We start from the raw sequence: 71,881 nt of genomic DNA, 5'->3' as shown, positions 1-71,881 counted from the left end.
TATGGAGAATCAGAGGCGGGGAATCAGAGGTGGGGAAACAGAGGTGGGGATTCAGATATGGGGAATCAGAGGTGGCGAATCAAAGGCGGTGAATCAGAGATGGGGAATCAGAGGCGGGGAATCAGAGGCAGGGAATCAGATGCGGGGATTCAGAGGCGGGGAATCAGAGCTGGGGAATCAGAGGCGGGGAATCAGAGGTGGGCAATCAGAGCCGGGGAATCAGATATGGGGAATCAGAGGCGGGGAATCAGAGGCGGGGAAACAGAGGCGGGGATTCAGATATGGGGAATCAGAGGTGGGGAATCAGAGGTTGTGAATCAGAGATGGGGAATCAAGGCGGGGAATCAGAGGCAGTGAATCAGACGCGGGGAATCAACGGCGGGGATTCAGAGCTGGGGAATCAGAGGCGGGGAATCAGAGTTGGGGAATCAGAGGCAGTGAATCAGATATGGGGAATCAGAGGCGGGGAATCAGAGGCGGGGAAACAGAGGCGGGGAATCAGATATGGGGAATCAGAGGTGGGGAATCAGGGGCAGGGAATCAGTGGCAGGGAATCAGAGGCGGGGAATCAGAGGCGGGGAATCAGAGGCAGGGAATCAGACACGGGGAATCAGAGATGGGGAATCAGAGGCGGGGAATCAGAGGCAGGGAATCGGACGCCGGGAATCAGAGGCGGGGAATCAGAGCTGGGGAATCAGAGGCGGGGAATCAGAGTTGGGGAATCAGAGGCGGGGAATAAGATATGGGGAAATAGAGGCGGGGATTCAGATATGGGGAATCAGAGGTGTGGAATCAGAGGTTGGGAATCAGAGGCAGGGAATCAGAGGCGGGGAAACAGAGGCGGGGAATCAGATATGGGGAATCAGAGGTGGCGAATCAAAGGCGGTGAAACAGAGATGGGGAATCAGGGCAGGGAATCAGAGGCAGGGAATCAGAGCTGGGGAAACAGAGGCGGGGAATCAGAGCTGGAGAATCACAGGTGGGGAATCAGAGCTGGGGAAACAGAGGCGGGGAATCAGATATGGGGAATCAGAGGTGGGGAATCAGGGGCGGGGAATCAGTGGCAGGGAATCAGAGGCCGGGACTAAAAGGCGGGGAATCAGAGCTGGGGAATCAGAGGCGGGGAATCAGAGTTGTGGAATCAGAGGAGGGGAATCAGATATGGGGAAACAGAGGCCGGGATTCAGAGGCAGGGAAACAGAACGGGGAATCAGATATGGGGAATCAGAGGTGGGGAATTAGAGGTTGCGAATCAGAGGCGGGGAATCAGAGGCGGGGAATCAGAGGCAGGGAATCGGATGTGCGGAATCAGAGATGGGGAATTAGAGGTGGGGATTCAGAGGTGGTGAATCAGAGAAGGGGAATCAGAGGCGGGGAATCAGAGGCGGGGAAACAGAGGCGGAGAATCAGAGGCGGGGAATCAGAGGTGGGGAATCAGGGGCAGGGAATCAGTGGCAGGGAATCAGACGCAGGGAATCAGAGGCGGGGAATCAGAGGCAGGGAATAAGAGGCCGGGAATCAGAGGTGGGGAATCAGAGTCCGGGAATCAGAGATGGGGATTCAGAGGCGGGGAATGAGATATGGAGAATCAGAGGCGGGGAATCAGAGGCGGGGAAACAGAGGTGGGGAATCAGATATGGGGAATCAGAGGTGGCGAATCAAAGGCGGTGAATCAGAGATGGGGAAACAGAGGCGGGGAATCAGAGGCGTGGCAACAGAGGTGGGGAATCACATATGGGGAATCAGAGGCGGGGAAACAGAGGCAGGGAATCAGATATGGGGAATCAGAGGCGGGGAATCAGAGGTGGGGAATCATAGGCAGGGAATCGGATGTGCGAAATCAGAGATGGGGAATCAGAGGCCGGGAATCAGAGGTGGTGAACCAGAGATGGGGAATCAGAGGCGGTGAATCAGAGGCAGGGAATAAGAGGCCGGGAATCAGAGGTGGGGAATCAGAGTCCGGGAATCAGAGATGGGGATTCAGAGGCGGGGAATGAGATATGGAGAATCAGAGGCGGGGAATCAGAGGCGGGGAAACAGAGGTGGGGAATCAGATATGGGGAATCAGAGGTGGCGAATCAAAGGCGGTGAATCAGAGATGGGGAAACAGAGGCGGGGAATCAGAGGCGTGGAAACAGAGGTGGGGAATCACATATGGGGAATCAGAGGCGGGGAAACAGAGGCAGGGAATCAGATATGGGGAATCAGAGGCGGGGAATCAGAGGTGGGGAATCATAGGCAGGGAATCGGATGTGCGAAATCAGAGATGGGGAATCAGAGGCCGGGAATCAGAGGTGGTGAACCAGAGATGGGGAATCAGAGGCGGTGAATCAGAGGCAGGGAATCAGACGCGGGGAATCAGAGGTGGGCAATCAGAGGCGGGGAATCAGATATGGGGAATCAGAGGCGGGGAATCAGAGGCGGGGAAACAGAGGCGGGGAATCAGATATGGGGAATCAGAGGTGGGGCATCAGAGGTTGTGAATCACAGATGGGGAATCAGAGGCGGGGAATCAGAGGCAGGGAATCAGACGCGGGGAATCAGAGGCGGGGATTCAGACCTGGGGAATCAGAGGCGGGGAATCAGAGTTGGGGAATCAGAGGCGGGGAATCAGATATGGGGAATCAGAGGCAGGGAATCAGAGGCAGTAAAACAGAGGCGGGGAATCAGATATGGGGAATCATAGGTGGGGAATCAGGGGCAGGGAAACAGTTGCAGGGAATCAGACGCGGGGAATCAGAGTCGGGGAATCAGAGGCAGGGAATCAGACACGGGGAATCAGAGGCGGGGAATCAGAGATGGGGAATCAGAGGCGGGGAATCAGATGCAGGGAATCGGATGCCGGGAATCAGAGGCGGGAAATCAGAGCTGGGGAATCAGAGGCGGGGAATCAGAGTTGGGGAATCAGAGGCGGCGAAGCAGATATGGGGAAATAGAGGCGGGGAATCAGATATGGGGAATCAGAGGCAGGGAATCAGATATGGGGAATCAGAGGCTGGGAATCAGAGGGGGGGAAACAGAGGCGGGGAATAAGATATGGGGAATCAGAGGTGGGGAATCAGGGGCGGGGAATCAGTGGCAGGGAATCAGAGGCGGGGAATCAGAGGCGGGGAATCAGAGGCAGGGAATCAGACACGGGGAATCAGAGGTGGGGAATCAGAGATGGGTAATCAGAGGCGGGGAATCAGAGGCAGGGAATCAGACGCGGGGAATCAGAGGTGGGGAATCAGAGCTGGGGAATCAGAGGCGGGGAATCAGAGGCAGGGAATCAGACGCGGGGAATCAGAGGCGGGGAATCAGAGTTGGGGAATCAGAGGCAGGGAATCGGATGTGCGGAATCAGAAATGGGGAATCAGAGGTGGGGAATCAGAGGCGGTGAATCAGAGATGGGGAATCAGAGGCGGGGAATCTGAGGCAGGAAATCAGACACGGGGATTCAGAGGCTGGGAATCAGACGGGGGGAATTAAAGGCGGGGAATCAGAGCTGGTGAATCAGAGGCAGGGAATCGGATGTGCGGAATCAGAGATGGGGAATCAGAGGTGGTGAACCAGAGATGGGGAATCAGAGGCGGTGAATCAGAGGCAGGGAATCAGACGCGGGGAATCAGAGGTGGGCAATCAGAGGCGGGGAATCAGATATGGGGAATCAGAGGCGGGGAATCAGAGGCGGGCAAACAGAGGCGGGGAATCAGATATGGGGAATCAGAGGTGGGGCATCAGAGGTTGTGAATCACAGATGGGGAATCAGAGGCGGGGAATCAGAGGCAGGGAATCAGACGCGGGGAATCAGAGGCGGGGATTCAGAGCTGGGGAATCAGAGGCGGGGAATCAGAGTTGGGGAATCAGAGGCGGGGAATCAGATATGGGGAATCAGAGGCAGGGAATCAGAGGCAGGAAAACAGAGGCGGGGAATCAGATATGGGGAATCAGAGGTGGGGAATCAGGGGCAGGGAATCAGTGGCAGGGAATCAGACACGGGTAATCAGAGGCGGGGAATCAGAGATTGGGAATCAGAGGCGGGGAATCAGATGCAGGGAATCGGATGCCGGGAATCAGAGGCGGGAAATCAGAGCTGGGGAATCAGAGGCGGGGAATCAGAGTTGGGGAATCAGAGGCGGCGAAACAGATATGGGGAAATAGAGGCGGGGAATCAGATATGGGGAATCAGATGCAGGGAATCAGATATGGGGAATCAGAGGCTGGGAATCAGAGGGGGGGAATCAGAGGCGGGGAATAAGATATGGGGAATCAGAGGTGGGGAATCAGGGGCGGGGAATAAGTGGCAGGGAATCAGAGGCGGGGAATCAGAGGCGGGGAATCAGAGGCAGGGAATAAGACACGGGGAATCAGCGGTGGGGAATCAGAGATGGGGAATCAGAGGCGGGGAATCTGAGGCAGGGAATCAGACGCGGGGAATCAGAGGCGGGGAATCAGAGCTGGGGAATCAGAGGCGGGGAATCAGAGGCAGGGAATCAGACGCGGGGAATCAGAGGCGGGGAATCAGAGCTGGGGAATCAGAGGCAGGGAATCGGATGTGCGGAATCAGAAATGGGGAATCAGAGGTGGGGAATCAGAGGCGGTGAATCAGAGATGGGGAATCAGAGGCGGGGAATCTGAGGCAGGAAATCAGACACGGGGATTCAGAGGCTGGGAATCAGACGGGGGGAATCAAAGGCGGGGAATCAGAGCTGGTGAATCAGAGGCAGGGAATCAGAGTTGGGGATTCAGAGGCGGGGAATCAGATATGGGGAAACAGAGGCGGGGTATCAGAGGCGGGCAAACAGAGGCGGGGAATTAGATATGGGGAATCATAGGTGGGGAATCAGAGGTGGTGAATCAGAGATGGGGAATCACAGGCGGGGAATCAGAGGCAGGGAATAGAACGCGGGGAATCAGAGGCAGGGAATCAGAGCTGGGGAATCAGAGGCGGGGAATCAGATATGGGGAAACAGAGGCGGGGAATCAGAGGCGGGGAAACAGAGGCGGGGTATCAGACATGGGGAATCGGATGCGGGGAATCAGAGGCGGGGAATCAGAGCTGGGGAATCAGAGGCGGGGAATCAGAGTTGGGGCATCAGAGGTGTGGAATTAGATATGGGGAAACAGAGGCGGGGAATCAGAGGCGGGGAAACAGAGGCGGGGAATCAGATATGGGGAATCAGAGGTGGGGAATCAGAGGCAGGGAATCAGATGTGCGGAATCAGAGATGGGGAATCAGAGGCAGGGTATCAGAATCAGAAGCGGGGAATCAGAGGCCGGGAATCAGAGGCCGGGAATCAGATGCTGGGAATAAGAGGCCGGGAATCAGAGGTGGGGAATCAGAGTCCGGGAATCTGAGATGGGGATTCAGAGGCGGGGAATGAGATATGGAGAATCAGAGGCGGGGAATCAGAGGCGGGGAAACAGAGGTGAGGATTCTGATATGGGGAATCAGAGGTGGCGAATCAAATGCGGGGAATCAGAGGTGGGCAATCAGAGCCGGGGAATCAGATATGGGGAATCAGAGGCGGGGAATCAGAGGCGGGGAAACAGAGGCGGGGATTCAGATATGGGGAATCAGAGGTGGGGAATCAGAGGTTGTGAATCAGAGATGGGGAATCAGAGCTGGGGAATCAGAGGCGGGGAATCAGAGTTGGGGAATCAGAGGCGGGGAATCAGATATGGGGAAATAGAGGCGGGGAATCAGATATGGGGAATCAGAGGTGTGGAATCAGAGGTTGGGAATCAGACGCGGGGAATCAGAGGCGGGGATTCAGAGCTACGGAATCAGAGGCGGGGAATCGGAGTTGGGGAATCAGAGGCAGTGAATCAGATATGGGGAATCAGAGGCGGGGAATCAGAGGCGGGGAAACAGAGGCGGGGAATCAGATATGGGGAATCAGAGGTGGGGAATCAGGGGCAGGGAATCAGTGGCAGGGAATCAGAGGCGGGGAATCAGAGGCGGGGAATCAGAGGCAGGGAATCAGACACGGGGAATCAGAGGCGGGGAATCAGAGATGGGGAATCAGAGGCGGGGAATCAGAGGCAGGGAATCGGACGCCGGGAATCAGAGGCGGGGAATCAGAGCTGGGGAATCAGAGGCGGGGAATCAGAGTTGGGGAATCAGAGGCGGGGAATCAGATATGGGGAAATAGAGGCGGGGAATCAGATATGGGGAATCAGAGGTGTGGAATCAGAGGTTGGGAAACAGAGGCAGGGAATCAGAGGCGGGGAAACAGAGGCGGGGAATCAGATATGGGGAATCAGAGGTGGCGAATCAAAGGCGGTGAAACAGAGATGGGGAATCAGGGCAGGGAATCAGAGGCAGGGAATCAGAGCTGGGGAAACAGAGGCGGGGAATCAGATATGGGGAATCAGAGGTGGGGAATCAGGGGCGGGGAATCAGTGGCAGGGAATCAGAGCTGGGGAATCACAGGTGGGGAATCAGAGCTGGGGAAACAGAGGCGGGGAATCAGATATGGGGAATCAGAGGTGGGGAATCAGGGGCGGGGAATCAGTGGCAGGGAATCAGAGGCCGGGACTAAAAGGCGGGGAATCAGAGCTGGGGAATCAGAGGCGGGGAATCAGAGTTGGGGAATCAGAGGAGGGGAATCAGATATGGGGAAACAGAGGCCGGGATTCAGAGGCAGGGAAAGAGAGGCGGGGAATCAGATATGGGGAATCAGAGGTGGTGAACCAGAGATGGGGAATCAGAGGCGGTGAATCAGAGGCAGGGAATCAGACGCGGGGAATCAGAGGTGGGCAATCAGAGGCGGGGAATCAAATATGGGGAATCAGAGGCGGGGAATCAGAGGCGGGGAAACAGAGGCGGGGAATCAGATATGGGGAATCAGAGGTGGGGCATCAGAGGTTGTGAATCACAGATGGGGAATCAGAGGCGGGGAATCAGAGGCAGGGAATCAGACACGGGGAATCAGAGGCGGGGATTCAGAGCTGGGGAATCAGAGGCGGGGAATCAGAGTTGGGGAATCAGAGGCGGGGAATCAGATATGGGGAATCAGAGGCAGGGAATCAGAGGCAGGAAAACAGAGGCGGGGAATCAGATATGGGGAATCATAGGTGGGGTATCAGGGGCAGGGAATCAGTGGCAGGGAATCAGACGAGGGGAATCAGAGTCGGGGAATCAGAGGCAGGGAATCAGACACGGGGAATCAGAGGCGGGGAATCAGAGATGGGGAATCAGAGGCGGGGAATCAGATGCAGGGAATCGGATGCCGGGAATCAGAGGCGGGAAATCAGAGCTGGGGAATCAGAGGCGGGGAATCAGAGTTGGGGAATCAGAGGCGGCGAAGCAGATATGGGGAAATAGAGGCGGGGAATCAGATATGGGGAATCAGAGGCAGGGAATCAGATATGGGGAATTTGAGGCTGGGAATCAGAGGGGGGGAAACAGAGGCGGGGAATAAGATATGGGGAATCAGAGGTGGGGAATCAGGGGCAGGGAATCAGTGGCAGGGAATCAGAGGCGGGGAATCAGAGGCGGGGAATCAGAGGCAGGGAATCAGACACGGGGAATCAGAGGTGGGGAATCAGAGATGGGGAATCAGAGGCGGGGAATCAGAGGCAGGGAATCAGACGCGGGGAATCAGAGGCGGGGAATCAGAGCTGGGGAATCAGAGGCGGGGAATCAGAGGCAGGGAATCAGACGCGGGGAATCAGAGGCGGGGAATCAGAGCTGGGGAATCAGAGGCAGGGAATCGGATGTGCGGAATAAGAAATGGGGAATCAGAGGTGGGGAATCAGAGGCGGTGAATCAGAGATGGGGAATCAGAGGCGGGGAATCTGAGGCAGGAAATCAGACACGGGGATTCAGAGGCTGGGAATCAGACGGGGGGAATCAAAGGCGGGGAATCAGAGCTGGTGAATCAGAGGCAGGGAATCGGATGTGCGGAATCAGAGATGGGGAATCAGAGGTGGTGAACCAGAGATGGGGAATCAGAGGCGGTGAATCAGAGGCAGGGAATCAGACGCGGGGAATCAGAGGTGGGCAATCAGAGGCGGGGAATCAGATATGGGGAATCAGAGGCGGGGAATCAGAGGCGGGGAAACAGAGGCGGGGAATCAGATATGGGGAATCAGAGGTGGGGCATCAGAGGTTGTGAATCACAGATGGGGAATCAGAGGCGGGGAATCAGAGGCAGGGAATCAGACGCGGGGAATCAGAGGCGGGGATTCAGAGCTGGGGAATCAGAGGCGGGGAATCAGATATGGGGAATCAGAGGCAGGGAATCAGAGGCAGGGAATCAGAGGCAGGAAAACAGAGGCGGGGAATCAGATATGGGGAATCAGAGGTGGGGAATCAGGGGCAGGGAATCAGTGGCAGGGAATCAGACGCGGGGAATCAGAGTCGGGGAATCAGAGGCAGGGAATCAGACACGGGGAATCAGAGGCGGGGAATGAGATATGGAGAATCAGAGGCGGGGAAACAGAGGTGGGGAATCAGATATGGGGAATCAGAGGTGGCGAATCACAGGCGGTGAATCAGAGATGGGGAAACAGAGGCGGGGAATCAGAGGCGGGGAAACAGAGGTGGGGAATCTCATATGGGGAATCAGAGGCGGGGAAACAGAGGCAGGGAATCAGATATGGGGAATCAGAGGCGGGGAATCAGAGGTGGGGAACCATAGGCAGGGAATCGGATGTGCGGAATCAGAGATGGGGAATCAGAGGCCGGGAATCAGAGGTGGTGAATCAGAGATGGGGAATCAGAGGCGGTGAATCAGAGGCAGGGAATCAGACGCGGGGAATCAGAGGTGGGCAATCAGAGGCGGGGAATCAGATATGGGGAATCAGAGGCGGGGAATCAGAGGCGGGGAAACAGAGGCGGGGAATCAGATATGGGGAATCAGAGGTGGGGCATCAGAGGTTGTGAATCACAGATGGGGAATTAGAGGCGGGGAATCAGAGGCAGGGAATCAGACGCGGGGAATCAGAGGTGGGGATTCAGAGCTGGGGAATCAGAGGCGGGGAATCAGAGTTGGGGAATCAGAGGCGGGGAATCAGATATGGGGAATCAGAGGCAGGGAATCAGAGGCGGGAAAACGGAGGCGGGGAATCAGATATGGGGAATCAGAGGTGGGGAATCAGGCGCAGGGAATCAGTGGCAGGGAATCAGACGCGGGGATTCAGAGGCGGGGAATCAGAGGCGGGCAAACAGAGGCGGGGAATTAGATATGGGGAATCAGAGGTGGGGAATCAGAGGTGGTGAATCAGAGATGGGGAATCACAGGCGGGGAATCAGAGGCAGGGAATAGAACGCGGGGAATCAGAGGCAGGGAATCAGAGCTGGGGAATCAGAGGCGGGGAATCAGATATGGGGAAACAGAGGCGGGGAATCAGAGGCGGGGAAACAGAGGCGGGGAATCAGACATGGGGAATCGGATGCGGGGAATCAGAGGTGGGGAATCAGAGCTGGGGAATCAGAGGCGGGGAATCAGATTTGGGGCATCAGAGGTGGGGAATTAGATATGGGGAAACAGAGGCGGGGAATCAGAGGCGGGGAAACAGAGGCGTGGAATCAGATATGGGGAATCAGAGGTGGGGAATCAGAGGCAGGGAATCAGATGTGCGGAATCAGAGATGGGGAATCAATGGCGGTGAATCAGAGATGGGGAAACAGAGGCGGGGAATCAGAGGCGGGTAAACAGAGGTGGGGAATCACATATGGGGAATCAGAGGCGGGGAAACAGAGGCAGGGAATCCGATATGGGGAATCAGAGGCGGGGAATCAGAGGTGGGGAATCATAGGTAGGGAATCGGATGTGCGGAATCAGAGATGGGGAATCAGAGGCCGGGAATCAGAGGTGGTGAATCAGAGATGGGGAATCAGAGGCGGTGAATCAGAGATGGGGAATCAGAGGCGGTGAATCAGAGGTGCACAATCAGAGGCGGGGAATCAGATATGGGGAATCAGAGGCCGGGAATCAGAGGCGGGGAAACAGAGGCGGGGAATCAGATATGGGGAATCAGAGGTGGGGCATCAGAGGTTGTGAATCACAAATGGGGAATCAGAGGCGGGGAATCAGAGGCAGGGAATCAGACGCGGGGAATCAGAGGTGGGCAATCAGAGGCGGGGAATCAGATATGGGGAATCAGAGGCAGGGAATCAGACACGGGGAATCAGAGGCGGGGAATCAGAGTTGGGGAATCAGAGGCGGGGAATCAGATATGGGGAAATAGAGGCGGGGAATCAGATATGGGGAATCAGAGGTGTGGAATCAGAGGTTGGGAATCAGACGCGGGGAATCAGAGGCGGGGATTCAGAGCTGGGGAATCAGAGGCGGGGAATCAGAGTTGGGGAATCAGAGGCAGTGAATCAGATATGGGGAATCAGAGGCGGGGAATCAGAGGCGGGGAAACAGAGGCGGGGAATCAGATATGGGGAATCAGAGGTGGGGAATCAGGGGCAGGGAATCAGTGGCAGGGAATCAGAGGCGGGGAATCAGAGGCGGGGAATCAGAGGCAGGAAATCAGACACGGGGAATCAGAGGCGGGGAATCAGAGATGGGGAATCAGAGGCGGGGAATCAGAGGCAGGGAATCGGACGCCGGGAATCAGAGGCGGGGAATCAGAGCTGGGGAATCAGAGGCGGGGAATCAGAGTTGGGGAATCAGAGGCGGGGAATCAGATATGGGGAAATAGAGGCGGGGAATCAGATATGGGGAATCAGAGGTGTGGAATCAGAGGTTGGGAAACAGAGGCAGGGAATCAGAGGCGGGGAAACAGAGGCGGGGAATCAGATATGGGGAATCAGAGGTGGCGAATCAAAGGCGGTGAAACAGAGATGGGGAATCAGGGCAGGGAATCAGAGGCAGGGAATCAGAGCTGGGGAAACAGAGGCGGGGAATCAGATATGGGGAATCAGAGGTGGGGAATCAGGGGCGGGGAATCAGTGGCAGGGAATCAGAGCTGGGGAATCACAGGTGGGGAATCAGAGCTGGGGAAACAGAGGCGGGGAATCAGATATGGGGAATCAGAGGTGGGGAATCAGGGGCGGGGAATCAGTGGCAGGGAATCAGAGGCCGGGACTAAAAGGCGGGGAATCAGAGCTGGGGAATCAGAGGCGGGGAATCAGAGTTGGGGAATCAGAGGAGGGGAATCAGATATGGGGAAACAGAGGCCGGGATTCAGAGGCAGGGAAACAGAGGCGGGGAATCAGATATGGGGAATCAGAGGTGGTGAACCAGAGATGGGGAATCAGAGGCGGGGAATCAGATATGGGGAATCAGAGGCAGGGAATCAGAGGCAGGAAAACAGAGGCGGGGTATCAGATATGGGGAATCATAGGTGGGGAATCAGGGGCAGGGAATCAGTGGCAGGGAATCAGACGAGGGGAATCAGAGTCGGGGAATCAGAGGCAGGGAATCAGACACGGGGAATCAGAGGCGGGGAATCAGAGATGGGGAATCAGAGGCGGGGAATCAGATGCAGGGAATCGGATGCCGGGAATCAGAGGCGGGAAATCAGAGCTGGGGAATCAGAGGCGGGGAATCAGAGTTGGGGAATCAGAGGCGGCGAAGCAGATATGGGGAAATAGAGGCGGGGAATCAGATATGGGGAATCAGAGGCAGGGAATCAGATATGGGGAATTTGAGGCTGGGAATCAGAGGGGGGAAAACAGAGGCGGGGAATAAGATATGGGGAATCAGAGGTGGGGAATCAGGGGCAGGGAATCAGTGGCAGGGAATCAGAGGCGGGGAATCAGAGGCGGGGAATCAGAGGCAGGGAATCAGACACGGGGAATCAGAGGTGGGGAATCAGAGATGGGGAATCAGAGGCGGGGAATCAGAGGCAGGGAATCAGACGCGGGGAATCAGAGGCGGGGAATCAGAGCTGGGGAATCAGAGGCGGGGAATCAGAGGCAGGGAATCAGACGCGGGGAATCAGAGGCGGGGAATCAGAGCTGGGGAATCAGAGGCAGGGAATCGGATGTGCGGAATCAGAAATGGGGAATCAGAGGTGGGGAATCAGAGGCGGTGAATCAGAGATGGGGAATCAGAGGCGGGGAATCTGAGGCAGGAAATCAGACACGGGGATTCAGAGGCTGGGAATCAGACGGGGGGAATCAAAGGCGGGGAATCAGAGCTGGTGAATCAGAGGCAGGGAATCAGAGTTGGGGATTCAGAGGCAAGGAATCAGATATGGGGAAACAGAGGCGGGGAATCAGAGGCGGGCAAACAGAGGCGGGGAATTAGATATGGGGAATCAGAGGTGGGGAATCAGAGGTGGTGAATCAGAGATGGGGAATCACAGGCGGGGAATCAGAGGCAGGGAATGGAACGCGGGGAATCAGAGGCAGGGAATCAGAGCTGGGGAATCAGAGGCGGGGAATCAGATATGGGGAAACAGAGGCGGGGAATCAGAGGCGGGGAAACAGAGGCGGGGAATCAGACATGGGGAATCGGATGCAGGGAATCAGAGGTGGGGAATTAGATGTGGGGAAACAGAGGCGGGGAATCAGAGGCGGGGAAACAGAGGCGGGGAATCAGATATGGGGAATCAGAGGTGGGGAATCAGAGGCAGGGAATCAGATGTGCGGAATCAGAGATGGGGAATCAGAGGCAGGGAATCAGAATCAGAAGCGGGGAATCAGAGGCCGGGAATCAGAGGCCGGGAATCAAATGCTTGGAATAAGAGGCCGGGAATCAGAGGTGGGGAATCAGAGTCCGGGAATCAGAGATGGGGATTCAGAGGCGGGGAATGAGATATGGAGAATCAGAGGCGGGGAATCAGAGGCGGGGAAACAGAGGTGGGGAATCAGATATGGGGAATCAGAGGTGGCGAATCAAAGGCGGTGAATCAGAGATGGGGAATCAGAGGCGGGGAATCAAGGGCAGGGAATCAGATGCAGGGAATCAGAGGCGGGGAATCAGAGCTGGCGAATCAGAGGCGGGGAATCAGAGGTGGGCAATCAGAGCCGGGGAATCAGATATGGGGAATCAGAGGCGGGGAATCAGAGGCGGGGAAACAGAGGCGGGGAATCAGATATGGGGAATCAGAGGTGGGGAATCAGAGGTTGTAAATCAGAGATGGGGAATCAAGGCGGGGAATCAGAGGCAGGGAATCAGACGCGGGGAATCAGAGGTGGGGATTCAGAGCTGGGGAATCAGAGGCGGGGAATCAGAGTTGGGGAATCAGAGGCAGGGAATCAGATATGGGGAATCAGAGGCGGAGAATCAGAGGCGGGGAAACAGAGGCGGGGAATCAGATATGGGGAATCAGAAGTGGGGAATCAGGGGCAGGGAATCAGTGGCAGGGAATCAGAGGCGGGGAATCAGAGGCGGGGAATCAGAGGCAGGGAATCAGACATGGGGAATCAGAGGCGGGGAATCAGAGATGGGGAATCAGAGGCGGGGAATCAGAGGCAGGGAATCGGACGCCGGGAATCAGAGGCGGGGAATCAGAGCTGGGGAATCAGAGGCGGGGAATCAGAGTTGGTGAATCAGAGGCGGGGAATCAGATATGGGGAAATAGAGGCGGGGAATCAGATATGGGGAATGAGAGGTGTGGAATCAGAGGTTGGGAATCAGAGGCAGGGAATCAGAGGCGGGGAAACAGAGGCGGGGAATCAGATATGGGGAATCAGAGGTGGCGAATCAAAGGCGGTGAAACAGAGATGGGGAATCAGGGCAGGGAATCAGAGGCAGGGAATCAGAGCTGGGGAAACAGAGGCGGGGAATCAGATATGGGGAATCAGAGGTGGGGAATCAGGGGCAGGGAATCAGTGGCAGGGAATCAGAGCTGGGGAATCAGAGGTGGGGAATCAGAGCTGGGGAAACAGAGGCGGGGAATCAGATATGGGGAATCAGAGGTGGGGAATCAGGGGAGGGGAATCAGTGGCAGGGAATCAGAGGCCGGGAATAAAAGGCGGGGAATCAGAGCTGGGGAATCAGAGGCCGGGAATCAGAGGCAGGGAAACAGAGGCGGGGAATCAGATATGGGGAATCAGAGGTGGGGAATTAGAGGTTGCGAATCAGAGGCAGGGAATCAGAGGCGGGGAATCAGAGGCGGGGAATCAGAGGCAGGGTATCGGATGTGCGGAATCAGAGATGGGGAATCAGAGGTGGGGATTCAGAGGTGGTGAATCAGAGAAGGGGAATCAGAGGCAGGGAATCAGACGCAGGGATACAGAGGCGGGGAATCATAGCTGGCGTATTAGAGGAGGGGAATCAAAGTTGGGGAATCAGAGGCGGGGAATCAGATATGGGGAAACAGAGGCGGGGAATCAGAGGCGGGGAAACAGAGGCGGGGAATCATAGGCGGGGAATCAGAGATGGGGAATCAGAGGCGGGGAATCAGAGGCAGGGAATCGGATGCCGGAAATCAGAGTCGGGAAATCAGAGCTGGGGAATCAAAGGCGGGGAATCAGAGTTGGGGAATCAGAGGCGGCGAAGCAGATATGGGGAAAATGAGGCGGGGAATCAGATATGGGGAATCAGAGGCGGGGAATCAGATATGGGGAATCAGAGGTGGTGAACCAGAGATGGGGAATCAGAGGCGGGGAATCAGATATGGGGAATCAGAGGCAGGGAATCAGAGGCAGGAAAACAGAGGCGGGGTATCAGATATGGGGAATCATAGGTGGGGAATCAGGGGCAGGGAATCAGTGGCAGGGAATCAGACGAGGGGAATCAGAGTCGGGGAATCAGAGGCAGGGAATCAGACACGGGGAATCAGAGGCGGGGAATCAGAGATGGGGAATCAGAGGCGGGGAATCAGATGCAGGGAATCGGATGCCGGGAATCAGAGGCGGGAAATCAGAGCTGGGGAATCAGAGGCGGGGAATCAGAGTTGGGGAATCAGAGGCGGCGAAGCAGATATGGGGAAATAGAGGCGGGGAATCAGATATGGGGAATCAGAGGCAGGGAATCAGATATGGGGAATTTGAGGCTGGGAATCAGAGGGGGGAAAACAGAGGCGGGGAATAAGATATGGGGAATCAGAGGTGGGGAATCAGGGGCAGGGAATCAGTGGCAGGGAATCAGAGGCGGGGAATCAGAGGCGGGGAATCAGAGGCAGGGAATCAGACACGGGGAATCAGAGGTGGGGAATCAGAGATGGGGAATCAGAGGCGGGGAATCAGAGGCAGGGAATCAGACGCGGGGAATCAGAGGCGGGGAATCAGAGCTGGGGAATCAGAGGCGGGGAATCAGAGGCAGGGAATCAGACGCGGGGAATCAGAGGCGGGGAATCAGAGCTGGGGAATCAGAGGCAGGGAATCGGATGTGCGGAATCAGAAATGGGGAATCAGAGGTGGGGAATCAGAGGCGGTGAATCAGAGATGGGGAATCAGAGGCGGGGAATCTGAGGCAGGAAATCAGACACGGGGATTCAGAGGCTGGGAATCAGACGGGGGGAATCAAAGGCGGGGAATCAGAGCTGGTGAATCAGAGGCAGGGAATCAGAGTTGGGGATTCAGAGGCAAGGAATCAGATATGGGGAAACAGAGGCGGGGAATCAGAGGCGGGCAAACAGAGGCGGGGAATTAGATATGGGGAATCAGAGGTGGGGAATCAGAGGTGGTGAATCAGAGATGGGGAATCACAGGCGGGGAATCAGAGGCAGGGAATGGAACGCGGGGAATCAGAGGCAGGGAATCAGAGCTGGGGAATCAGAGGCGGGGAATCAGATATGGGGAAACAGAGGCGGGGAATCAGAGGCGGGGAAACAGAGGCGGGGAATCAGACATGGGGAATCGGATGCAGGGAATCAGAGGTGGGGAATTAGATGTGGGGAAACAGAGGCGGGGAATCAGAGGCGGGGAAACAGAGGCGGGGAATCAGATATGGGGAATCAGAGGTGGGGAATCAGAGGCAGGGAATCAGATGTGCGGAATCAGAGATGGGGAATCAGAGGCAGGGAATCAGAATCAGAAGCGGGGAATCAGAGGCCGGGAATCAGAGGCCGGGAATCAAATGCTTGGAATAAGAGGCCGGGAATCAGAGGTGGGGAATCAGAGTCCGGGAATCAGAGATGGGGATTCAGAGGCGGGGAATGAGATATGGAGAATCAGAGGCGGGGAATCAGAGGCGGGGAAACAGAGGTGGGGAATCAGATATGGGGAATCAGAGGTGGCGAATCAAAGGCGGTGAATCAGAGATGGGGAATCAGAGGCGGGGAATCAAGGGCAGGGAATCAGATGCAGGGAATCAGAGGCGGGGAATCAGAGCTGGCGAATCAGAGGCGGGGAATCAGAGGTGGGCAATCAGAGCCGGGGAATCAGATATGGGGAATCAGAGGCGGGGAATCAGAGGCGGGGAAACAGAGGCGGGGAATCAGATATGGGGAATCAGAGGTGGGGAATCAGAGGTTGTAAATCAGAGATGGGGAATCAAGGCGGGGAATCAGAGGCAGGGAATCAGACGCGGGGAATCAGAGGTGGGGATTCAGAGCTGGGGAATCAGAGGCGGGGAATCAGAGTTGGGGAATCAGAGGCAGGGAATCAGATATGGGGAATCAGAGGCGGAGAATCAGAGGCGGGGAAACAGAGGCGGGGAATCAGATATGGGGAATCAGAAGTGGGGAATCAGGGGCAGGGAATCAGTGGCAGGGAATCAGAGGCGGGGAATCAGAGGCGGGGAATCAGAGGCAGGGAATCAGACATGGGGAATCAGAGGCGGGGAATCAGAGATGGGGAATCAGAGGCGGGGAATCAGAGGCAGGGAATCGGACGCCGGGAATCAGAGGCGGGGAATCAGAGCTGGGGAATCAGAGGCGGGGAATCAGAGTTGGTGAATCAGAGGCGGGGAATCAGATATGGGGAATGAGAGGTGTGGAATCAGAGGTTGGGAATCAGAGGCAGGGAATCAGAGGCGGGGAAACAGAGGCAGGGAATCAGATATGGGGAATCAGAGGTGGCGAATCAAAGGCGGTGAAACAGAGATGGGGAATCAGGGCAGGGAATCAGAGGCAGGGAATCAGAGCTGGGGAAACAGAGGCGGGGAATCAGATATGGGGAATCAGAGGTGGGGAATCAGGGGCAGGGAATCAGTGGCAGGGAATCAGAGCTGGGGAATCAGAGGTGGGGAATCAGAGCTGGGGAAACAGAGGCGGGGAATCAGATATGGGGAATCAGAGGTGGGGAATCAGGGGAGGGGAATCAGTGGCAGGGAATCAGAGGCCGGGAATAAAAGGCGGGGAATCAGAGCTGGGGAATCAGAGGCCGGGAATCAGAGGCAGGGAAACAGAGGCGGGGAATCAGATATGGGGAATCAGAGGTGGGGAATTAGAGGTTGCGAATCAGAGGCAGGGAATCAGAGGCGGGGAATCAGAGGCGGGGAATCAGAGGCAGGGTATCGGATGTGCGGAATCAGAGATGGGGAATCAGAGGTGGGGATTCAGAGGTGGTGAATCAGAGAAGGGGAATCAGAGGCAGGGAATCAGACGCAGGGATACAGAGGCGGGGAATCATAGCTGGCGTATTAGAGGAGGGGAATCAAAGTTGGGGAATCAGAGGCGGGGAATCAGATATGGGGAAACAGAGGCGGGGAATCAGAGGCGGGGAAACAGAGGCGGGGAATCATAGGCGGGGAATCAGAGATGGGGAATCAGAGGCGGGGAATCAGAGGCAGGGAATCGGATGCCGGAAATCAGAGTCGGGAAATCAGAGCTGGGGAATCAAAGGCGGGGAATCAGAGTTGGGGAATCAGAGGCGGCGAAGCAGATATGGGGAAAATGAGGCGGGGAATCAGATATGGGGAATCAGAGGCGGGGAATCAGATATGGGGAATCAGAGGCTGGGAATCAGAGCGGGGGAAACAGAGGCGGGGAATAAGATATGGGGAATCAGAGGTGGGGAATCAGTGGTGGGGAATCAGTGGCAGGGAATCAGAGGCGGGGAATCAGAGGCGGGGATTCAGAGGCAGGGAATCAGACACGGGGAATCAGAGGTGGGGAATCAGAGATGGGGAATCAGAGGCGGGGAATCAGAGGCAGGGAATCAGACGCGGGGAATCAGAGGCGGGGAATCAGAGCTGGGGAATCAGAGGTGGGGAATCAGAGTCGGGGAATCAGAGGCAGGGAATCGGATGTGCGGAATCAGAGATGGGGAATCAGAGGTGGGGAATCAGAGGCGGTGAATCAGAGATGGGAAATCAGAGGCGGGGAATCAGAGGCAGGAAATCAGACACGGGGATTCAGAGGCTGGGAATCAGACGGGGGGAATCAAAGGCGGGGAATCAGAGGCAGGGAATAGAACGCGGGGAACCAGAGGCAGGGAATCAGAGCTGGGGAATCAGATTTGGGGAAACAGAGGCGGGGAATCAGAGGCGGGGAAACAGAGGCGGGGAATCAGATATGGGGAATCAGAGGTGGGGAAGCAGGGGCAGGGAATCAGTGGCAGGGAATCAGACGCGGGGAATCAGAGGCGGGGAATCAGAGGCAGGGAATCAGACACGGGGAATCAGAGGCGGGGTATCAGAGATGGGGAATCAGAGGCGGGGAATCAGAGGCAGGGAATCGGATGCCGGAAATCAGAGGTGTGAAATCAGAGCTGGGGAATCAGAGGCGGGGAATCAGAGTTGGGGAATCAGAGGCGGCGAAGCAGATATGGGGAAATAGAGGCGGGGAATCAGATATGGGGAATCAGAGGCGTGGAATCAGAGATGGGGAATCAGAGGTGGGGAATCAGAGGCGGTGAATCAGAGATGGGGAATCAGAGGCGGGGAATCAGAGGCAGGAAATCAGACACGGGGATTCAGAGGCTGGGAATCAGACGGGGGGAATCAAAGGCGGGGAATCAGAGCTGGTGAATCAGAGGCAGGGAATCAGAGTTGGGGATTCAGAGGCGGGGAATCAGATATGGGGAAACAGAGGCGGGGAATCAGAGGCGGGCAAACAGAGGCGGGGAATTAGATATGGGGAATCAGAGGTGGGGAATCAGAGGTGGTGAATCAGAGATGGGGAATCACAGGCGGGGAATCAGAGGCAGGGAATAGAACGCGGGGAATCAGAGGCAGGGAATCAGAGCTGGGGAATCAGAGGCGGGGAATCAGATATGGGGAAACAGAGGCGGGGAATCAGAGGCGGGGAAACAGAGGCAGGGAATCAGACATGGGGAATCGGATGCGGGGAATCAGAGGTGGGGAATCAGAGCTGGGGAATCAGAGGCGGGGAATCAGAGTTGGGGCATCAGAGGTGGGGAATTAGATATGGGGAAACAGAGGCGGGGAATCAGAGGCAGGGAAACAGTGGCGGGGAATCAGATATGGGGAATCAGAGGTGGGGAATCAGAGGCAGGGAATCAGATGTGCGGAATCAGAGATGGGGAATCAGAGTCCGGGAATCAGAGATGGGGATTCAGAGGCGGGGAATGAGATATGGAGAATCAGAGGCGGGGAATCAGAGGCGGGGAAACAGAGGTGGTGAATCAGATATGGGGAATCAGAGGTGGCGAATCAAAGGCGGTGAATCAGAGATGGGGAAACAGAGGCGGGGAATCAGAGGCGTGGAAACAGAGGTGGGGAATCACATATGGGGAATCAGAGGCGGGGAAACAGAGGCAGGGAATCAGATATGGGGAATCAGAGGCGGGGAATCAGAGGTGGGGAATCATAGGCAGGGAATCGGATGTGCGGAATCAGAGATGGGGAATCAGAGGCCGGGAATCAGAGGTGGTGAACCAGAGATGGGGAATCAGAGGCGGTGAATCAGAGGCAGGGAATCAGACGCGGGGATTCAGAGGTGGGCAATCAGAGGCGGGGAATCAGATATGGGGAAACAGAGGCGGGGAATCAGAGGCGGGGAAACAGAGGCGGGGAATCATAGGCGGGGAATCAGAGATGGGGAATCAGAGGCGGGGAATCAGAGGCAGGGAATCGGATGCCGGAAATCAGAGGCAGGAAATCAGAGCTGGGGAATCAAAGGCGGGGAATCAGAGTTGGGGAATCAGAGGCGGCGAAGCAGATATGGGGAAAATGAGGCGGGGAATCAGATATGGGGAATCAGAGGCGGGGAATCAGATATGGGGAATCTGAGGCTGGGAATCAGAGCGGGGGAAACAGAGGCGGGGAATAAGATATGGGGAATCAGAGGTGGGGAATCAGTGGTGGGGAATCAGTGGCAGGGAATCAGATGCGGGGAATCAGAGGCGGGGATTCAGAGGCAGGGAATCAGACGCGGGGAATCAGAGGTGGGCAATCAGAGGCGGGGAATCAGATATGGGGAATCAGAGGCAGGGAATCAGACACGGGGAATCAGAGGCGGGGAATCAGAGTTGGGGAATCAGAGGCGGGGAATCAGATATGGGGAAATAGAGGCGGGGAATCAGATATGGGGAATCAGAGGTGTGGAATCAGAGGTTGGGAATCAGACGCGGGGAATCAGAGGCGGGGATTCAGAGCTGGGGAATCAGAGGCGGGGAATCAGAGTTGGGGAATCAGAGGCAGTGAATCAGATATGGGGAATCAGAGGCGGGGAATCAGAGGCGGGGAAACAGAGGCGGGGAATCAGATATGGGGAATCAGAGGTGGGGAATCAGGGGCAGGGAATCAGTGGCAGGGAATCAGAGGCGGGGAATCAGAGGCGGGGAATCAGAGGCAGGAAATCAGACACGGGGAATCAGAGGCGGGGAATCAGAGATGGGGAATCAGAGGCGGGGAATCAGAGGCAGGGAATCGGACGCCGGGAATCAGAGGCGGGGAATCAGAGCTGGGGAATCAGAGGCGGGGAATCAGAGTTGGGGAATCAGAGGCGGGGAATCAGATATGGGGAAATAGAGGCGGGGAATCAGATATGGGGAATCAGAGGTGTGGAATCAGAGGTTGGGAAACAGAGGCAGGGAATCAGAGGCGGGGAAACAGAGGCGGGGAATCAGATATGGGGAATCAGAGGTGGCGAATCAAAGGCGGTGAAACAGAGATGGGGAATCAGGGCAGGGAATCAGAGGCAGGGAATCAGAGCTGGGGAAACAGAGGCGGGGAATCAGATATGGGGAATCAGAGGTGGGGAATCAGGGGCGGGGAATCAGTGGCAGGGAATCAGAGCTGGGGAATCACAGGTGGGGAATCAGAGCTGGGGAAACAGAGGCGGGGAATCAGATATGGGGAATCAGAGGTGGGGAATCAGGGGCGGGGAATCAGTGGCAGGGAATCAGAGGCCGGGACTAAAAGGCGGGGAATCAGAGCTGGGGAATCAGAGGCGGGGAATCAGAGTTGGGGAATCAGAGGAGGGGAATCAGATATGGGGAAACAGAGGCCGGGATTCAGAGGCAGGGAAACAGAGGCGGGGAATCAGATATGGGGAATCAGAGGTGGTGAACCAGAGATGGGGAATCAGAGGCGGGGAATCAGATATGGGGAATCAGAGGCAGGGAATCAGAGGCAGGAAAACAGAGGCGGGGTATCAGATATGGGGAATCATAGGTGGGGAATCAGGGGCAGGGAATCAGTGGCAGGGAATCAGACGAGGGGAATCAGAGTCGGGGAATCAGAGGCAGGGAATCAGACACGGGGAATCAGAGGCGGGGAATCAGAGATGGGGAATCAGAGGCGGGGAATCAGATGCAGGGAATCGGATGCCGGGAATCAGAGGCGGGAAATCAGAGCTGGGGAATCAGAGGCGGGGAATCAGAGTTGGGGAATCAGAGGCGGCGAAGCAGATATGGGGAAATAGAGGCGGGGAATCAGATATGGGGAATCAGAGGCAGGGAATCAGATATGGGGAATTTGAGGCTGGGAATCAGAGGGGGGAAAACAGAGGCGGGGAATAAGATATGGGGAATCAGAGGTGGGGAATCAGGGGCAGGGAATCAGTGGCAGGGAATCAGAGGCGGGGAATCAGAGGCGGGGAATCAGAGGCAGGGAATCAGACACGGGGAATCAGAGGTGGGGAATCAGAGATGGGGAATCAGAGGCGGGGAATCAGAGGCAGGGAATCAGACGCGGGGAATCAGAGGCGGGGAATCAGAGCTGGGGAATCAGAGGCGGGGAATCAGAGGCAGGGAATCAGACGCGGGGAATCAGAGGCGGGGAATCAGAGCTGGGGAATCAGAGGCAGGGAATCGGATGTGCGGAATCAGAAATGGGGAATCAGAGGTGGGGAATCAGAGGCGGTGAATCAGAGATGGGGAATCAGAGGCGGGGAATCTGAGGCAGGAAATCAGACACGGGGATTCAGAGGCTGGGAATCAGACGGGGGGAATCAAAGGCGGGGAATCAGAGCTGGTGAATCAGAGGCAGGGAATCAGAGTTGGGGATTCAGAGGCAAGGAATCAGATATGGGGAAACAGAGGCGGGGAATCAGAGGCGGGCAAACAGAGGCGGGGAATTAGATATGGGGAATCAGAGGTGGGGAATCAGAGGTGGTGAATCAGAGATGGGGAATCACAGGCGGGGAATCAGAGGCAGGGAATGGAACGCGGGGAATCAGAGGCAGGGAATCAGAGCTGGGGAATCAGAGGCGGGGAATCAGATATGGGGAAACAGAGGCGGGGAATCAGAGGCGGGGAAACAGAGGCGGGGAATCAGACATGGGGAATCGGATGCAGGGAATCAGAGGTGGGGAATTAGATGTGGGGAAACAGAGGCGGGGAATCAGAGGCGGGGAAACAGAGGCGGGGAATCAGATATGGGGAATCAGAGGTGGGGAATCAGAGGCAGGGAATCAGATGTGCGGAATCAGAGATGGGGAATCAGAGGCAGGGAATCAGAATCAGAAGCGGGGAATCAGAGGCCGGGAATCAGAGGCCGGGAATCAAATGCTTGGAATAAGAGGCCGGGAATCAGAGGTGGGGAATCAGAGTCCGGGAATCAGAGATGGGGATTCAGAGGCGGGGAATGAGATATGGAGAATCAGAGGCGGGGAATCAGAGGCGGGGAAACAGAGGTGGGGAATCAGATATGGGGAATCAGAGGTGGCGAATCAAAGGCGGTGAATCAGAGATGGGGAATCAGAGGCGGGGAATCAAGGGCAGGGAATCAGATGCAGGGAATCAGAGGCGGGGAATCAGAGCTGGCGAATCAGAGGCGGGGAATCAGAGGTGGGCAATCAGAGCCGGGGAATCAGATATGGGGAATCAGAGGCGGGGAATCAGAGGCGGGGAAACAGAGGCGGGGAATCAGATATGGGGAATCAGAGGTGGGGAATCAGAGGTTGTAAATCAGAGATGGGGAATCAAGGCGGGGAATCAGAGGCAGGGAATCAGACGCGGGGAATCAGAGGTGGGGATTCAGAGCTGGGGAATCAGAGGCGGGGAATCAGAGTTGGGGAATCAGAGGCAGGGAATCAGATATGGGGAATCAGAGGCGGAGAATCAGAGGCGGGGAAACAGAGGCGGGGAATCAGATATGGGGAATCAGAAGTGGGGAATCAGGGGCAGGGAATCAGTGGCAGGGAATCAGAGGCGGGGAATCAGAGGCGGGGAATCAGAGGCAGGGAATCAGACATGGGGAATCAGAGGCGGGGAATCAGAGATGGGGAATCAGAGGCGGGGAATCAGAGGCAGGGAATCGGACGCCGGGAATCAGAGGCGGGGAATCAGAGCTGGGGAATCAGAGGCGGGGAATCAGAGTTGGTGAATCAGAGGCGGGGAATCAGATATGGGGAAATAGAGGCGGGGAATCAGATATGGGGAATGAGAGGTGTGGAATCAGAGGTTGGGAATCAGAGGCAGGGAATCAGAGGCGGGGAAACAGAGGCGGGGAATCAGATATGGGGAATCAGAGGTGGCGAATCAAAGGCGGTGAAACAGAGATGGGGAATCAGGGCAGGGAATCAGAGGCAGGGAATCAGAGCTGGGGAAACAGAGGCGGGGAATCAGATATGGGGAATCAGAGGTGGGGAATCAGGGGCAGGGAATCAGTGGCAGGGAATCAGAGCTGGGGAATCAGAGGTGGGGAATCAGAGCTGGGGAAACAGAGGCGGGGAATCAGATATGGGGAATCAGAGGTGGGGAATCAGGGGAGGGGAATCAGTGGCAGGGAATCAGAGGCCGGGAATAAAAGGCGGGGAATCAGAGCTGGGGAATCAGAGGCCGGGAATCAGAGGCAGGGAAACAGAGGCGGGGAATCAGATATGGGGAATCAGAGGTGGGGAATTAGAGGTTGCGAATCAGAGGCAGGGAATCAGAGGCGGGGAATCAGAGGCGGGGAATCAGAGGCAGGGTATCGGATGTGCGGAATCAGAGATGGGGAATCAGAGGTGGGGATTCAGAGGTGGTGAATCAGAGAAGGGGAATCAGAGGCAGGGAATCAGACGCAGGGATACAGAGGCGGGGAATCATAGCTGGCGTATTAGAGGAGGGGAATCAAAGTTGGGGAATCAGAGGCGGGGAATCAGATATGGGGAAACAGAGGCGGGGAATCAGAGGCGGGGAAACAGAGGCGGGGAATCATAGGCGGGGAATCAGAGATGGGGAATCAGAGGCGGGGAATCAGAGGCAGGGAATCGGATGCCGGAAATCAGAGTCGGGAAATCAGAGCTGGGGAATCAAAGGCGGGGAATCAGAGTTGGGGAATCAGAGGCGGCGAAGCAGATATGGGGAAAATGAGGCGGGGAATCAGATATGGGGAATCAGAGGCGGGGAATCAGATATGGGGAATCAGAGGTGGTGAACCAGAGATGGGGAATCAGAGGCGGGGAATCAGATATGGGGAATCAGAGGCAGGGAATCAGAGGCAGGAAAACAGAGGCGGGGTATCAGATATGGGGAATCATAGGTGGGGAATCAGGGGCAGGGAATCAGTGGCAGGGAATCAGACGAGGGGAATCAGAGTCGGGGAATCAGAGGCAGGGAATCAGACACGGGGAATCAGAGGCGGGGAATCAGAGATGGGGAATCAGAGGCGGGGAATCAGATGCAGGGAATCGGATGCCGGGAATCAGAGGCGGGAAATCAGAGCTGGGGAATCAGAGGCGGGGAATCAGAGTTGGGGAATCAGAGGCGGCGAAGCAGATATGGGGAAATAGAGGCGGGGAATCAGATATGGGGAATCAGAGGCAGGGAATCAGATATGGGGAATTTGAGGCTGGGAATCAGAGGGGGGAAAACAGAGGCGGGGAATAAGATATGGGGAATCAGAGGTGGGGAATCAGGGGCAGGGAATCAGTGGCAGGGAATCAGAGGCGGGGAATCAGAGGCGGGGAATCAGAGGCAGGGAATCAGACACGGGGAATCAGAGGTGGGGAATCAGAGATGGGGAATCAGAGGCGGGGAATCAGAGGCAGGGAATCAGACGCGGGGAATCAGAGGCGGGGAATCAGAGCTGGGGAATCAGAGGCGGGGAATCAGAGGCAGGGAATCAGACGCGGGGAATCAGAGGCGGGGAATCAGAGCTGGGGAATCAGAGGCAGGGAATCGGATGTGCGGAATCAGAAATGGGGAATCAGAGGTGGGGAATCAGAGGCGGTGAATCAGAGATGGGGAATCAGAGGCGGGGAATCTGAGGCAGGAAATCAGACACGGGGATTCAGAGGCTGGGAATCAGACGGGGGGAATCAAAGGCGGGGAATCAGAGCTGGTGAATCAGAGGCAGGGAATCAGAGTTGGGGATTCAGAGGCAAGGAATCAGATATGGGGAAACAGAGGCGGGGAATCAGAGGCGGGCAAACAGAGGCGGGGAATTAGATATGGGGAATCAGAGGTGGGGAATCAGAGGTGGTGAATCAGAGATGGGGAATCACAGGCGGGGAATCAGAGGCAGGGAATGGAACGCGGGGAATCAGAGGCAGGGAATCAGAGCTGGGGAATCAGAGGCGGGGAATCAGATATGGGGAAACAGAGGCGGGGAATCAGAGGCGGGGAAACAGAGGCGGGGAATCAGACATGGGGAATCGGATGCAGGGAATCAGAGGTGGGGAATTAGATGTGGGGAAACAGAGGCGGGGAATCAGAGGCGGGGAAACAGAGGCGGGGAATCAGATATGGGGAATCAGAGGTGGGGAATCAGAGGCAGGGAATCAGATGTGCGGAATCAGAGATGGGGAATCAGAGGCAGGGAATCAGAATCAGAAGCGGGGAATCAGAGGCCGGGAATCAGAGGCCGGGAATCAAATGCTTGGAATAAGAGGCCGGGAATCAGAGGTGGGGAATCAGAGTCCGGGAATCAGAGATGGGGATTCAGAGGCGGGGAATGAGATATGGAGAATCAGAGGCGGGGAATCAGAGGCGGGGAAACAGAGGTGGGGAATCAGATATGGGGAATCAGAGGTGGCGAATCAAAGGCGGTGAATCAGAGATGGGGAATCAGAGGCGGGGAATCAAGGGCAGGGAATCAGATGCAGGGAATCAGAGGCGGGGAATCAGAGCTGGCGAATCAGAGGCGGGGAATCAGAGGTGGGCAATCAGAGCCGGGGAATCAGATATGGGGAATCAGAGGCGGGGAATCAGAGGCGGGGAAACAGAGGCGGGGAATCAGATATGGGGAATCAGAGGTGGGGAATCAGAGGTTGTAAATCAGAGATGGGGAATCAAGGCGGGGAATCAGAGGCAGGGAATCAGACGCGGGGAATCAGAGGTGGGGATTCAGAGCTGGGGAATCAGAGGCGGGGAATCAGAGTTGGGGAATCAGAGGCAGGGAATCAGATATGGGGAATCAGAGGCGGAGAATCAGAGGCGGGGAAACAGAGGCGGGGAATCAGATATGGGGAATCAGAAGTGGGGAATCAGGGGCAGGGAATCAGTGGCAGGGAATCAGAGGCGGGGAATCAGAGGCGGGGAATCAGAGGCAGGGAATCAGACATGGGGAATCAGAGGCGGGGAATCAGAGATGGGGAATCAGAGGCGGGGAATCAGAGGCAGGGAATCGGACGCCGGGAATCAGAGGCGGGGAATCAGAGCTGGGGAATCAGAGGCGGGGAATCAGAGTTGGTGAATCAGAGGCGGGGAATCAGATATGGGGAATGAGAGGTGTGGAATCAGAGGTTGGGAATCAGAGGCAGGGAATCAGAGGCGGGGAAACAGAGGCAGGGAATCAGATATGGGGAATCAGAGGTGGCGAATCAAAGGCGGTGAAACAGAGATGGGGAATCAGGGCAGGGAATCAGAGGCAGGGAATCAGAGCTGGGGAAACAGAGGCGGGGAATCAGATATGGGGAATCAGAGGTGGGGAATCAGGGGCAGGGAATCAGTGGCAGGGAATCAGAGCTGGGGAATCAGAGGTGGGGAATCAGAGCTGGGGAAACAGAGGCGGGGAATCAGATATGGGGAATCAGAGGTGGGGAATCAGGGGAGGGGAATCAGTGGCAGGGAATCAGAGGCCGGGAATAAAAGGCGGGGAATCAGAGCTGGGGAATCAGAGGCCGGGAATCAGAGGCAGGGAAACAGAGGCGGGGAATCAGATATGGGGAATCAGAGGTGGGGAATTAGAGGTTGCGAATCAGAGGCAGGGAATCAGAGGCGGGGAATCAGAGGCGGGGAATCAGAGGCAGGGTATCGGATGTGCGGAATCAGAGATGGGGAATCAGAGGTGGGGATTCAGAGGTGGTGAATCAGAGAAGGGGAATCAGAGGCAGGGAATCAGACGCAGGGATACAGAGGCGGGGAATCATAGCTGGCGTATTAGAGGAGGGGAATCAAAGTTGGGGAATCAGAGGCGGGGAATCAGATATGGGGAAACAGAGGCGGGGAATCAGAGGCGGGGAAACAGAGGCGGGGAATCATAGGCGGGGAATCAGAGATGGGGAATCAGAGGCGGGGAATCAGAGGCAGGGAATCGGATGCCGGAAATCAGAGTCGGGAAATCAGAGCTGGGGAATCAAAGGCGGGGAATCAGAGTTGGGGAATCAGAGGCGGCGAAGCAGATATGGGGAAAATGAGGCGGGGAATCAGATATGGGGAATCAGAGGCGGGGAATCAGATATGGGGAATCAGAGGCTGGGAATCAGAGCGGGGGAAACAGAGGCGGGGAATAAGATATGGGGAATCAGAGGTGGGGAATCAGTGGTGGGGAATCAGTGGCAGGGAATCAGAGGCGGGGAATCAGAGGCGGGGATTCAGAGGCAGGGAATCAGACACGGGGAATCAGAGGTGGGGAATCAGAGATGGGGAATCAGAGGCGGGGAATCAGAGGCAGGGAATCAGACGCGGGGAATCAGAGGCGGGGAATCAGAGCTGGGGAATCAGAGGTGGGGAATCAGAGTCGGGGAATCAGAGGCAGGGAATCGGATGTGCGGAATCAGAGATGGGGAATCAGAGGTGGGGAATCAGAGGCGGTGAATCAGAGATGGGAAATCAGAGGCGGGGAATCAGAGGCAGGAAATCAGACACGGGGATTCAGAGGCTGGGAATCAGACGGGGGGAATCAAAGGCGGGGAATCAGAGGCAGGGAATAGAACGCGGGGAACCAGAGGCAGGGAATCAGAGCTGGGGAATCAGATTTGGGGAAACAGAGGCGGGGAATCAGAGGCGGGGAAACAGAGGCGGGGAATCAGATATGGGGAATCAGAGGTGGGGAAGCAGGGGCAGGGAATCAGTGGCAGGGAATCAGACGCGGGGAATCAGAGGCGGGGAATCAGAGGCAGGGAATCAGACACGGGGAATCAGAGGCGGGGTATCAGAGATGGGGAATCAGAGGCGGGGAATCAGAGGCAGGGAATCGGATGCCGGAAATCAGAGGTGTGAAATCAGAGCTGGGGAATCAGAGGCGGGGAATCAGAGTTGGGGAATCAGAGGCGGCGAAGCAGATATGGGGAAATAGAGGCGGGGAATCAGATATGGGGAATCAGAGGCGTGGAATCAGAGATGGGGAATCAGAGGTGGGGAATCAGAGGCGGTGAATCAGAGATGGGGAATCAGAGGCGGGGAATCAGAGGCAGGAAATCAGACACGGGGATTCAGAGGCTGGGAATCAGACGGGGGGAATCAAAGGCGGGGAATCAGAGCTGGTGAATCAGAGGCAGGGAATCAGAGTTGGGGATTCAGAGGCGGGGAATCAGATATGGGGAAACAGAGGCGGGGAATCAGAGGCGGGCAAACAGAGGCGGGGAATTAGATATGGGGAATCAGAGGTGGGGAATCAGAGGTGGTGAATCAGAGATGGGGAATCACAGGCGGGGAATCAGAGGCAGGGAATAGAACGCGGGGAATCAGAGGCAGGGAATCAGAGCTGGGGAATCAGAGGCGGGGAATCAGATATGGGGAAACAGAGGCGGGGAATCAGAGGCGGGGAAACAGAGGCAGGGAATCAGACATGGGGAATCGGATGCGGGGAATCAGAGGTGGGGAATCAGAGCTGGGGAATCAGAGGCGGGGAATCAGAGTTGGGGCATCAGAGGTGGGGAATTAGATATGGGGAAACAGAGGCGGGGAATCAGAGGCAGGGAAACAGTGGCGGGGAATCAGATATGGGGAATCAGAGGTGGGGAATCAGAGGCAGGGAATCAGATGTGCGGAATCAGAGATGGGGAATCAGAGTCCGGGAATCAGAGATGGGGATTCAGAGGCGGGGAATGAGATATGGAGAATCAGAGGCGGGGAATCAGAGGCGGGGAAACAGAGGTGGTGAATCAGATATGGGGAATCAGAGGTGGCGAATCAAAGGCGGTGAATCAGAGATGGGGAAACAGAGGCGGGGAATCAGAGGCGTGGAAACAGAGGTGGGGAATCACATATGGGGAATCAGAGGCGGGGAAACAGAGGCAGGGAATCAGATATGGGGAATCAGAGGCGGGGAATCAGAGGTGGGGAATCATAGGCAGGGAATCGGATGTGCGGAATCAGAGATGGGGAATCAGAGGCCGGGAATCAGAGGTGGTGAACCAGAGATGGGGAATCAGAGGCGGTGAATCAGAGGCAGGGAATCAGACGCGGGGATTCAGAGGTGGGCAATCAGAGGCGGGGAATCAGATATGGGGAAACAGAGGCGGGGAATCAGAGGCGGGGAAACAGAGGCGGGGAATCATAGGCGGGGAATCAGAGATGGGGAATCAGAGGCGGGGAATCAGAGGCAGGGAATCGGATGCCGGAAATCAGAGGCAGGAAATCAGAGCTGGGGAATCAAAGGCGGGGAATCAGAGTTGGGGAATCAGAGGCGGCGAAGCAGATATGGGGAAAATGAGGCGGGGAATCAGATATGGGGAATCAGAGGCGGGGAATCAGATATGGGGAATCTGAGGCTGGGAATCAGAGCGGGGGAAACAGAGGCGGGGAATAAGATATGGGGAATCAGAGGTGGGGAATCAGTGGTGGGGAATCAGTGGCAGGGAATCAGATGCGGGGAATCAGAGGCGGGGATTCAGAGGCAGGGAATCAGACACGGGGAATCAGAGGTGGGGAATCAGAGATGGGGAATCAGAGGCGGGGAATCAGAGGCAGGGAATCAGATGCGGGGAATCAGAGGCGGGGAATCAGAGCTGGGGAATCAGAGGTGGGGAATCAGAGTCGGGGAATCAGAGGCAGGGAATCGGATGTGCGGAATCAGAGATGGGGAATCAGAGGTGGGGAATCAGAGGCGGTGAATCAGAGATGGGGAATCAGAGGCGGGGAATCAGAGGCAGGAAATCAGACACGGGGATTCAGAGGCTGGGAATCAGACGGGGGGAATCAAAGGCGGGGAATCAGAGCTGGTGAATCAGAGGCAGGGAATCAGAGTTGGGGATTCAGAGGCGGGGAATCAGATATGGGGAAACAGAGGCGGGGAATCAGAGGCGGGCAAACAGAGGCGGGGAATTAGATATGGGGAATCAGAGGTGGGGAATCAGAGGTGGTGAATCAGAGATGGGGAATCACAGGCGGGGAATCAGAGGCAGGGAATAGAACGCGGGGAACCAGAGGCAGGGAATCAGAGCTGGGGAATCAGATATGGGGAAACAGAGGCGGGGAATCAGAGGCGGGGAAACAGAGGCGGGGAATCAGATATGGGGAATCAGAGGTGGGGAATCAGGGGCAGGGAATCAGTGGCAGGGAATCAGACGCGGGGAATCAGAGGCAGGGAATCAGAGGCAGGGAATCAGACACGGGGAATCAGAGGCGGGGTATCAGAGATGGGGAATCAGAGGCGGCGAATCAGAGGCAGGGAATCGGATGCCGGAAATCAGAGGTGGGAAATCAGAGCTGGGGAATCAGAGGCGGGGAATCAGAGTTGGGGAATCAGAGGCGGCGAAGTAGATATGGGGAAATAGAGGCGGGGAATCAGATATGGGGAATCAGAGGCGTGGAATCAGAGATGGGGAATCAGAGGTGGGGAATCAGAGGCGGTGAATCAGAGATGGGGAATCAGAGGCGGGGAATCAGAGGCAGGAAATCAGACACGGGCATTCAGAGGCTGGGAATCAGACGGGGGGAATCAAAGGCGGGGAATCAGAGCTGGTGAATCAGAGGCAGGGAATCAGAGTTGGGGATTCAGAGGCGGGGAATCAGATATGGGGAAACAGAGGCGGGGAATCAGAGGCGGGCAAACAGAGGCGGGGAATTAGATATGGGGAATCAGAGGTGGGGAATCAGAGGTGGTGAATCAGAGATGGGGAATCACAGGCGGGGAATCAGAGGCAGGGAATAGAACGCGGGGAATCAGAGGCAGGGAATCAGAGCTGGGGAATCAGAGGCGGGGAATCAGATATGGGGAAACAGAGGCTGGGAATCAGAGGCGGGGAAACAGAGGCAGGGAATCAGACATGGGGAATCGGATGCGGGGAATCAGAGGTGGGGAATCAGAGCTGGGGAATCAGAGGCGGGGAATCAGAGTTGGGGCATCAGAGGTGGGGAATTAGATATGGGGAAACAGAGGCGGGGAATCAGAGGCGGGGAAACAGAGGCGGGGAATCAGATATGGGGAATCAGAGGTGGGGAATCAGAGGCAGGGAATCAGATGTGCGGAATCAGAGATGGGGAATCAGAGGCAGGGAATCAGAATCAAAAGCGGGGAATTAGAGGCCGGGAATCAGAGGCCGGGAATCAGATGCTGGGAATAAGAGGCCGGGAATCAGAGGTGGGGAATCAGAGTCCGGGAATCAGAGATGGGGATTCAGAGGCGGGGAATGAGATATGGAGAATCAGAGGCGGGGAATCAGAGGCGGGGAAACAGAGGTGGGGAATCAGATATGGGGAATCAGAGGTGGCGAATCAAATGCGGTGAATCAGAGATGGGGAAACAGAGGCGGGGAATCAGAGGCGTGGAAACAGAGGTGGGGAATCACATATGGGGAATCAGAGGCGAGGAAACAGAGGCAGGGAATCAGATATGGGGAATCAGAGGCGGGGAATCAGAGGCGGTGAATCAGAGGCAGGGAATCAGACGCGGGGAATCAGAGGTGGGCAATCAGAGGCGGGGAATCAGATATGGGGAATCAGAGGCGGGGAATCAGAGGCGGGGAAACAGAGGCGGGGAATAAGATATGGGGAATCAGAGGTGGGGCATAAGAGGTTGTGAATCACAGATGGGGAATCAGAGGCGGGGAATCAGAGGCAGGGAATCAGACGCGGGGAATCAGAGGCGGGGATTCAGAGCTGGGGAATCAGAGGCGGGGAATCAGAGTTGGGGAATCAGAGGCGGGGAATCAGATATGGGGAATCAGAGGCAGGGAATCAGAGGCAGGAAAACAGAGGCGGGGAATCAGATATGGGGAATCAGAGGTGGGGAATCAGGGGCAGGGAATCAGTGGCAGGGAATCAGACGCGGGGAATCAGAGTCGGGGAATCAGAGGCAGGGAATCAGACACGGGGAATCAGAGGCGGGGAATCAGAGATGGGGAATCAGAGGCGGGGAATCAGATGCAGGGAATCGGATGCCGGGAATCAGAGGCGGGAAATCAGAGCTGGGGAATCAGAGGCGGGGAATCAGAGTTGGGGAATCAGAGGCGGCGAAGCAGATATGGGGAAATAGAGGCGGGGAATCAGATATGGGGAATCAGAGGCAGGGAATCAGATATGGGGAATCAGAGGGGGGGAAACAGAGGCGGGGAATAAGATATGGGGAATCAGAGGTGGGGAATCAGGGGCGGGGAATCAGTGGCAGGGAATCAGAGGCGGGGAATCAGAGGCGGGGAATCAGAGGCAGGGAATCAGAAACGGGGAATCAGAGGTGGGGAATCAGAGATGGGGAATCAGAGGCGGGGAATCAGAGGCAGGGAATCAGACGCGGGGAATCAGAGGCGGGGAATCAGAGCTGGGGAATCAGAGGCGGGGAATCAGAGGCAGGGAATCAGACGCGGGGAATCAGAGGTGGGGAATCAGAGCTGGGGAATCAGAGGCAGGGAATCGGATGTGCGGAATCAGAAATGGGGAATCAGAGGTGGGGAATCAGAGGCGGTGAATCAGAGATGGGGAATCAGAGGCGGGGAATCTGAGGCAGGAAATCAGACACGGGGATTCAGAGGCTGGGAATCAGACGGGGGGAATCAAAGGCGGGGAATCAGAGCTGGTGAATCAGAGGCAGGGAATCAGAGTTGGGGATTCAGAGGCGGGGAATCAGATATGGGGAAACAGAGGCGGGGTATCAGAGGCGGGCAAACAGAGGCGGGGAATTAGATATGGGGAATCAGAGGTGGGGAATCAGAGGTGGTGAATCAGAGATGGGGAATCACAGGCGGGGAATCAGAGGCAGGGAATAGAACGCGGGGAATCAGAGGCAGGGAATCAGAGCTGGGGAATCAGAGGCGGGGAATCAGATATGGGGAAACAGAGGCGGGGAATCAGAGGCGGGGAAACAGAGGCGGGGAATCAGACATGGGGAATCGGATGCGGGGAATCAGAGGCGGGGAATCAGAGCTGGGGAATCAGAGGCGGGGAATCAGAGTTGGGGCATCAGAGGTGGGGAATTAGATATGGGGAAACAGAGGCGGGGAATCAGAGGCGGGGAAACAGAGGCGGGGAATCAGATATGGGGAATCAAATGTGGGGAATCAGAGGCAGGGAATCAGATGTGCGGAATCAGAGATGGGGAATCAGAGGCAGGGTATCAGAATCAGAAGCGGGGAATCAGAGGCCGGGAATCAGAGGCCGGGAATCAGATGCTGGGAATAAGAGGCCGGGAATCAGAGGTGGGGAATCAGAGTCCGGGAATCAGAGATGGGGATTCAGAGGCGGGGAATGAGATATGGAGAATCAGAGGCGGGGAATCAGAGGTGGGGAAACAGAGGTGGGGATTCAGATATGGGGAATCAGAGGTGGCGAATCAAAGGCGGTGAATCAGAGATGGGGAATCAGAGGCGGGGAATCAGAGGCAGGGAATCAGATGCGGGGATTCAGAGGCGGGGAATCAGAGCTGGCGAATCAGAGGCGGGGAATCAGAGGCAGTGAATCAGACGCGTGGAATCAACGGCGGGGATTCAGAGCTGGGGAATCAGAGGCGGGGAATCAGAGTTGGGGAATCAGAGGCAGTGAATCAGATATGGGGAATCAGAGGCGGGGAATCAGAGGCGGGGAAACAGAGGCGGGGAAACAGATATGGGGAATCAGAGGTGGGGAATCAGGGGCAGGGAATCAGTGGCAGGGAATCAGAGGCGGGGAATCAGAGGCGGGGAATCAGAGGCAGGGAATCAGACACGGGGAATCAGAGGCGGGGAATCAGAGATGGGGAATCAGAGGCGGGGAATCAGAGGCAGGGAATCGGACGCCGGGTATCAGAGGCGGGGAATCAGAGCTGGGGAATCAGAGGCGGGGAATCAGAGTTGGGGAATCAGAGGCGGGGAATCAGATATGGGGAAATAGAGGCGGGGAATCAGATATGGGGAATCAGAGGTGTGGAATCAGAGGTTGGGAATCAGAGGCAGGGAATCAGAGGCGGGGAAACAGAGGCGGGGAATCAGATATGGGGAATCAGAGGTGGCGAATCAAAGGCGGTGAAACAGAGATGGGGAATCAGGGCAGGGAATCAGAGGCAGGGAATCAGAGCTGGGGAAACAGAGGCGGGGAATCAGAGCTGGAGAATCACAGGTGGGGAATCAGAGCTGGGGAAACAGAGGCGGGGAATCAGATATGGGGAATCAGAGGTGGGGAATCAGGGGCGGGGAATCAGTGGCAGGGAATCAGAGGCCGGGACTAAAAGGCGGGCAATCAGAGCTGGGGAATCAGAGGCGGGGAATCAGAGTTGTGGAATCAGAGGAGGGGAATCAGATATGGGGAAACAGAGGCCGGGATTCAGAGGCAGGGAAACAGAACGGGGAATCAGATATGGGGAATCAGAGGTGGGGAATTAGAGGTTGCGAATCAGAGGCGGGGAATCAGAGGCGGGGAAACAGAGGCGGAGAATCAGAGGCGGGGAATCAGAGGTGGGGAATCAGGGGCAGGGAATCAGTGGCAGGGAATCAGACGCGGGGAATCAGAGGCGGGGAATCAGAGGCAGGGAATAAGAGGCCGGGAATCAGAGGTGGGGAATCAGAGTCCGGGAATCAGAGATGGGGATTCAGAGGCGGGGAATGAGATATGGAGAATCAGAGGCGGGGAATCAGAGGCGGGGAAACAGAGGTGGGGAATCAGATATGGGGAATCAGAGGTGGCGAATCAAAGGCGGTGAATCAGAGATGGGGAAACAGAGGCGGGGAATCAGAGGCGTGGCAACAGAGGTGGGGAATCACATATGGGGAATCAGAGGTGGGGAAACAGAGGCAGGGAATCAGATATGGGGAATCAGAGGCGGGGAATCAGAGGTGGGGAATCATAGGCAGGGAATCGGATGTGCGAAATCAGAGATGGGGAATCAGAGGCCGGGAATCAGAGGTGGTGAACCAGAGATGGGGAATCAGAGGCGGTGAATCAGAGGCAGGGAATAAGAGGCCAGGAATCAGAGGTGGGGATTCAGAGTCCGGGAATCAGAGATGGGGATTCAGAGGCGGGGAATGAGATATGGAGAATCAGAGGCGGGGAATCAGAGGCGGGGAAACAGAGGTGGGGAATCAGATATGGGGAATCAGAGGTGGCGAATCAAAGGCGGTGAATCAGAGATGGGGAAACAGAGGCGGGGAATCAGAGGCGTGGAAACAGAGGTGGGGAATCACATATGGGGAATCAGAGGCGGGGAAACAGAGGCAGGGAATCAGATATGGGGAATCAGAGGCGGGGAATCAGAGGTGGGGAATCATAGGCAGGGAATCGGATGTGCGAAATCAGAGATGGGGAATCAGAGGCCGGGAATCAGAGGTGGTGAACCAGAGATGGGGAATCAGAGGCGGTGAATCAGAGGCAGGGAATCAGACGCGGGGAATCAGAGGTGGGCAATCAGAGGCGGGGAATCAGATATGGGGAATCAGAGGCGGGGAATCAGAGGCGGGGAAACAGAGGCGGGGAATCAGATATGGGGAATCAGAGGTGGGGCATCAGAGGTTGTGAATCACAGATGGGGAATCAGAGGCGGGGAATCAGAGGCAGGGAATCAGACGCGGGGAATCAGAGGCGGGGATTCAGACCTGGGGAATCAGAGGCGGGGAATCAGAGTTGGGGAATCAGAGGCGGGGAATCAGATATGGGGAATCAGAGGCAGGGAATCAGAGGCAGTAAAACAGAGGCGGGGAATCAGATATGGGGAATCATAGGTGGGGAATCAGGGGCAGGGAATCAGTGGCAGGGAATCAGTCGCGGGGAATCAGAGTCGGGGAATCAGAGGCAGGGAATCAGACACAGGGAATCAGAGGCGGGGATTCAGAGATGGGGAATCAGAGGCGGGGAATCAGATGCAGGGAATCGGATGCCGGGAATCAGAGGCGGGAAATCAGAGCTGGGGAATCAGAGGCGGGGAATCAGAGTTGGGGAATCAGAGGCGGCGAAGCAGATATGGGGAAATAGAGGCGGGGAATCAGATATGGGGAATCAGAGGCAGGGAATCAGATATGGGGAATCAGAGGCTGGGAATCAGAGGGGGGGAAACAGAGGCGGGGAATAAGATATGGGGAATCAGAGGTGGGGAATCAGGGGCGGGGAATCAGTGGCAGGGAATCAGAGGCGGGGAATCAGAGGCGGGGAATCAGAGGCAGGGAATCAGACACGGGGAATCAGAGGTGGGGAATCAGAGATGGGTAATCAGAGGCGGGGAATCAGAGGCAGGGAATCAGACGCGGGGAATCAGAGGTGGGGAATCAGAGCTGGGGAATCAGAGGCGGGGAATCAGAGGCAGGGAATCGGATGTGCGGAATCAGAAATGGGGAATCAGAGGTGGGGAATCAGAGGCGGTGAATCAGAGATGGGGAATCAGAGGCGGGGAATCTGAGGCAGGAAATCAGACACGGGGATTCAGAGGCTGGGAATCAGACGGGGGGAATCAAAGGCGGGGAATCAGAGCTGGTGAATCAGAGGCAGGGAATCAGAGTTGGGGATTCAGAGGCGGGGAATCAGATATGGGGAAACAGAGGCGGGGTATCAGAGGCGGGCAAACAGAGGCGGGGAATTAGATATGGGGAATCAGAGGTGGGGAATCAGAGGTGGTGAATCAGAGATGGGGAATCACAGGCGGGGAATCAGAGGCAGGGAATAGAACGCGGGGAATCAGAGGCAGGGAATCAGAGCTGGGGAATCAGAGGCGGGGAATCAGATATGGGGAAACAGAGGCGGGGAATCAGAGGCGGGGAAACAGAGGCGGGGAATCAGACATGGGGAATCAGATGCGGGGAATCAGAGGCGGGGAATCAGAGCTGGGGAATCAGAGGCGGGGAATCAGAGTTGGGGCATCAGAGGTGGGGAATTAGATATGGGGAAACAGAGGCGGGGAATCAGATATGGGGAATCAAATGTGGGGAATCAGAGGCAGGGAATCAGATGTGCAGAATCAGAGATGGGGAATCAGAGGCAGGGTATCAGAATCAGAAGCGGGGAATCAGAGGCCGGGAATCAGAGGCCGGGAATCAGATGCTGGGAATAAGAGGCCGGGAATCAGAGGAGGGGAATCAGAGTCCGGGAATCAGAGATGGGGATTCAGAGGCGGGGAATGAGATATGGAGAATCAGAGGCGGGGAATCAGAGGTGGGGAAACAGAGGTGGGGATTCAGATATGGGGAATCAGAGGTGGCGAATCAAAGGCGGTGAATCAGAGATGGGGAATCAGAGGCGGGGAATCAGAGGCAGGGAATCAGTTGCGGGGATTCAGAGGCGGGGAATCAGAGCTGGCGAATCAGAGGCGGGGAATCAGAGGTGGGCAATCAGAGCCGGGGAATCAGATATGGGGAATCAGAGGCGGGGAATCAGAGGCGGGGAAACAGAGGCGGGGATTCAGATATGGGGAATCAGAGGTGGGGAATCAGAGGTTGTGAATCAGAGATGGGGAATCAAGGCGGGGAATCAGAGGCAGTGAATCAGACGCGGGGAATCAACGGCGGGGATTCAGAGCTGGGGAATCAGAGGCGGGGAATCAGAGTTGGGGAATCAGAGGCAGTGAATCAGATATGGGGAATCAGAGGCGGGGAATCAGAGGCGGGGAAACAGAGGCGGGGAATCAGATATGGGGAATCAGAGGTGGGGAATCAGGGGCAGGGAATCAGTGGCAGGGAATCAGAGGCGGGGAATCAGAGGCGGGGAATCAGAGGCAGGGAATCAGACACGGGGAATCAGAGGCGGGGAATCAGAGATGGGGAATCAGAGGCGGGGAATCAGAGGCAGGGAATCGGACGCCGGGAATCAGAGGCGGGGAATCAGAGCTAGGGAATCAGAGGCGGGGAATCAGAGTTGGGGAATCAGAGGCGGGGAATCAGATATGGGGAAATAGAGGCGGGGATTCAGATATGGGGAATCAGAGGTGTGGAATCAGAGGTTGGGAATCAGAGGCAGGGAATCAGAGGCGGGGAAACAGAGGCGGGGAATCAGATATGGGGAATCAGAGGTGGCGAATCAAAGGCGGTGAAACAGAGATGGGGAATCAGGGCAGGGAATCAGAGGCAGGGAATCAGAGCTGGGGAAACAGAGGCGGGGAATCAGAGCTGGAGAATCACAGGTGGGGAATCAGAGCTGGGGAAACAGAGGCGGGGAATCAGATATGGGGAATCAGAGGTGGGGAATCAGGGGCGGGGAATCAGTGGCAGGGAATCAGAGGCCGGGACTAAAAGGCGGGGAATCAGAGCTGGGGAATCAGAGGCGGGGAATCAGAGTTGTGGAATCAGAGGAGGGGAATCAGATATGGGGAAACAGAGGCCGGGATTCAGAGGCAGGGAAACAGAACGGGGAATCAGATATGGGGAATCAGAGGTGGGGAATTAGAGGTTGCGAATCAGAGGCGGGGAATCAGAGGCGGGGAATCAGAGGCAGGGAATCGGATGTGCGGAATCAGAGATGGGGAATTAGAGGTGGGGATTCAGAGGTGGTGAATCAGAGAAGGGGAATCAGAGGCGGGGAATCAGAGGCGGGGAAACAGAGGCGGAGAATCAGAGGCGGGGAATCAGAGGTGGGGAATCAGGGGCAGGGAATCAGTGGCAGGGAATCAGACGCAGGGAATCAGAGGCGGGGAATCAGAGGCAGGGAATAAGAGGCCGGGAATCAGAGGTGGGGAATCAGAGTCCGGGAATCAGAGATGGGGATTCAGAGGCGGGGAATGAGATATGGAGAATCAGAGGCGGGGAATCAGAGGCGGGGAAACAGAGGTGGGGAATCAGATATGGGGAATCAGAGGTGGCGAATCAAAGGCGGTGAATCAGAGATGGGGAAACAGAGGCGGGGAATCAGAGGCGTGGCAACAGAGGTGGGGAATCACATATGGGGAATCAGAGGCGGGGAAACAGAGGCAGGGAATCAGATATGGGGAATCAGAGGCGGGGAATCAGAGGTGGGGAATCATAGGCAGGGAATCGGATGTGCGAAATCAGAGATGGGGAATCAGAGGCCGGGAATCAGAGGTGGTGAACCAGAGATGGGGAATCAGAGGCGGTGAATCAGAGGCAGGGAATAAGAGGCCCGGAATCAGAGGTGGGGAATCAGAGTCCGGGAATCAGAGATGGGGATTCAGAGGCGGGGAATGAGATATGGAGAATCAGAGGCGGGGAATCAGAGGCGGGGAAACAGAGGTGGGGAATCAGATATGGGGAATCAGAGGTGGCGAATCAAAGGCGGTGAATCAGAGATGGGGAAACAGAGGCGGGGAATCAGAGGCGTGGAAACAGAGGTGGGGAATCACATATGGGGAATCAGAGGCGGGGAAACAGAGGCAGGGAATCAGATATGGGGAATCAGAGGCGGGGAATCAGAGGTGGGGAATCATAGGCAGGGAATCGGATGTGCGAAATCAGAGATGGGGAATCAGAGGCCGGGAATCAGAGGTGGTGAACCAGAGATGGGGAATCAGAGGCGGTGTATCAGAGGCAGGGAATCAGACGCGGGGAATCAGAGGTGGGCAATCAGAGGCGGGGAATCAGATATGGGGAATCAGAGGCGGGGAATCAGAGGCGGGGAAACAGAGGCGGGGAATCAGATATGGGGAATCAGAGGTGGGGCATCAGAGGTTGTGAATCACAGATGGGGAATCAGAGGCGGGGAATCAGAGGCAGGGAATCAGACGCGGGGAATCAGAGGCGGGGATTCAGACCTGGGGAATCAGAGGCGGGGAATCAGAGTTGGGGAATCAGAGGCGGGGAATCAGATATGGGGAATCAGAGGCAGGGAATCAGAGGCAGTAAAACAGAGGCGGGGAATCAGATATGGGGAATCATAGGTGGGGAATCAGGGGCAGGGAATCAGTGGCAGGGAATCAGACGCGGGGAATCAGAGTCGGGGAATCAGAGGCAGGGAATCAGACACGGGGAATCAGAGGCGGGGAATCAGAGATGGGGAATCAGAGGCGGGGAATCAGATGCAGGGAATCGGATGCCGGGAATCAGAGGCGGGAAATCAGAGCTGGGGAATCAGAGGCGGAGAATCAGAGTTGGGGAATCAGAGGCGGCGAAGCAGATATGGGGAAATAGAGGCGGGGAATCAGATATGGGGAATCAGAGGCAGGGAATCAGATATGGGGAATCAGAGGCTGGGAATCAGAGGGGGGGAAACAGAGGCGGGGAATAAGATATGGGGAATCAGAGGTGGGGAATCAGGGGCGGGGAATCAGTGGCAGGGAATCAGAGGCGGGGAATCAGAGGCGGGGAATCAGAGGCAGGGAATCAGACACGGGGAATCAGAGGTGGGGAATCAGAGATGGGTAATCAGAGGCGGGGAATCAGAGGCAGGGATTCAGACGCGGGGAATCAGAGGTGGGGAATCAGAGCTGGGGAATCAGAGGCGGGGAATCAGAGGCAGGGAATCAGACGCGGGGAATCAGAGGCGGGGAATCAGAGCTGGGGAATCAGAGGCAGGGAATCGGATGTGCGGAATCAGAAATGGGGAATCAGAGGTGGGGAATCAGAGGCGGTGAATCAGAGATGGGGAATTAGAGGCGGGGAATCTGAGGCAGGAAATCAGACACGGGGATTCAGAGGCTGGGAATCAGACGGGGGGAATTAAAGGCGGGGAATCAGAGCTGGTGAATCAGAGGCAGGGAATCGGATGTGCGGAATCAGAGATGGGGAATCAGAGGTGGTGAACCAGAGATGGGGAATCAGAGGCGGTGAATCAGAGGCAGGGAATCAGACGCGGGGAATCAGAGGTGGGCAATCAGAGGCGGGGAATCAGATATGGGGAATCAGAGGCGGGTAATCAGATATGGGGAATCAGAGGCAGGGAATCAGAGGCAGGAAAACAGAGGCGGGGAATCAGATATGGGGAATCAGAGGTGGGGAATCAGGGGCAGGGAATCAGTGGCAGGGAATCAGACGCGGGGAATCAGAGTCGGGGAATCAGAGGCAGGGAATCAGACACGGGTAATCAGAGGCGGGGAATCAGAGATTGGGAATCAGAGGCGGGGAATCAGATGCAGGGAATCGGATGCCGGGAATCAGAGGCGGGAAATCAGAGCTGGGGAATCAGAGGCGGGGAATCAGAGTTGGGGAATCAGAGGCGGCGAAACAGATATGGGGAAATAGAGGCGGGGAATCAGATATGGGGAATCAGATGCAGGGAATCAGATATGGGGAATCAGAGGCTGGGAATCAGAGGGGGGGAATCAGAGGCGGGGAATAAGATATGGGGAATCAGAGGTGGGGAATCAGGGGCGGGGAATCAGTGGCAGGGAATCAGAGGCGGGGAATCAGAGGCGGGGAATCAGAGGCAGGGAATCAGACACGGGGAATCAGCGGTGGGGAATCAGAGATGGGGAATCAGAGGCGGGGAATCTGAGGCAGGGAATCAGACGCGGGGAATCAGAGGCGGGGAATCAGAGCTGGGGAATCAGAGGCGGGGAATCAGAGGCAGGGAATCAGACGCGGGGAATCAGAGGCGGGGAATCAGAGCTGGGGAATCAGAGGCAGGGAATCGGATGTGCGGAATCAGAAATGGGGAATCAGAGGTGGGGAATCAGAGGCGGTGAATCAGAGATGGGGAATCAGAGGCGGGGAATCTGAGGCAGGAAATCAGACACGGGGATTCAGAGGCTGGGAATCAGACGGGGGGAATCAAAGGCGGGGAATCAGAGCTGGTGAATCAGAGGCAGGGAATCAGAGTTGGGGATTCAGAGGCGGGGAATCAGATATGGGGAAACAGAGGCGGGGTATCAGAGGCGGGCAAACAGAGGCGGGGAATTAGATATGGGGAATCATAGGTGGGGAATCAGAGGTGGTGAATCAGAGATGGGGAATCACAGGCGGGGAATCAGAGGCAGGGAATAGAACGCGGGGAATCAGAGGCAGGGAATCAGAGCTGGGGAATCAGAGGCGGGGAATCAGATATGGGGAAACAGAGGCGGGGAATCAGAGGCGGGGAAACAGAGGCGGGGAATCAGACATGGGGAATCGGATGCGGGGAATCAGAGGCGGGGAATCAGAGCTGGGGAATCAGAGGCGGGGAATCAGAGTTGGGGCATCAGAGGTGTGGAATTAGATATGGGGAAACAGAGGCGGGGAATCAGAGGCGGGGAAACAGAGGCGGGGAATCAGATATGGGGAATCAGAGGTGGTGAATCAGAGGCAGGGAATCAGATGTGCGGAATCAGAGATGGGGAATCAGAGGCAGGGTATCAGAATCAGAAGCGGGGAATCAGAGGCCGGGAATCAGAGGCCGGGAATCAGATGCTGGGAATAAGAGGCCGGGAATCAGAGGTGGGGAATCAGAGTCCGGGAATCTGAGATGGGGATTCAGAGGCGGGGAATGAGATATGGAGAATCAGAGGCGGGGAATCAGAGGCGGGGAAACAGAGGTGAGGATTCTGATATGGGGAATCAGAGGTGGCGAATCAAAGGCGGGGAATCAGAGGTGGGCAATCAGAGCCGGGGAATCAGATATGGGGAATCAGAGGCGGGGAATCAGAGGCGGGGAAACAGAGGCGGGGATTCAGATATGGGGAATCAGAGGTGGGGAATCAGAGGTTGTGAATCAGAGATGGGGAATCAGAGCTGGGGAATCAGAGGCGGGGAATCAGAGTTGGGGAATCAGAGGCGGGGAATCAGATATGGGGAAATAGAGGCGGGGAATCAGATATGGGGAATCAGAGGTGTGGAATCAGAGGTTGGGAATCAGATGCGGGGAATCAGAGGCGGGGATTCAGAGCTGGGGAATCAGAGGCGGGGAATCGGAGTTGGGGAATCAGAGGCAGTGAATCAGATATGGGGAATCAGAGGCGGGGAATCAGAGGCGGGGAAACAGAGGCGGGGAATCAGATATGGGGAATCAGAGGTGGGGAATCAGGGGCAGGGAATCAGTGGCAGGGAATCAGAGGCGGGGAATCAGAGGCGGGGAATCAGAGGCAGGGAATCAGACACGGGGAATCAGAGGCGGGGAATCAGAGATGGGGAATCAGAGGCGGGGAATCAGAGGCAGGTAATCGGACGCCGGGAATCAGAGGCGGGGAATCAGAGCTGGGGAATCAGAGGCGGGGAATCAGAGTTGGGGAATCAGAGGCGGGGAATCAGATATGGGGAAATAGAGGCGGGGAATCAGATATGGGGAATCAGAGGTGTGGAATCAGAGGTTGGGAAACAGAGGCAGGGAATCAGAGGCGGGGAAACAGAGGCGGGGAATCAGATATGGGGAATCAGAGGTGGCGAATCAAAGGCGGTGAAACAGAGATGGGGAATCAGGGCAGGGAATCAGAGGCAGGGAATCAGAGCTGGGGAAACAGAGGCGGGGAATCAGATATGGGGAATCAGAGGTGGGGAATCAGGGGCGGGGAATCAGTGGCAGGGAATCAGAGCTGGGGAATCACAGGTGGGGAATCAGAGCTGGGGAAACAGAGGCGGGGAATCAGATATGGGGAATCAGAGGTGGGGAATCAGGGGCGGGGAATCAGTGGCAGGGAATCAGAGGCCGGGACTAAAAGGCGGGGAATCAGAGCTGGGGAATCAGAGGCGGGGAATCAGAGTTGGGGAATCAGAGGAGGGGAATCAGATATGGGGAAACAGAGGCCGGGATTCAGAGGCAGGGAAACAGAGGTGGGGAATCAGATATGGGGAATCAGAGGTGGTGAACCAGAGATGGGGAATCAGAGGCGGTGAATCAGAGGCAGGGAATCAGACGCGGGGAATCAGAGGTGGGCAATCAGAGGCGGGGAATCAGATATGGGGAATCAGAGGCGGGGAATCAGAGGCGGGGAAACAGAGGCGGGGAATCAGATATGGGGAATCAGAGGTGGGGCATCAGAGGTTGTGAATCACAGATGGGGAATCAGAGGCGGGGAATCAGAGGCAGGGAATCAGACGCGGGGAATCAGAGGCGGGGATTCAGAGCTGGGGTATCAGAGGCGGGGAATCAGAGTTGGGGAATCAGAGGCGGGGAATCAGATATGGGGAATCAGAGGCAGGGAATCAGAGGCAGGAAAACAGAGGCGGGGAATCAGATATGGGGAATCATAGGTGGGGAATCAGGGGCAGGGAATCAGTGGCAGTGTATCAGACGAGGGGAATCAGAGTCGGGGAATCAGAGGCAGGGAATCAGACACGGGGAATCAGAGGCGGGGAATCAGAGATGGGGAATCAGAGGCGGGGAATCAGATGCAGGGAATCGGATGCCGGGAATCAGAGGCGGGAAATCAGAGCTGGGGAATCAGAGGCGGGGAATCAGAGTTGGGGAATCAGAGGCGGCGAAGCAGATATGGGGAAATAGAGGCGGGGAATCAGATATGGGGAATCAGAGGCAGGGAATCAGATATGGGGAATTTGAGGCTGGGAATCAGAGGGGGGGAAACAGAGGCGGGGAATAAGATATGGGGAATCAGAGGTGGGGAATCAGGGGCAGGGAATCAGTGGCAGGGAATCAGAGGCGGGGAATCAGAGGCGGGGAATCAGAGGCAGGGAATCAGACACGGGGAATCAGAGGTGGGGAATCAGAGATGGGGAATCAGAGGCGGGGAATCAGAGGCAGGGAATCAGACGCGGGGAATCAGAGGCGGGGAATCAGAGCTGGGGAATCAGAGGCGGGGAATCAGAGGCAGGGAATCAGACGCGGGGAATCAGAGGCGGGGAATCAGAGCTGGGGAATCAGAGGCAGGGAATCGGATGTGCGGAATCAGAAATGGGGAATCAGAGGTGGGGAATCAGAGGCGGTGAATCAGAGATGGGGAATCAGAGGCGGGGAATCTGAGGCAGGAAATCAGACACGGGGATTCAGAGGCTGGGAATCAGACGGGGGGAATCAAAGGCGGGGAATCAGAGCTGGTGAATCAGAGGCAGGGAATCGGATGTGCGGAATCAGAGATGGGGAATCAGAGGTGGTGAACCAGAGATGGGGAATCAGAGGCGGTGAATCAGAGGCAGGGAATCAGACGCGGGGAATCAGAGGTGGGCAATCAGAGGCGGGGAATCAGATATGGGGAATCAGAGGCGGGGAATCAGAGGCGGGGAAACAGAGGCGGGGAATCAGATATGGGGAATCAGAGGTGGGGCATCAGAGGTTGTGAATCACAGATGGGGAATCAGAGGCGGGGAATCAGAGGCAGGGAATCAGACGCGGGGAATCAGAGGCGGGGATTCAGAGCTGGGGAATCAGAGGCGGGGAATCAGATATGGGGAATCAGAGGCAGGGAATCAGAGGCAGGGAATCAGAGGCAGGAAAACAGAGGCAGGGAATCAGACACGGGGAATCAGAGGTGGGGAATGAGATATGGAGAATCAGAGGCGGGAAAACAGAGGTGGGGAATCAGATATGGGGAATCAGAGGTGGCGAATCACAGGCGGTGAATCAGAGATGGGGAAACAGAGGCGGGGAATCAGAGGCGGGGAAACAGAGGTGGGGAATCAAATATGGGGAATCAGAGGCGGGGAAACAGAGGCAGGGAATCAGATATGGGGAATCAGAGGCGGGGAATCAGAGGTGGGGAACCATAGGCAGGGAATCGGATGTGCGGAATCAGAGATGGGGAATCAGAGGCCGGGAATCAGAGGTGGTGAATCAGAGATGGGGAATCAGAGGCGGTGAATCAGAGGCAGGGAATCAGACGCGGGGAATCAGAGGTGGGCAATCAGAGGCGGGGAATCAGATATGGGGAATCAGAGGCGGGGAATCAGAGGCGGGGAAACAGAGGCGGGGAATCAGATATGGGGAATCAGAGGTGGGGCATCAGAGGTTGTGAATCACAGATGGGGAATTAGAGGCGGGGAATCAGAGGCAGGGAATCAGACGCGGGGAATCAGAGGTGGGGATTCAGAGCTGGGGAATCAGAGGCGGGGAATCAGAGTTGGGGAATCAGAGGCGGGGAATCAGATATGGGGAATCAGAGGCAGGGAATCAGAGGCGGGAAAACGGAGGCGGGGAATCAGATATGGGGAATCAGAGGTGGGGAATCAGGCGCAGGGAATCAGTGGCAGGGAATCAGACGCGGGGATTCAGAGGCGGGGAATCAGAGGCGGGCAAACAGAGGCGGGGAATTAGATATGGGGAATCAGAGGTGGGGAATCAGAGGTGGTGAATCAGAGATGGGGAATCACAGGCGGGGAATCAGAGGCAGGGAATCAGTGGCAGGGAATCAGAGCTGGGGAATCAGAGGTGGGGAATCAGAGCTGGGGAAACAGAGGCGGGGAATCAGATATGGGGAATCAGAGGTGGGGAATCAGGGGAGGGGAATCAGTGGCAGGGAATCAGAGGCCGGGAATAAAAGGCGGGGAATCAGAGCTGGGGAATCAGAGGCCGGGAATCAGAGGCAGGGAAACAGAGGCGGGGAATCAGATATGGGGAATCAGAGGTGGGGAATTAGAGGTTGCGAATCAGAGGCAGGGAATCAGAGGCGGGGAATCAGAGGCGGGGAATCAGAGGCAGGGTATCGGATGTGCGGAATCAGAGATGGGGAATCAGAGGTGGGGATTCAGAGGTGGTGAATCAGAGAAGGGGAATCAGAGGCAGGGAATCAGACGCAGGGATACAGAGGCGGGGAATCATAGCTGGCGTATTAGAGGAGGGGAATCAAAGTTGGGGAATCAGAGGCGGGGAATCAGATATGGGGAAACAGAGGCGGGGAATCAGAGGCGGGGAAACAGAGGCGGGGAATCATAGGCGGGGAATCAGAGATGGGGAATCAGAGGCGGGGAATCAGAGGCAGGGAATCGGATGCCGGAAATCAGAGTCGGGAAATCAGAGCTGGGGAATCAAAGGCGGGGAATCAGAGTTGGGGAATCAGAGGCGGCGAAGCAGATATGGGGAAAATGAGGCGGGGAATCAGATATGGGGAATCAGAGGCGGGGAATCAGATATGGGGAATCAGAGGCTGGGAATCAGAGCGGGGGAAACAGAGGCGGGGAATAAGATATGGGGAATCAGAGGTGGGGAATCAGTGGTGGGGAATCAGTGGCAGGGAATCAGAGGCGGGGAATCAGAGGCGGGGATTCGGAGGCAGGGAATCAGACACGGGGAATCAGAGGTGGGGAATCAGAGATGGGGAATCAGAGGCGGGGAATCAGAGGCAGGGAATCAGACGCGGGGAATCAGAGGCGGGGAATCAGAGCTGGGGAATCAGAGGTGGGGAATCAGAGTCGGGGAATCAGAGGCAGGGAATCGGATGTGCGGAATCAGAGATGGGGAATCAGAGGTGGGGAATCAGAGGCGGTGAATCAGAGATGGGAAATCAGAGGCGGGGAATCAGAGGCAGGAAATCAGACACGGGGATTCAGAGGCTGGGAATCAGACGGGGGGAATCAAAGCCGGGGAATCAGAGGCAGGGAATAGAACGCGGGGAACCAGAGGCAGGGAATCAGAGCTGGGGAATCAGATTTGGGGAAACAGAGGCGGGGAATCAGAGGCGGGGAAACAGAGGCGGGGAATCAGATATGGGGAATCAGAGGTGGGGAATCAGGGGCAGGGAATCAGTGGCAGGGAATCAGACGCGGGGAATCAGAGGCGGGGAATCAGAGGCAGGGAATCAGACACGGGGAATCAGAGGCGGGGTATCAGAGATGGGGAATCAGAGGCGGGGAATCAGAGGCAGGGAATCGGATGCCGGAAATCAGAGGTGTGAAATCAGAGCTGGGGAATCAGAGGCGGGGAATCAGAGTTGGGGAATCAGAGGCGGCGAAGCAGATATGGGGAAATAGAGGCGGGGAATCAGATATGGGGAATCAGAGGCGTGGAATCAGAGATGGGGAATCAGAGGTGGGGAATCAGAGGCGGTGAATCAGAGATGGGGAATCAGAGGCGGGGAATCAGAGGCAGGAAATCAGACACGGGGATTCAGAGGCTGGGAATCAGACGGGGGGAATCAAAGGCGGGGAATCAGAGCTGGTGAATCAGAGGCAGGGAATCAGAGTTGGGGATTCAGAGGCGGGGAATCAGATATGGGGAAACAGAGGCGGGGAATCAGAGGCGGGCAAACAGAGGCGGGGAATTAGATATGGGGAATCAGAGGTGGGGAATCAGAGGTGGTGAATCAGAGATGGGGAATCACAGGCGGGGAATCAGAGGCAGGGAATAGAACGCGGGGAATCAGAGGCAGGGAATCAGAGCTGGGGAATCAGAGGCGGGGAATCAGATATGGGGAAACAGAGGCGGGGAATCAGAGGCGGGGAAACAGAGGCAGGGAATCAGACATGGGGAATCGGATGCGGGGAATCAGAGGTGGGGAATCAGAGCTGGGGAATCAGAGGCGGGGAATCAGAGTTGGGGCATCAGAGGTGGGGAATTAGATATGTGGAAACAGAGGCGGGGAATCAGAGGCAGGGAAACAGTGGCGGGGAATCAGATATGGGGAATCAGAGGTGGGGAATCAGAGGCAGGGAATCAGATGTGCGGAATCAGAGATGGGGAATCAGAGTCCGGGAATCAGAGATGGGGATTCAGAGGCGGGGAATGAGATATGGAGAATCAGAGGCGGGGAATCAGAGGCGGGGAAACAGAGGTGGGGAATCAGATATGGGGAATCAGAGGTGGCGAATCAAAGGCGGTGAATCAGAGATGGGGAAACAGAGGCGGGGAATCAGAGGCGTGGAAACAGAGGTGGGGAATCACATATGGGGAATCAGAGGCGGGGAAACAGAGGCAGGGAATCAGATATGGGGAATCAGAGGCGGGGAATCAGAGGTGGGGAATCATAGGCAGGGAATCGGATGTGCGGAATCAGAGATGGGGAATCAGAGGCCGGGAATCAGAGGTGGTGAACCAGAGATGGGGAATCAGAGGCGGTGAATCAGAGGCAGGGAATCAGACGCGGGGAATCAGAGGTGGGCAATCAGAGGCGGGGAATCAGATATGGGGAAACAGAGGCGGGGAATCAGAGGCGGGGAAACAGAGGCGGGGAATCATAGGCGGGGAATCAGAGATGGGGAATCAGAGGCGGGGAATCAGAGGCAGGGAATCGGATGCCGGAAATCAGAGGCAGGAAATCAGAGCTGGGGAATCAAAGGCGGGGAATCAGAGTTGGGGAATCAGAGGCGGCGAAGCAGATATGGGGAAAATGAGGCGGGGAATCAGATATGGGGAATCAGAGGCGGGGAATCAGATATGGGGAATCTGAGGCTGGGAATCAGAGCGGGGGAAACAGAGGCGGGGAATAAGATATGGGGAATCAGAGGTGGGGAATCAGTGGTGGGGAATCAGTGGCAGGGAATCAGATGCGGGGAATCAGAGGCGGGGATTCAGAGGCAGGGAATCAGACACGGGGAATCAGAGGTGGGGAATCAGAGATGGGGAATCAGAGGCGGGGAATCAGAGGCAGGGAATCAGATGCGGGGAATCAGAGGCGGGGAATCAGAGCTGGGGAATCAGAGGTGGGGAATCAGAGTCGGGGAATCAGAGGCAGGGAATCGGATGTGCGGAATCAGAGATGGGGAATCAGAGGTGGGGAATCAGAGGCGGTGAATCAGAGATGGGGAATCAGAGGTGGGGAATCAGAGGCGGTGAATCAGAGATGGGGAATCAGAGATGGTGAATCAGAGGCAGGGAATCAGAGTTGGGGATTCAGAGGCGGGGAATCAGATATGGGGAAACAGAGGCGGGGAATCAGAGGCGGGCAAACAGAGGCGGGGAATTAGATATGGGGAATCAGAGGTGGGGAATCAGAGGTGGTGAATCAGAGATGGGGAATCACAGGCGGGGAATCAGAGGCAGGGAATAGAACGCGGGGAACCAGAGGCAGGGAATCAGAGCTGGGGAATCAGATATGGGGAAACAGAGGCGGGGAATCAGAGGCGGGGAAACAGAGGCGGGGAATCAGATATGGGGAATCAGAGGTGGGGAATCAGGGGCAGGGAATCAGTGGCAGGGAATCAGACGCGGGGAATCAGAGGCGGGGAATCAGAGGCAGGGAATCAGACACGGGGAATCAGAGGCGGGGTATCAGAGATGGGGAATCAGAGGCGGCGAATCAGAGGCAGGGAATCGGATGCCGGAAATCAGAGGTGGGAAATCAGAGCTGGGGAATCAGAGGCGGGGAATCAGAGTTGGGGAATCAGAGGCGGCGAAGCAGATATGGGGAAATAGAGGCGGGGAATCAGATATGGGGAATCAGAGGCGTGGAATCAGAGATGGGGAATCAGAGGTGGGGAATCAGAGGCGGTGAATCAGAGATGGGGAATCAGAGGCGGGGAATCAGAGGCAGGAAATCAGACACGGGCATTCAGAGGCTGGGAATCAGACGGGGGGAATCAAAGGCGGGGAATCAGAGCTGGTGAATCAGAGGCAGGGAATCAGAGTTGGGGATTCAGAGGCGGGGAATCAGATATGGGGAAACAGAGGCGGGGAATCAGAGGCGGGCAAACAGAGGCGGGGAATTAGATATGGGGAATCAGAGGTGGGGAATCAGAGGTGGTGAATCAGAGATGGGGAATCACAGGCGGGGAATCAGAGGCAGGGAATAGAACGCGGGGAATCAGAGGCAGGGAATCAGAGCTGGGGAATCAGAGGCGGGGAATCAGATATGGGGAAACAGAGGCTGGGAATCAGAGGCGGGGAAACAGAGGCAGGGAATCAGACATGGGGAATCGGATGCGGGGAATCAGAGGTGGGGAATCAGAGCTGGGGAATCAGAGGCGGGGAATCAGAGTTGGGGCATCAGAGGTGGGGAATTAGATATGGGGAATCAGAGGCGGGGAATCAGAGGCGGGGAAACAGAGGCGGGGAATCAGATATGGGGAATCAGAGGTGGGGAATCAGAGGCAGGGAATCAGATGTGCGGAATCAGAGATGGGGAATCAGAGGCAGGGAATCAGAATCAAAAGCGGGGAATTAGAGGCCGGGAATCAGAGGCCGGGAATCAGATGCTGGGAATAAGAGGCCGGGAATCAGAGGTGGGGAATCAGAGTCCGGGAATCAGAGATGGGGATTCAGAGGCGGGGAATGAGATATGGAGAATCAGAGGCGGGGAATCAGAGGCGGGGAAACAGAGGTGGGGAATCAGATATGGGGAATCAGAGGTGGCGAATCAAATGCGGTGAATCAGAGATGGGGAAACAGAGGCGGGGAATCAGAGGCGTGGAAACAGAGGTGGGGAATCACATATGGGGAATCAGAGGCGAGGAAACAGAGGCAGGGAATCAGATATGGGGAATCAGAGGCGGGGAATCAGAGGCGGTGAATCAGAGGCAGGGAATCAGACGCGGGGAATCAGAGGTGGGCAATCAGAGGCGGGGAATCAGATATGGGGAATCAGAGGCGGGGAATCAGAGGCGGGGAAACAGAGGCGGGGAATAAGATATGGGGAATCAGAGGTGGGGCATAAGAGGTTGTGAATCACAGATGGGGAATCAGAGGCGGGGAATCAGAGGCAGGGAATCAGACGCGGGGAATCAGAGGCGGGGATTCAGAGCTGGGGAATCAGAGGCGGGGAATCAGAGTTGGGGAATCAGAGGCGGGGAATCAGATATGGGGAATCAGAGGCAGGGAATCAGAGGCAGGAAAACAGAGGCGGGGAATCAGATATGGGGAATCAGAGGTGGGGAATCAGGGGCAGGGAATCAGTGGCAGGGAATCAGACGCGGGGAATCAGAGTCGGGGAATCAGAGGCAGGGAATCAGACACGGGGAATCAGAGGCGGGGAATCAGAGATGGGGAATCAGAGGCGGGGAATCAGATGCAGGGAATCGGATGCCGGGAATCAGAGGCGGGAAATCAGAGCTGGGGAATCAGAGGCGGGGAATCAGAGTTGGGGAATCAGAGGCAGCGAAGCAGATATGGGGAAATAGAGGCGGGGAATCAGATATGGGGAATCAGAGGCAGGGAATCAGATATGGGGAATCAGAGGGGGGGAAACAGAGGCGGGGAATAAGATATGGGGAATCAGAGGTGGGGAATCAGGGGCGGGGAATCTGTGGCAGGGAATCAGAGGCGGGGAATCAGAGGCGGGGAATCAGAGGCAGGGAATCAGAAACGGGGAATCAGAGGTGGGGAATCAGAGATGGGGAATCAGAGGCGGGGAATCAGAGGCAGGGAATCAGACGCGGGGAATCAGAGGCGGGGAATCAGAGCTGGGGAATCAGAGGCGGGGAATCAGAGGCAGGGAATCAGACGCGGGAAATCAGAGGTGGGGAATCAGAGCTGGGGAATCAGAGGCAGGGAATCGGATGTGCGGAATCAGAAATGGGGAATCAGAGGTGGGGAATCAGAGGCGGTGAATCAGAGATGGGGAATCAGAGGCGGGGAATCTGAGGCAGGAAATCAGACACGGGGATTCAGAGGCTGGGAATCAGACGGGGGGAATCAAAGGCGGGGAATCAGAGCTGGTGAATCAGAGGCAGGGAATCAGAGTTGGGGATTCAGAGGCGGGGAATCAGATATGGGGAAACAGAGGCGGGGTATCAGAGGCGGGCAAACAGAGGCGGGGAATTAGATATGGGGAATCAGAGGTGGGGAATCAGAGGTGGTGAATCAGAGATGGGGAATCACAGGCGGGGAATCAGAGGCAGGGAATAGAACGCGGGGAATCAGAGGCAGGGAATCAGAGCTGGGGAATCAGAGGCGGGGAATCAGATATGGGGAAACAGAGGCGGGGAATCAGAGGCGGGGAAACAGAGGCGGGGAATCAGACATGGGGAATCGGATGCGGGGAATCAGAGGCGGGGAATCAGAGCTGGGGAATCAGAGGCGGGGAATCAGAGTTGGGGCATCAGAGGTGGGGAATTAGATATGGGGAAACAGAGGCGGGGAATCAGAGGCGGGGAAACAGAGGCGGGGAATCAGATATGGGGAATCAAATGTGGGGAATCAGAGGCAGGGAATCAGATGTGCGGAATCAGAGATGGGGAATCAGAGGCAGGGTATCAGAATCAGAAGCGGGGAATCAGAGGCCGGGAATCAGAGGCCGGGAATCAGATGCTGGGAATAAGAGGCCGGGAATCAGAGGTGGGGAATCAGAGTCCGGGAATCAGAGATGGGGATTCAGAGGCGGGGAATGAGATATGGAGAATCAGAGGCGGGGAATCAGAGGTGGGGAAACAGAGGTGGGGATTCAGATATGGGGAATCAGAGGTGGCGAATCAAAGGCGGTGAATCAGAGATGGGGAATCAGAGGCGGGGAATCAGAGGCAGGGAATCAGATGCGGGGATTCAGAGGCGGGGAATCAGAGCTGGCGAATCAGAGGCGGGGAATCAGAGGTGGGCAATCAGAGCCGGGGAATCAGATATGGGGAATCAGAGGCGGGGAATCAGAGGCGGGGAAACAGAGGCGGGGATTCAGATATGGGGAATCAGAGGTGGGGAATCAGAGGTTGTGAATCAGAGATGGGGAATCAAGGCGGGGAATCAGAGGCAGTGAATCAGACGCGGGGAATCAACGGCGGGGATTCAGAGCTGGGGAATCAGAGGCGGGGAATCAGAGTTGGGGAATCAGAGGCAGTGAATCAGATATGGGGAATCAGAGGCGGGGAATCAGAGGCGGGGAAACAGAGGCGGGGAAACAGATATGGGGAATCAGAGGTGGGGAATCAGGGGCGGTGAATCAGAGATGGGGAATCAGAGGCGGGGAATCAGAGGCAGGAAATCAGACACGGGCATTCAGAGGCTGGGAATCAGACGGGGGGAATCAAAGGCGGGGAATCAGAGCTGGTGAATCAGAGGCAGGGAATCAGAGTTGGGGATTCAGAGGCGGGGAATCAGATATGGGGAAACAGAGGCGGGGAATCAGAGGCGGGCAAACAGAGGCGGGGAATTAGATATGGGGAATCAGAGGTGGGGAATCAGAGGTGGTGAATCAGAGATGGGGAATCACAGGCGGGGAATCAGAGGCAGGGAATAGAACGCGGGGAATCAGAGGCAGGGAATCAGAGCTGGGGAATCAGAGGCGGGGAATCAGATATGGGGAAACAGAGGCTGGGAATCAGAGGCGGGGAAACAGAGGCAGGGAATCAGACATGGGGAATCGGATGCGGGGAATCAGAGGTGGGGAATCAGAGCTGGGGAATCAGAGGCGGGGAATCAGAGTTGGGGCATCAGAGGTGGGGAATTAGATATGGGGAATCAGAGGCGGGGAATCAGAGGCGGGGAAACAGAGGCGGGGAATCAGATATGGGGAATCAGAGGTGGGGAATCAGAGGCAGGGAATCAGATGTGCGGAATCAGAGATGGGGAATCAGAGGCAGGGAATCAGAATCAAAAGCGGGGAATTAGAGGCCGGGAATCAGAGGCCGGGAATCAGATGCTGGGAATAAGAGGCCGGGAATCAGAGGTGGGGAATCAGAGTCCGGGAATCAGAGATGGGGATTCAGAGGCGGGGAATGAGATATGGAGAATCAGAGGCGGGGAATCAGAGGCGGGGAAACAGAGGTGGGGAATCAGATATGGGGAATCAGAGGTGGCGAATCAAATGCGGTGAATCAGAGATGGGGAAACAGAGGCGGGGAATCAGAGGCGTGGAAACAGAGGTGGGGAATCACATATGGGGAATCAGAGGCGAGGAAACAGAGGCAGGGAATCAGATATGGGGAATCAGAGGCGGGGAATCAGAGGCGGTGAATCAGAGGCAGGGAATCAGACGCGGGGAATCAGAGGTGGGCAATCAGAGGCGGGGAATCAGATATGGGGAATCAGAGGCGGGGAATCAGAGGCGGGGAAACAGAGGCGGGGAATAAGATATGGGGAATCAGAGGTGGGGCATAAGAGGTTGTGAATCACAGATGGGGAATCAGAGGCGGGGAATCAGAGGCAGGGAATCAGACGCGGGGAATCAGAGGCGGGGATTCAGAGCTGGGGAATCAGAGGCGGGGAATCAGAGTTGGGGAATCAGAGGCGGGGAATCAGATATGGGGAATCAGAGGCAGGGAATCAGAGGCAGGAAAACAGAGGCGGGGAATCAGATATGGGGAATCAGAGGTGGGGAATCAGGGGCAGGGAATCAGTGGCAGGGAATCAGACGCGGGGAATCAGAGTCGGGGAATCAGAGGCAGGGAATCAGACACGGGGAATCAGAGGCGGGGAATCAGAGATGGGGAATCAGAGGCGGGGAATCAGATGCAGGGAATCGGATGCCGGGAATCAGAGGCGGGAAATCAGAGCTGGGGAATCAGAGGCGGGGAATCAGAGTTGGGGAATCAGAGGCAGCGAAGCAGATATGGGGAAATAGAGGCGGGGAATCAGATATGGGGAATCAGAGGCAGGGAATCAGATATGGGGAATCAGAGGGGGGGAAACAGAGGCGGGGAATAAGATATGGGGAATCAGAGGTGGGGAATCAGGGGCGGGGAATCAGTGGCAGGGAATCAGAGGCGGGGAATCAGAGGCGGGGAATCAGAGGCAGGGAATCAGAAACGGGGAATCAGAGGTGGGGAATCAGAGATGGGGAATCAGAGGCGGGGAATCAGAGGCAGGGAATCAGACGCGGGGAATCAGAGGCGGGGAATCAGAGCTGGGGAATCAGAGGCGGGGAATCAGAGGCAGGGAATCAGACGCGGGAAATCAGAGGTGGGGAATCAGAGCTGGGGAATCAGAGGCAGGGAATCGGATGTGCGGAATCAGAAATGGGGAATCAGAGGTGGGGAATCAGAGGCGGTGAATCAGAGATGGGGAATCAGAGGCGGGGAATCTGAGGCAGGAAATCAGACACGGGGATTCAGAGGCTGGGAATCAGACGGGGGGAATCAAAGGCGGGGAATCAGAGCTGGTGAATCAGAGGCAGGGAATCAGAGTTGGGGATTCAGAGGCGGGGAATCAGATATGGGGAAACAGAGGCGGGGTATCAGAGGCGGGCAAACAGAGGCGGGGAATTAGATATGGGGAATCAGAGGTGGGGAATCAGAGGTGGTGAATCAGAGATGGGGAATCACAGGCGGGGAATCAGAGGCAGGGAATAGAACGCGGGGAATCAGAGGCAGGGAATCAGAGCTGGGGAATCAGAGGCGGGGAATCAGATATGGGGAAACAGAGGTGGGGAATCAGAGGCGGGGAAACAGAGGCGGGGAATCAGACATGGGGAATCGGATGCGGGGAATCAGAGGCGGGGAATCAGAGCTGGGGAATCAGAGGCGGGGAATCAGAGTTGGGGCATCAGAGGTGGGGAATTAGATATGGGGAAACAGAGGCGGGGAATCAGAGGCGGGGAAACAGAGGCGGGGAATCAGATATGGGGAATAAAATGTGGGGAATCAGAGGCAGGGAATCAGATGTGCGGAATCAGAGATGGGGAATCAGAGGCAGGGTATCAGAATCAGAAGCGGGGAATCAGAGGCCGGGAATCAGAGGCCGGGAATCAGATGCTGGGAATAAGAGGCCGGGAATCAGAGGTGGGGAATCAGAGTCCGGGAATCAGAGATGGGGATTCAGAGGCGGGGAATGAGATATGGAGAATCAGAGGCGGGGAATCAGAGGTGGGGAAACAGAGGTGGGGATTCAGATATGGGGAATCAGAGGTGGCGAATCAAAGGCGGTGAATCAGAGATGGGGAATCAGAGGCGGGGAATCAGAGGCAGGGAATCAGATGCGGGGATTCAGAGGCGGGGAATCAGAGCTGGCGAATCAGAGGCGGGGAATCAGAGGTGGGCAATCAGAGCCGGGGAATCAGATATGGGGAATCAGAGGCGGGGAATCAGAGGCGGGGAAACAGAGGCGGGGATTCAGATATGGGGAATCAGAGGTGGGGAATCAGATGTTGTGAATCAGAGATGGGGAATCAAGGCGGGGAATCAGAGGCAGTGAATCAGACGCGGGGAATCAACGGCGGGGATTCAGAGCTGGGGAATCAGAGGCGGGGAATCAGAGTTGGGGAATCAGAGGCAGTGAATCAGATATGGGGAATCAGAGGCGGGGAATCAGAGGCGGGGAAACAGAGGCGGGGAAACAGATATGGGGAATCAGAGGTGGGGAATCAGGGGCAGGGAATCAGTGGCAGGGAATCAGAGGCGGGGAATCAGAGGCGGGGAATCAGAGGCAGGGAATCAGACACGGGGAATCAGAGGCGGGGAATCAGAGATGGGGAATCAGAGGCGGGGAATCAGAGGCAGGGAATCGGACGCCGGGTATCAGAGGCGGGGAATCAGAGCTGGGGAATCAGAGGCGGGGAATCAGAGTTGGGGAATCAGAGGCGGGGAATCAGATATGGGGAAATAGAGGCGGGGAATCAGATATGGGGAATCAGAGGTGTGGAATCAGAGGTTGGGAATCAGAGGCAGGGAATCAGAGGCGGGGAAACAGAGGCGGGGAATCAGATATGGGGAATCAGAGGTGGCGAATCAAAGGCGGTGAAACAGAGATGGGGAATCAGGGCAGGGAATCAGAGGCAGGGAATCAGAGCTGGGGAAACAGAGGCGGGGAATCAGAGCTGGAGAATCACAGGTGGGGAATCAGAGCTGGGGAAACAGAGGCGGGGAATCAGATATGGGGAATCAGAGGTGGGGAATCAGGGGCGGGGAATCAGTGGCAGGGAATCAGAGGCCGGGACTAAAAGGTGGGCAATCAGAGCTGGGGAATCAGAGGCGGGGAATCAGAGTTGTGGAATCAGAGGAGGGGAATCAGATATGGGGAAACAGAGGCCGGGATTCAGAGGCAGGGAAACAGAACGGGGAATCAGATATGGGGAATCAGAGGTGGGGAATTAGAGGTTGCGAATCAGAGGCGGGGAATCAGAGGCGGGGAAACAGAGGAGGAGAATCAGAGGCGGGGAATCAGAGGTGGGGAATCAGGGGCAGGGAATCAGTGGCAGGGAATCAGACGCGGGGAATCAGAGGCGGGGAATCAGAGGCAGGGAATAAGAGGCCGGGAATCAGAGGTGGGGAATCAGAGTCCGGGAATCAGAGATGGGGATTCAGAGGCGGGGAATGAGATATGGAGAATCAGAGGCGGGGAATCAGAGGCGGGGAAACAGAGGTGGGGAATCAGATATGGGGAATCAGAGGTGGCGAATCAAAGGCGGTGAATCAGAGATGGGGAAACAGAGGCGGGGAATCAGAGGCGTGGCAACAGAGGTGGGGAATCACATATGGGGAATCAGAGGCGGGGAAACAGAGGCAGGGAATCAGATATGGGGAATCAGAGGCGGGGAATCAGAGGTGGGGAATCATAGGCAGGGAATCGGATGTGCGAAATCAGAGATGGGGAATCAGAGGCCGGGAATCAGAGGTGGTGAACCAGAGATGGGGAATCAGAGGCGGTGAATCAGAGGCAGGGAATAAGAGGCCAGGAATCAGAGGTGGGGATTCAGAGTCCGGGAATCAGAGATGGGGATTCAGAGGCGGGGAATGAGATATGGAGAATCAGAGGCGGGGAATCAGAGGCGGGGAAACAGAGGTGGGGAATCAGATATGGGGAATCAGAGGTGGCGAATCAAAGGCGGTGAATCAGAGATGGGGAAACAGAGGCGGGGAATCAGAGGCGTGGAAACAGAGGTGGGGAATCACATATGGGGAATCAGAGGCGGGGAAACAGAGGCAGGGAATCAGATATGGGGAATCAGAGGCGGGGAATCAGAGGTGGGGAATCATAGGCAGGGAATCGGATGTGCGAAATCAGAGATGGGGAATCAGAGGCCGGGAATCAGAGGTGGTGAACCAGAGATGGGGAATCAGAGGCGGTGAATCAGAGGCAGGGAATCAGACGCGGGGAATCAGAGGTGGGCAATCAGAGGCGGGGAATCAGATATGGGGAATCAGAGGCGGGGAATCAGAGGCGGGGAAACAGAGGCGGGGAATCAGATATGGGGAATCAGAGGTGGGGCATCAGAGGTTGTGAATCACAGATGGGGAATCAGAGGCGGGGAATCAGAGGCAGGGAATCAGACGCGGGGAATCAGAGGCGGGGATTCAGACCTGGGGAATCAGAGGCGGGGAATCAGAGTTGGGGAATCAGAGGCGGGGAATCAGATATGGGGAATCAGAGGCAGGGAATCAGTGGCAGTAAAACAGAGGCGGGGAATCAGATATGGGGAATCATAGGTGGGGAATCAGGGGCAGGGAATCAGTGGCAGGGAATCAGACGCGGGGAATCAGAGTCGGGGAATCAGAGGCAGGGAATCAGACACAGGGAATCAGAGGCGGGGAATCAGAGATGGGGAATCAGAGGCGGGGAATCAGATGCAGGGAATCGGATGCCGGGAATCAGAGGCGGGAAATCAGAGCTGGGGAATCAGAGGCGGGGAATCAGAGTTGGGGAATCAGAGGCGGCGAAGCAGATATGGGGAAATAGAGGCGGGGAATCAGATATGGGGAATCAGAGGCAGGGAATCAGATATGGGGAATCAGAGGCTGGGAATCAGAGGGGGGGAAACAGAGGCGGGGAATAAGATATGGGGAATCAGAGGTGGGGAATCAGGGGCGGGGAATCAGTGGCAGGGAATCAGAGGCGGGGAATCAGAGGCGGGGAATCAGAGGCAGGGAATCAGACACGGGGAATCAGAGGTGGGGAATCAGAGATGGGTAATCAGAGGCGGGGAATCAGAGGCAGGGAATCAGACGCGGGGAATCAGAGGTGGGGAATCAGAGCTGGGGAATCAGAGGCGGGGAATCAGAGGCAGGGAATCGGATGTGCGGAATCAGAAATGGGGAATCAGAGGTGGGGAATCAGAGGCGGTGAATCAGAGATGGGGAATCAGAGGCGGGGAATCTGAGGCAGGAAATCAGACACGGGGATTCAGAGGCTGGGAATCAGACGGGGGGAATCAAAGGCGGGGAATCAGAGCTGGTGAATCAGAGGCAGGGAATCAGAGTTGGGGATTCAGAGGCGGGGAATCAGATATGGGGAAACAGAGGCGGGGTATCAGAGGCGGGCAAACAGAGGCGGGGAATTAGATATGGGGAATCAGAGGTGGGGAATCAGAGGTGGTGAATCAGAGATGGGGAATCACAGGCGGGGAATCAGAGGCAGGGAATAGAACGCGGGGAATCAGAGGCAGGGAATCAGAGCTGGGGAATCAGAGGCGGGGAATCAGATATGGGGAAACAGAGGCGGGGAATCAGAGGCGGGGAAACAGAGGCGGGGAATCAGACATGGGGAATCAGATGCGGGGAATCAGAGGCGGGGAATCAGAGCTGGGGAATCAGAGGCGGGGAATCAGAGTTGGGGCATCAGAGGTGGGGAATTAGATATGGGGAAACAGAGGCGGGGAATCAGAGGCGGGGTAACAGAGGCGGGGAATCAGATATGGGGAATCAAATGTGGGGAATCAGAGGCAGGGAATCAGATGTGCAGAATCAGAGATGGGGAATCAGAGGCAGGGTATCAGAATCAGAAGCGGGGAATCAGAGGCCGGGAATCAGAGGCCGGGAATCAGATGCTGGGAATAAGAGGCCGGGAATCAGAGGAGGGGAATCAGAGTCCGGGAATCAGAGATGGGGATTCAGAGGCGGGGAATGAGATATGGAGAATCAGAGGCGGGGAATCAGAGGTGGGGAAACAGAGGTGGGGATTCAGATATGGGGAATCAGAGGTGGCGAATCAAAGGCGGTGAATCAGAGATGGGGAATCAGAGGCGGGGAATCAGAGGCAGGGAATCAGATGCGGGGATTCAGAGGCGGGGAATCAGAGCTGGCGAATCAGAGGCGGGGAATCAGAGGTGGGCAATCAGAGCCGGGGAATCAGATATGGGGAATCAGAGGCGGGGAATCAGAGGCGGGGAAACAGAGGCGGGGATTCAGATATGGGGAATCAGAGGTGGGGAATCAGAGGTTGTGAATCAGAGATGGGGAATAAAGGCGGGGAATCAGAGGCAGTGAATCAGACGCGGGGAATCAACGGCGGGGATTCAGAGCTGGGGAATCAGAGGCGGGGAATCAGAGTTGGGGAATCAGAGGCAGTGAATCAGATATGGGGAATCAGAGGCGGGGAATCAGAGGCGGGGAAACAGAGGCGGGGAATCAGATATGGGGAATCAGAGGTGGGGAATCAGGGGCAGGGAATCAGTGGCAGGGAATCAGAGGCGGGGAATCAGAGGCGGGGAATCAGAGGCAGGGAATCAGACACGGGGAATCAGAGGCGGGGAATCAGAGATGGGGAATCAGAGGCGGGGAATCAGAGGCAGGGAATCGGACGCCGGGAATCAGAGGCGGGGAATCAGAGCTGGGGAATCAGAGGCGGGGAATCAGAGTTGGGGAATCAGAGGCGGGGAATCAGATATGGGGAAATAGAGGCGGGGATTCAGATATGGGGAATCAGAGGTGTGGAATCAGAGGTTGGGAATCAGAGGCAGGGAATCAGAGGCGGGGAAACAGAGGCGGGGAATCAGATATGGGGAATCAGAGGTGGCGAATCAAAGGCGGTGAAACAGAGATGGGGAATCAGGGCAGGGAATCAGAGGCAGGGAATCAGAGCTGGGGAAACAGAGGCGGGGAATCAGAGCTGGAGAATCACAGGTGGGGAATCAGAGCTGGGGAAACAGAGGCGGGGAATCAGATATGGGGAATCAGAGGTGGGGAATCAGGGGCGGGGAATCAGTGGCAGGGAATCAGAGGCCGGGACTAAAAGGCGGGGAATCAGAGCTGGGGAATCAGAGGCGGGGAATCAGAGTTGTGGAATCAGAGGAGGGGAATCAGATATGGGGAAACAGAGGCCGGGATTCAGAGGCAGGGAAACAGAACGGGGAATCAGATATGGGGAATCAGAGGTGGGGAATTAGAGGTTGCGAATCAGAGGCGGGGAATCAGAGGCGGGGAATCAGAGGCAGGGAATCGGATGTGCGGAATCAGAGATGGGGAATTAGAGGTGGGGATTCAGAGGTGGTGAATCAGAGAAGGGGAATCAGAGGCGGGGAATCAGAGGCGGGGAAACAGAGGCGGAGAATCAGAGGCGGGGAATCAGAGGTGGGGAATCAGGGGCAGGGAATCAGTGGCAGGGAATCAGATGCAGGGAATCAGAGGCGGGGAATCAGAGGCAGGGAATAAGAGGCCGGGAATCAGAGGTGGGGAATCAGAGTCCGGGAATCAGAGATGGGGATTCAGAGGCGGGGAATGAGATATGGAGAATCAGAGGCGGGGAATCAGAGGCGGGGAAACAGAGGTGGGGAATCAGATATGGGGAATCAGAGGTGGCGAATCAAAGGCGGTGAATCAGAGATGGGGAAACAGAGGCGGGGAATCAGAGGCGTGGCAACAGAGGTGGGGAATCACATATGGGGAATCAGAGGCGGGGAAACAGAGGCAGGGAATCAGATATGGGGAATCAGAGGCGGGGAATCAGAGGTGGGGAATCATAGGCAGGGAATCGGATGTGCGAAATCAGAGATGGGGAATCAGAGGCCGGGAATCAGAGGTGGTGAACCAGAGATGGGGAATCAGAGGCGGTGAATCAGAGGCAGGGAATAAGAAGCCCGGAATCAGAGGTGGGGAATCAGAGTCCGGGAATCAGAGATGGGGATTCAGAGGCGGGGAATGAGATATGGAGAATCAGAGGCGGGGAATCAGAGGCGGGGAAACAGAGGTGGGGAATCAGATATGGGGAATCAGAGGTGGCGAATCAAAGGCGGTGAATCAGAGATGGGGAAACAGAGGCGGGGAATCAGAGGCGTGGAAACAGAGGTGGGGAATCACATATGGGGAATCAGAGGCGGGGAAACAGAGGCAGGGAATCAGATATGGGGAATCAGAGGCGGGGAATCAGAGGTGGGGAATCATAGGCAGGGAATCGGATGTGCGAAATCAGAGATGGGGAATCAGAGGCCGGGAATCAGAGGTGGTGAACCAGAGATGGGGAATCAGAGGCGGTGTATCAGAGGCAGGGAATCAGACGCGGGGAATCAGAGGTGGGCAATCAGAGGTGGGGAATCAGATATGGGGAATCAGAGGCGGGGAATCAGAGGCGGGGAAACAGAGGCGGGGAATCAGATATGGGGAATCAGAGGTGGGGCATCAGAGGTTGTGAATCACAGATGGGGAATCAGAGGCGGGGAATCAGAGGCAGGGAATCAGACGCGGGGAATCAGAGGCGGGGATTCAGACCTGGGGAATCAGAGGCGGGGAATCAGAGTTGGGGAATCAGAGGCGGGGAATCAGATATGGGGAACCAGAGGCAGGGAATCAGAGGCAGTAAAACAGAGGCGGGGAATCAGATATGGGGAATCATAGGTGGGGAATCAGGGGCAGGGAATCAGTGGCAGGGAATCAGACGCGGGGAATCAGAGTCGGGGAATCAGAGGCAGGGAATCAGACACGGGGAATCAGAGGCGGGGAATCAGAGATGGGGAATCAGAGGCGGGGAATCAGATGCAGGGAATCGGATGCCGGGAATCAGAGGCGGGAAATCAGAGCTGGGGAATCAGAGGCGGGGAATCAGAGTTGGGGAATCAGAGGCGGCGAAGCAGATATGGGGAAATAGAGGCGGGGAATCAGATATGGGGAATCAGAGGCAGGGAATCAGATATGGGGAATCAGAGGCTGGGAATCAGAGGGGGGGAAACAGAGGCGGGGAATAAGATATGGGGAATCAGAGGTGGGGAATCAGGGGCGGGGAATCAGTGGCAGGGAATCAGAGGCGGGGAATCAGAGGCGGGGAATCAGAGGCAGGGAATCAGACACGGGGAATCAGAGGTGGGGAATCAGAGATGGGTAATCAGAGGCGGGGAATCAGAGGCAGGGAATCAGACGCGGGGAATCAGAGGTGGAGAATCAGAGCTGGGGAATCAGAGGCGGGGAATCAGAGGCAGGGAATCAGACGCGGGGAATCAGAGGCGGGGAATCAGAGCTGGGGAATCAGAGGCAGGGAATCGGATGTGCGGAATCAGAAATGGGGAATCAGAGGTGGGGAATCAGAGGCGGTGAATCAGAGATGGGGAATTAGAGGCGGGGAATCTGAGGCAGGAAATCAGACACGGGGATTCAGAGGCTGGGAATCAGACGGGGGGAATTAAAGGCGGGGAATCAGAGCTGGTGAATCAGAGGCAGGGAATCGGATGTGCGGAATCAGAGATGGGGAATCAGAGGTGGTGAACCAGAGATGGGGAATCAGAGGCGGTGAATCAGAGGCAGGGAATCAGACGCGGGGAATCAGAGGTGGGCAATCAGAGGCGGGGAATCAGATATGGGGAATCAGAGGCGGGGAATCAGATATGGGGAATCAGAGGCAGGGAATCAGAGGCAGGAAAACAGAGGCGGGGAATCAGATATGGGGAATCAGAGGTGGGGAATCAGGGGCAGGGAATCAGTGGCAGGGAATCAGACGCGGGGAATCAGAGTCGGGGAATCAGAGGCAGGGAATCAGACACGGGTAATCAGAGGCGGGGAATCAGAGATTGGGAATCAGAGGCGGGGAATCAGATGCAGGGAATCGGATGCCGGGAATCAGAGGCGGGAAATCAGAGCTGGGGAATCAGAGGCGGGGAATCAGAGTTGGGGAATCAGAGGCGGCGAAACAGATATGGGGAAATAGAGGCGGGGAATCAGATATGGGGAATCAGATGCAGGGAATCAGATATGGGGAATCAGAGGCTGGGAATCAGAGGGGGGGAATCAGAGGCGGGGAATAAGATATGGGGAATCAGAGGTGGGGAATCAGGGGCGGGGAATCAGTGGCAGGGAATCAGAGGCGGGGAATCAGAGGCGGGGAATCAGAGGCAGGGAATCAGACACGGGGAATCAGCGGTGGGGAATCAGAGATGGGGAATCAGAGGCGGGGAATCTGAGGCAGGGAATCAGACGCGGGGAATCAGAGGCGGGGAATCAGAGCTGGGGAATCAGAGGCGGGGAATCAGAGGCAGGGAATCAGACGCGGGGAATCAGAGGCGGGGAATCAGAGCTGGGGAATCAGAGGCAGGGAATCGGATGTGCGGAATCAGAAATGGGGAATCAGAGGTGGGGAATCAGAGGCGGTGAATCAGAGATGGGGAATCAGAGGCGGGGAATCTGAGGCAGGAAATCAGACACGGGGATTCAGAGGCTGGGAATCAGACGGGGGGAATCAAAGGCGGGGAATCAGAGCTGGTGAATCAGAGGCAGGGAATCAGAGTTGGGGATTCAGAGGCGGGGAATCAGATATGGGGAAACAGAGGCGGGGTATCAGAGGCGGGCAAACAGAGGCGGGGAATTAGATATGGGGAATCATAGGTGGGGAATCAGAGGTGGTGAATCAGAGATGGGGAATCACAGGCGGGGAATCAGAGGCAGGGAATAGAACGCGGGGAATCAGAGGCAGGGAATCAGAGCTGGGGAATCAGAGGCGGGGAATCAGATATGGGGAAACAGAGGCGGGGAATCAGAGGCGGGGAAACAGAGGCGGGGAATCAGACATGGGGAATCGGATGCGGGGAATCAGAGGCGGGGAATCAGAGCTGGGGAATCAGAGGCGGGGAATCAGAGTTGGGGCATCAGAGGTGTGGAATTAGATATGGGGAAACAGAGGCGGGGAATCAGAGGCGGGGAAACAGAGGCGGGGAATCAGATATGGGGAATCAGAGGTGGGGAATCAGAGGCAGGGAATCAGATGTGCGGAATCAGAGATGGGGAATCAGAGGCAGGGTATCAGAATCAGAAGCGGGGAATCAGAGGCCGGGAATCAGAGGCCGGGAATCAGATGCTGGGAATAAGAGGCCGGGAATCAGAGGTGGGGAATCAGAGTCCGGGAATCTGAGATGGGGATTCAGAGGCGGGGAATGAGATATGGAGAATCAGAGGCGGGGAATCAGAGGCGGGGAAACAGAGGTGAGGATTCTGATATGGGGAATCAGAGGTGGCGAATCAAAGGCGGGGAATCAGAGGTGGGCAATCAGAGCCGGGGAATCAGATATGGGGAATCAGAGGCGGGGAATCAGAGGCGGGGAAACAGAGGCGGGGATTCAGATATGGGGAATCAGAGGTGGGGAATCAGAGGTTGTGAATCAGAGATGGGGAATCAGAGCTGGGGAATCAGAGGCGGGGAATCAGAGTTGGGGAATCAGAGGCGGGGAATCAGATATGGGGAAATAGAGGCGGGGAATCAGATATGGGGAATCAGAGGTGTGGAATCAGAGGTTGGGAATCAGATGCGGGGAATCAGAGGCGGGGATTCAGAGCTGGGGAATCAGAGGCGGGGAATCGGAGTTGGGGAATCAGAGGCAGTGAATCAGATATGGGGAATCAGAGGCGGGGAATCAGAGGCGGGGAAACAGAGGCGGGGAATCAGATATGGGGAATCAGAGGTGGGGAATCAGGGGCAGGGAATCAGTGGCAGGGAATCAGAGGCGGGGAATCAGAGGCGGGGAATCAGAGGCAGGGAATCAGACACGGGGAATCAGAGGCGGGGAATCAGAGATGGGGAATCAGAGGCGGGGAATCAGAGGCAGGTAATCGGACGCCGGGAATCAGAGGCGGGGAATCAGAGCTGGGGAATCAGAGGCGGGGAATCAGAGTTGGGGAATCAGAGGCGGGGAATCAGATATGGGGAAATAGAGGCGGGGAATCAGATATGGGGAATCAGAGGTGTGGAATCAGAGGTTGGGAAACAGAGGCAGGGAATCAGAGGCGGGGAAACAGAGGCGGGGAATCAGATATGGGGAATCAGAGGTGGCGAATCAAAGGCGGTGAAACAGAGATGGGGAATCAGGGCAGGGAATCAGAGGCAGGGAATCAGAGCTGGGGAAACAGAGGCGGGGAATCAGATATGGGGAATCAGAGGTGGGGAATCAGGGGCGGGGAATCAGTGGCAGGGAATCAGAGCTGGGGAATCACAGGTGGGGAATCAGAGCTGGGGAAACAGAGGCGGGGAATCAGATATGGGGAATCAGAGGTGGGGAATCAGGGGCGGGGAATCAGTGGCAGGGAATCAGAGGCCGGGACTAAAAGGCGGGGAATCAGAGCTGGGGAATCAGAGGCGGGGAATCAGAGTTGGGGAATCAGAGGAGGGGAATCAGATATGGGGAAACAGAGGCCGGGATTCAGAGGCAGGGAAACAGAGGCGGGGAATCAGATATGGGGAATCAGAGGTGGTGAACCAGAGATGGGGAATCAGAGGCGGTGAATCAGAGGCAGGGAATCAGACGCGGGGAATCAGAGGTGGGCAATCAGAGGCGGGGAATCAGATATGGGGAATCAGAGGCGGGGAAACAGAGGCGGGGAATCAGATATGGGGAATCAGAGGTGGGGCATCAGAGGTTGTGAATCACAGATGGGGAATTAGAGGCGGGGAATCAGAGGCAGGGAATCAGACGCGGGGAATCAGAGGCGGGGATTCAGAGCTGGGGAATCAGAGGCGGGGAATCAGAGTTGGGGAATCAGAGGCGGGGAATCAGATATGGGGAATCAGAGGCAGGGAATCAGAGGCAGGAAAACAGAGGCGGGGAATCAGATATGGGGAATCATAGGTGGGGAATCAGGGGCAGGGAATCAGTGGCAGGGTATCAGACGAGGGGAATCAGAGTCGGGGAATCAGAGGCAGGGAATCAGACACGGGGAATCAGAGGCGGGGAATCAGAGATGGGGAATCAGAGGCGGGGAATCAGATGCAGGGAATCGGATGCCGGGAATCAGAGGCGGGAAATCAGAGCTGGGGAATCAGAGGCGGGGAATCAGAGTTGGGGAATCAGAGGCGGCGAAGCAGATATGGGGAAATAGAGGCGGGGAATCAGATATGGGGAATCAGAGGCAGGGAATCAGATATGGGGAATTTGAGGCTGGGAATCAGAGGGGGGGAAACAGAGGCGGGGAATAAGATATGGGGAATCAGAGGTGGGGAATCAGGGGCAGGGAATCAGTGGCAGGGAATCAGAGGCGGGGAATCAGAGGCGGGGAATCAGAGGCAGGGAATCAGACACGGGGAATCAGAGGTGGGGAATCAGAGATGGGGAATCAGAGGCGGGGAATCAGAGGCAGGGAATCAGACGCGGGGAATCAGAGGCGGGGAATCAGAGCTGGGGAATCAGAGGCGGGGAATCAGAGGCAGGGAATCAGACGCGGGGAATCAGAGGCGGGGAATCAGAGCTGGGGAATCAGAGGCAGGGAATCGGATGTGCGGAATCAGAAATGGGGAATCAGAGGTGGGGAATCAGAGGCGGTGAATCAGAGATGGGGAATCAGAGGCGGGGAATCTGAGGCAGGAAATCAGACACGGGGATTCAGAGGCTGGGAATCAGACGGGGGGAATCAAAGGCGGGGAATCAGAGCTGGTGAATCAGAGGCAGGGAATCGGATGTGCGGAATCAGAGATGGGGAATCAGAGGTGGTGAACCAGAGATGGGGAATCAGAGGCGGTGAATCAGAGGCAGGGAATCAGACGCGGGGAATCAGAGGTGGGCAATCAGAGGCGGGGAATCAGATATGGGGAATCAGAGGCGGGGAATCAGAGGCGGGGAAACAGAGGCGGGGAATCAGATATGGGGAATCAGAGGTGGGGCATCAGAGGTTGTGAATCACAGATGGGGAATCAGAGGCGGGGAATCAGAGGCAGGGAATCAGACGCGGGGAATCAGAGGCGGGGATTCAGAGCTGGGGAATCAGAGGCGGGGAATCAGATATGGGGAATCAGAGGCAGGGAATCAGAGGCAGGGAATCAGAGGCAGGAAAACAGAGGCGGGGAATCAGATATGGGGAATCAGAGGTGGGGAATCAGGGGCAGGGAATCAGTGGCAGGGAATCAGACGCGGGGAATCAGAGTCGGGGAATCAGAGGCAGGGAATCAGACACGGGGAATCAGAGGCGGGGAATGAGATATGGAGAATCAGAGGCGGGGAAACAGAGGTGGGGAATCAGATATGGGGAATCAGAGGTGGCGAATCACAGGCGGTGAATCAGAGATGGGGAAACAGAGGCGGGGAATCAGAGGCGGGGAAACAGAGGTGGGGAATCAAATATGGGGAATCAGAGGCGGGGAAACAGAGGCAGGGAATCAGATATGGGGAATCAGAGGCGGGGAATCAGAGGTGGGGAACCATAGGCAGGGAATCGGATGTGCGGAATCAGAGATGGGGAATCAGAGGCCGGGAATCAGAGGTGGTGAATCAGAGATGGGGAATCAGAGGCGGTGAATCAGAGGCAGGGAATCAGACGCGGGGAATCAGAGGTGGGCAATCAGAGGCGGGGAATCAGATATGGGGAATCAGAGGCGGGGAATCAGAGGCGGGGAAACAGAGGCGGGGAATCAGATATGGGGAATCAGAGGTGGGGCATCAGAGGTTGTGAATCACAGATGGGGAATTAGAGGCGGGGAATCAGAGGCAGGGAATCAGACGCGGGGAATCAGAGGTGGGGATTCAGAGCTGGGGAATCAGAGGCGGGGAATCAGAGTTGGGGAATCAGAGGCGGGGAATCAGATATGGGGAATCAGAGGCAGGGAATCAGAGGCGGGAAAACGGAGGCGGGGAATCAGATATGGGGAATCAGAGGTGGGGAATCAGGCGCAGGGAATCAGTGGCAGGGAATCAGACGCGGGGATTCAGAGGCGGGGAATCAGAGGCGGGCAAACAGAGGCGGGGAATTAGATATGGGGAATCAGAGGTGGGGAATCAGAGGTGGTGAATCAGAGATGGGGAATCACAGGCGGGGAATCAGAGGCAGGGAATAGAACGCGGGGAATCAGAGGCAGGGAATCAGAGCTGGGGAATCAGAGGCGGGGAATCAGATATGGGGAAACAGAGGCGGGGAATCAGAGGCGGGGAAACAGAGGCGGGGAATCAGACATGGGGAATCGGATGCGGGGAATCAGAGGTGGGGAATCAGAGCTGGGGAATCAGAGGCGGGGAATCAGATTTGGGGCATCAGAGGTGGGGAATTAGATATGGGGAAACAGAGGCGGGGAATCAGAGGCGGGGAAACAGAGGCGGGGAATCAGATATGGGGAATCAGAGGTGGGGAATCAGAGGCAGGGAATCAGATGTTCGGAATCAGAGATGGGGAATCAATGGCGGTGAATCAGAGATGGGGAAACAGAGGCGGGGAATCAGAGGCGGGTAAACAGAGGTGGGGAATCACATATGGGGAATCAGAGGCGGGGAAACAGAGGCAGGGAATCCGATATGGGGAATCAGAGGCGGGGAATCAGAGGTGGGGAATCATAGGTAGGGAATCGGATGTGCGGAATCAGAGATGGGGAATCAGAGGCCGGGAATCAGAGGTGGTGAATCAGAGATGGGGAATCAGAGGCGGTGAATCAGAGATGGGGAATCAGAGGCGGTGAATCAGAGGTGCACAATCAGAGGCGGGGAATCAGATATGGGGAATCAGAGGCCGGGAATCAGAGGCGGGGAAACAGAGGCGGGGAATCAGATATGGGGAATCAGAGGTGGGGCATCAGAGGTTGTGAATCACAGATGGGGAATCAGAGGCGGGGAATCAGAGGCAGGGAATCAGACGCGGGGAATCAGAGGTGGGCAATCAGAGGCGGGGAATCAGATATGGGGAATCAGAGGCAGGGAATCAGACACGGGGAATCAGAGGCGGGGAATCAGAGTTGGGGAATCAGAGGCGGGGAATCAGATATGGGGAAATAGAGGCGGGGAATCAGATATGGGGAATCAGAGGTGTGGAATCAGAGGTTGGGAATCAGACGCGGGGAATCAGAGGCGGGGATTCAGAGCTGGGGAATCAGAGGCGGGGAATCGGAGTTGGGGAATCAGAGGCAGTGAATCAGATATGGGGAATCAGAGGCGGGGAATCAGAGGCGGGGAAACAGAGGCGGGGAATCAGATATGGGGAATCAGAGGTGGGGAATCAGGGGCAGGGAATCAGTGGCAGGGAATCAGAGGCGGGGAATCAGAGGCGGGGAATCAGAGGCAGGGAATCAGACACGGGGAATCAGAGGCGGGGAATCAGAGATGGGGAATCAGAGGCGGGGAATCAGAGGCAGGGAATCGGACGCCGGGAATCAGAGGCGGGGAATCAGAGCTGGGGAATCAGAGGCGGGGAATCAGAGTTGGGGAATCAGAGGCGGGGAATCAGATATGGGGAAATAGAGGCGGGGAATCAGATATGGGGAATCAGAGGTGTGGAATCAGAGGTTGGGAAACAGAGGCAGGGAATCAGAGGCGGGGAAACAGAGGCGGGGAATCAGATATGGGGAATCAGAGGTGGCGAATCAAAGGCGGTGAAACAGAGATGGGGAATCAGGGCAGGGAATCAGAGGTAGGGAATCAGAGCTGGGGAAACAGAGGCGGGGAATCAGATATGGGGAATCAGAGGTGGGGAATCAGGGGCGGGGAATCAGTGGCAGGGAATCAGAGCTGGGGAATCACAGGTGGGGAATCAGAGCTGGGGAAACAGAGGCGGGGAATCAGATATGGGGAATCAGAGGTGGGGAATCAGG

Source organism: Narcine bancroftii, chromosome 3, assembly GCF_036971445.1.
Source record: "Narcine bancroftii isolate sNarBan1 chromosome 3, sNarBan1.hap1, whole genome shotgun sequence".
NCBI classification, from domain to species: domain Eukaryota; kingdom Metazoa; phylum Chordata; class Chondrichthyes; order Torpediniformes; family Narcinidae; genus Narcine; species Narcine bancroftii.
The sequence above is the reverse complement of the archived record's forward strand: the minus strand, read 5'-3'. Positions refer to the sequence as shown.